The sequence below is a fragment of the Marmota flaviventris genome, chromosome 5, assembly GCF_047511675.1.
Source record: "Marmota flaviventris isolate mMarFla1 chromosome 5, mMarFla1.hap1, whole genome shotgun sequence".
NCBI classification, from domain to species: domain Eukaryota; kingdom Metazoa; phylum Chordata; class Mammalia; order Rodentia; family Sciuridae; genus Marmota; species Marmota flaviventris.
In genome coordinates, this window is record NC_092502.1 from 163543685 (window position 1) to 163603094 (window position 59410).

Consider the following 59410-nt stretch of genomic DNA (forward strand, 5'->3'; position numbering starts at 1 on the left):
AGTCAAGTCTCCTAGCCGAGATGGCAAGCTTCTCCAGCAGGAACCGGTAGACCGAGCTGCAGTTCACGCGGAGCGGGGAAACACCCAGCATCACTCTGGTGACCGACACGTCTGCTCTCAGAACACGCTGGGAGAACCCGCCACCACAGTGGCGCAGAACTCACAGCACGGGGCCGAGTGCCCGCAGATGGAACAGGAGCACGCAGGCGAGAGAAGGGGGCTCCATGGAGGAAGACGTGACCTCGTGACAGTGGAAGGGACCACCACGTGTCCACGGGCAAAAACCAAAGCTCCCGTCTGCACCCTCACCCTAAAAAATAGCCCAGGGTGCGCTGCAGATGCCCTGGAGGAAGCAGGAGAGAGCACCGTGACCCTGGAGGAGCCAGGAAGCCGCTGCTGTGTCACCGCAGCAGCTCCCTTTAGAAAGCTCAGCTGAACTTTGTGACTATGAACTGCCCTCCAGGGAGACCACTGCTAGCTGAGCATGTCGGCCTGAGCCCGAAGTCCCCACCGCTCCAGAGGCCGAGGCAGGAGGGTCACTGGAGCCCTAGAGTCCAAGGTCAGCCTGGGCAACAAAGAGAGACCCCATCTCAAAACAGAGAAAAAGGAAGGGAGTGGGGAAGGGTGAAGAGAAGAGAAAGGAAAATCTGGTTACAGCAGCGATAAGACAGACCTGGGATGATCATATGTGTCCAACAGAACTAGATTCAGAATAATAAATGAATAAACACTTTTTGTACCAGTGTGCTTAGCCACTGAGCCACATCCCCAGCCCTTTTACATTTTACTTTGAGACAAGGTCTTGCTAAATTGGTTACGGCCTTGCTAAATTGCTGAGGGGAGCCTCGAACTTGTGATCCTCCTGCCTCTGCCTCCCTAGTCACTGGGATTACAGGCGTGAACCACTCCCCAGAATGAATAAGCAGTTTACGGAGAAAGTAATTGGACAGATCCTTGAAGATTTATGGACGGCAAACAGGAACATGAGAAGAGGCTCTAGAGCATTACTCATTTGGGAACGCAGGTTCATGTCACAATGAAATACCTCTACACTTACTGGACTGTCTGAAATGAAAAAGTGCAAACATACCAAGTATCGGCAGGAATGTAAAGACCCACTGAAGCAAACAAACCACTGACAGAGTACAAACTTGTTCTAGGATTCTGTGTTCATCAGGAAAATGCTACAAACGTGAAGGCAGAATTAAAACAGGCCATGCATCCAAAAGATTATGGCAAGCAGCTCTGCACTCAAAAATGTCAGTGAAACTTCTCTAGGAGGAAGGAAAAGAACCCAAGAAGAAACCTCAGACCTGAACAAAGAACATGCTGGAAATGGCAGATATACAGTGAATACAAAAGGCTTCCCAGAGGGATCTGTCTAACCTCCTGAAAGATAAGTGAATGCCAAAGGGAAAATGATGAATCCCACTGTTCAACATACAAAACAGCAGCGCAGCCAGGCACAGAAATCCCAGTGACCTGGGAGGCTGAGGCAGGAGGATCCCGAGTGTGGCCAGCCTGGGCAACCCAGCAAGACCCTGTCTCAAAATGGAACTTAAAAAGGGCTGGAGGTGTGGCTCAGTGGCAGAGCGCTGGCCTGGCATGCCCAAGGCCCTGGGCTCCACCACAGCATGCAGGGAAAAGAAAAGAAAGCCCAAGCGCGGAGGGTGCGAGGCCGTGGACGCCCCCGGCGTGAGGCCTCAGCTCCACGTGAAGGGGCGCGACGATCCGAAGGTCCCAGGCAACCTGGCCGAGCCCTGCAGCACACTAACAAACCAAATGGGGGAGTGCTGATGGGCCCCGGGTGGAGACAGTGAAAACAGACAGGGGTCCACAGAAAGCCACACAGAGAAAGACACCTACGGCCACCAGAAAAGACAGACAGGCAGGATGCAAGGGTTAGACCTGCGCGCGAGACGGCCGAGCGTGCACCATCTGCTGGTGCTGTCAGAGCGCTTTCTAAAGTCGGGCTGGTGAAGCAGGATGTGTCTCCACGCTGCCTGTGAGAGACCCTCCTGAAAGGCACGGCCACAGAAGGACGCAACACAGAGGACAGGAAGTCACACCGCAAATGCTCTACACTCAGGGGCTGCAGTGACCACGCCAGCATCGGAAGAGTGGACCTCAGGATGGGACGTGCCACCAAAGTCTGAGAGGCATCAGGATAGAAGTGGGCTCACAGAGAGAAGGCAGAGCTCTAGATCCATGCTCACCCAGCACCACAGCCTCAGAATACACGAGACCCGGACAGGGCTCTAGCCACAGTGACCGCCTCACTACAGAACGAGGCACCACAAGTAACGAAGACACAGAGACTCAAAGAGAAGCCGGCTGGATCTGGGTGGCATCCCGGAACCCTCCACCCACACATTTTTAATTGATGCCTAACTACAGGCCATAAAGGGACTGGACTCCCAGGACAAAGTGCTGTGACTACAAGGAACTGCATTCACGCCAACAACAGATGTGTCTGGAACATCTCCAAATGTTTGGAAGTTAATGCACAACCACACACCTGGGGCAGAGAGAAAACCACCTGGGGAAAGGGCCAATAAAGACTCCAGGAGTGAAAGACATTTGTGGGACTCAGGCGGAGCCTTGCTGGGCAGGAAATGTCCAGCAAGAAATAAGAGGTGTCTGAAGTCCCTCCCACCGCAAGAGAGGATGAACTCACAGTGACCTGAACTCGGAGAAGGAAAGAACAGGTCTGCGGTCAAGAGGGCCCACGGGGGTGAGCTTGCTCTCCCCGCTCTCTGCCCCGTGAGGACATGGGGCTCCTGGGCCATCCTGGAAGAACATGCTGGTCACTCATCTGCCCCCAAGCTTGCCAGCCCTTTGGTCTTGGACTTCCCAGGCTCTGGTCCTGGCCATCACGCATCTCAGGTGTTCTGCTGCCGCCGCACAAGCAGACCAGGACCGAGGACTTGCCCCATGTCACCCGTGGCACACCTGTCTTGGGGATCTCTAGGACACACATCTTCCTCAGTCACTTCCTGCCTGTGTCTCCTCATACCTTTAGCCTCCTCCAACAGGGTCCTCCTGACCCAAGGATCCACTGTGGGCCATCCAGCCTTGATTCCCAGGGTGGCTCCAACCAAGGCTGAACTGGGCAGGCAGAGGGAAGAGGCCCTTTCCTGGGAGATGGACACCCCTGAATGCGGCTGGAGGACACTCCTAGAGGACACCCCTGGCCTACTGAGCCAGCTCAGCCTGCAGGGCAGGACGGGGCTGCTCACATAAACTCTTAGAGACTACAGGGGCTCCCTACAGATGGCCACAAACTGGGATAAAACAGCGATCTTTGCCGTCTCACCCAGCTAAGGCCAGAAGTCCGAGATCAAGGTGCCTCAGAGGGGCGTCCTCTGAAGTCTCCAGGGCAGCAGCTCTCCAGATCTCTTCAGTTTCCAATAACTGGTCAGTCTTACCACGGCATTCATCCTGGAAGTGTGCGTCCCTATCCACATTTTCCCGTCACACTGCACAGGGCCTACTGATTTCACCTGCTTTATCATCTGCAAAGACCCTACTTCCAAATAAGTTCACACCCACAGGTCCTGGGGCTTAGCGCTTCAGCCTCTCTGGGGGTCGCAGGCCAGCCTGGCACACACTGAGCTCTCAGGCCACGCAGGACCCTGCCCGTCTCCAACAGGACCCTGTGTGGTCCGGGAGAGCTGTCACCCACGGCTAGGCCAACTCAATGCCATCCTGGCCTCTACAGCTAGGAGGACCCTGATACCGGCACCTCATTCTCTGCTTGCCAAGACCCAATTCTCAGGCGGCAGCACCTCTGCACTGGGCTGCCCTCGGGGCTCTCTGCCCGGGACTTTGGGGGCACCTCAGGCCAGCCCATTTTGTCTGCGCAGAGAGGCAGCCCTGCAGGGGAGAAAGGCTTCTGTGCCCTGGAGCTTTTCTGACTCTCAGTTTGGATGAGGATCTGATCCTTGGGTGCTGGGGTCTTGTGTTGGAGAGTGGAACAAGTGGCCACTGAAAGCCCAGAGGTCAGTGGGATGCCGATGGCCAGGCCACAGCACTACTGACACAGTCCATCGGCAGCCAGGTTCATCTCAGTCTGCAAGGGCTCCCCAGCCTCTCTTGGTGTGCAGGAGGGCAATGCCTCTTGGGTTTCATTTCACAGATGGACGTCCCAAGGCGAGGTCACTTGCTGAGGTCCAGAGTGAGGTTTTAAAGTGTTTGGACCAGCCAGCACCTTTCCCTCTGGACACTGTGGGGTGGCAGAGACCTTCAGCGTCAGTCCTGTCTCTCTCCCCATCCAGGCCTGGAAACACAGTAGGGCCACAGAAGGGCCCACCACATGGCCACAGGTCTGTTTTGTTCAGCCAGGATATCCGCCTGTTGGCAGAGGGCTCAGGCCATTCCCTGACCAGCTGCCTAGGAAACACGTGGCTGGGATCCTCAGAGCACTGATGTCCAGGAGCCTCGGGACTTTGGGGTCCCTTTGGGGGCTGCATTGCAGGGAGAGCTCTGGTTCTTCCTCCTGCTCTCTGCTTTCTGGTGTCAGTGTAGGATGGGCGGTGGGCATGGAGGTGGAGGTGTCTGAGCCCCTCCTCACCCAGAGCCCGCTGTGAGCAGCGCACTGAGGTGCACAGGGAAATTCAGCTGATCACGTTGCAAAAGATGTGCAGTGGATTTTTCAAATTTATAAATTTTGACCAGAAAGCTATTTCTGAAAGCTTTGGCTCGAGTCAATAATGAGTCTCAAATTAGGGATCCCCAAATGTCCCCTGTATCTTCGGCGGTAACTGCCAGGAATTAGAGGAGTCGGGGAAAACTCTCGCCTCCCACAGCCCTCTCCCACCCCGGGAGCCCACTGGAGATCCGCCTTGGACAATGCCTCCGGGCCGGGGAGCAGGACGGGGAGAACCGCCTTCCAGGAGCCGGGTCAGAACGGACCCGGGAGGAAAGAAGGCTGCGCGGACCTCGCGGAGCTGGACACCAGCCGCGCCGCCACGAGGTCCTGCTCCCCGCTCCTGGGACTCACCCGCCCGCCACCCCAGGGCTCCGCACCCACCGCCCCGGGAGCGCGCGCCCCGCCCCTTCCTCGTCCCCGCGGTCAGCGCCGACCGCCGCCGGGGCCCGCGCACCGGCGGGCTGGCCTGGGCGCAGGGCGGGCGCGGAAGGAGGCGGAGGCGGGCCCGGGACGCCCCGCCCGGGGCCCGCCCGCCGCCCACGTCACACGGCCGCCCCTCGCGCGCCTGCGCCGCCCGCCCGCCGCGCATCCTCAGCCGCCGCGCATCCTCGGCCGCTCCCGCCGCTCTCCGCCCGCTCGGCGCCCAGCTCCGCGCCGGTTCCCTCGCGGCCGGCGGGCGGCCATGAGGCTGCGGGGACGCGGGACGCGGGCCACCCCCGCCTCCGGCGTGGCGTCGGGCGGTGCGCGGCGACTGGCGCCCCCGGGGCAGAACCCCTTCGTGCACGAGCTGCGGCTGAGCGCCCTGCAGAAGGCCCAGGTGGGTGTCCCCGAACGCTCCGCCACCGACCCGGCGGGATGCGGGCCCCGGAGGCGCGGCCTCCGATGGGGCTGGGGAGGGTCCTGGGACTCGGGCCCTCCCTCGCCGACCCCCGTCCCGTGATCCCTACACTTCGCGACGCGACGCTCGATCCCCGACGCTCGATCCCCGGCATCCGGCTTCCCGCCGCCCTTACCCAGATCAGATCCCCAGGTCCCTGGCGCCGGTCCCCCGCATCCCGCACCCCTTTTGCCTGGTTCTGCAGCCTGATCTCCGCTCCGCATCCCGGTCCCTGCCGCTCCTCCCAGGCCCGGGCGCTGTTCCCGCCGGATGCAGGCCCCGCGCCTGGATGCAGAGCGGGCATCCCCGCCACGCGTCCGAGCTCAGCGCGGGAGGCTGACTTTGTGTCTCCGTGGCCTCGTGTGCGGGGCTTTGCCTGGTCGTTTGAGTCAGTGCCTGAGAGAGTGGGCGCGTGGGGCAGGCGGGACAAGTGACAGGAGGATTTCCACCTCTGTGTTTGGGAGGATAGTTTCCTGGGGCTTCGCAGTAAGCGACGCTCCCCAGGGCATCTGACCCCAGTCAACTTGTGTGACCTGGTTCCCATGTGGGAGGGAAGGGTGTGTGGCAGCTTCTCTAAAGACTGTCTTTTGCCGGCCGGGAGGATAGTGAGTGGGGACCTGGTCCAGACAGGGAGGGACGCTTGCCGCTTTTGTTCTTGTGGCCTTCCCATGGGAGCATGTCCCTTGACAAGCTGGCACTCCTGGTGACTTACTCTGGGCCAGTCCTTCAGAGTTCTGAGACACTCCCAGGCCTGACTCGTACTCCACAGTAGCTGCAGGCACTAGCAGTTTAGGGCTTCATGCTGCCGGCTCTTAGGAAGTGCATTTCCGTGGTGAGGAAACTTCTTCTGTGGGCAGGGGGAGTTGTGTTTTAGTGTGTAAAGTAGCTCATCTGATGTCACATGAAGTGAGAGGTCTTGGAGTCTTCGTCCCAGGACCTCTGCTTTCTTCAAGCCCTGGGTGGAGGAAATGGTGTGCAGAAGATTGAGAGCAGAGAGGGCCAAGACAAGGTTGTCCCCAGCTGGCCCCGGGCCCTGTCCCTGCACAGGTCAGGGTCAGGGCTCTGCCTGGAACCTCCCTCTGCAGCCTTCATCTCAGACCCTCACCTGCCAGCGGCTGAGCCTGCAGGAAGAAGACACAGTCCCCTCTACCCTTCCCCTTCATTCCCCTGTCTCCCCAGCCCTCACCAGCCACTCCCTGGGGGGTCCTTTCTCTCTCCTCCTCCTGCCACTCTGCTCTGGACAGACACCCTGGAATGGAGCCCTGATCCCGTCTTGTGCTTTTCTAGGGCCTTCCCTGCTCACCCTCTGCACCCTCCCCTACCCATCCTGATCGTGCTGCCCGCACCCTGGTCATGGTGGCCTGCTTCCTCCGGCCCTGCCCCTCTCAGCCTCACTGCATCTCCCTCCCGCGCTGGGGAAGCAGCCCTCCTCCAGGCAGCTAGTGCCTCCCTCCCTCTGCGTCCTGCCAGAGTCACACTCCCTTTAGGAGGGAAAGACGGGCCAGGTGCACTGCCCCACAGGAAGCAGGGCCAAGGCCCCCTGAGGTGGGGAGAAGGCAGGATGGGGTTGGAGTGCCCCCCCAGCCTCCTTTCTGCCCCTGGACCTCATTACCTCCATCCCAGCTGCTCTCGGCAGGGTCATGGAGCCCCTCAGAGTCACCAGGTGTACTTGGGACGCAGTTGTACCTGCTCTGGTGCGGCTGAGGGTCACTCTGTAAATGCCCGTAGTGTGCTCTGTGGAAACGCTGGCTTGCACAGGCACTGCCCTGTGAAGTCACCTCTGGGCTAGCCGTGGCCAAATGCCCTCTACAGGTGAGTGGCCTGTCTCCCAAGCAGAGAAAGCCTGCTTCCCGGGATAAGGCCTCGTACCCCACACCGAGGTGCTCGGGACGCCCCAGTGGAGCCAAGGGCAGGCAGCCCGCAAGTCCCTGCCTGGGGTGCTGCTGTTTGGCCTGGTGCCAGTCGGCCACCTTGGCTGCCGTGGGGTCCGTCTGGCATTTACAGACTTAGTGAGGAGCTTAAGCCTCTCTCTGGACAGAAAGCCACACACAAGGGTCTGAAAGAGGGCCCAGGGCTGTTGGGGTCTGTGAAACCTGCGTGTACTGCAGCCGAAGCCCGGGCACAGGTCAAGCTCAGGTCAAGCTCAGGGACGGGGAGGGTGGCGTGGCGCTGCTCTCCAGCCCTCAGCCGCACTCTCACAGTTGCCTGCTCCTTGGCTACTTTTGGAGTCATGAGGCGATTTCTGTCACCCGGGGTTTTGGGGTACTTCCCATAGATTCTGTGGTGTGAGCATGTCCCCGCCCCCAGCTCTGATGGGTTTTCCCTTTTCTGAAGTCCCTGCCCGTAACCAGCCTCTGAGAGGTCACTTCCTGGAAAGCAGAGCCACTCCCTCTAACCTTGGAGCTGTGTGCCGGGTCAGTGCTGGGCCCAGAGCTGGAGGCTCTGGCCAGCTGCCCCCTGCCCAGTGTGACCTGCAGAGGACACTGAGGATGGCCTGGCATCTGGTGGGCCATCTCTGCTCGTGCCTGTGGCCCAGGAGAGGCCCAGGGCCACTTCCTGGCATCCTTGCCTGTGTGCACTGTCAGCTGTGGCCCTGGGAGGTGGTGGGAGGCAGGGGTGGTGTCACAGTGCTGCAGACGAGGCTGCGGGGGGCCAGTGCTGCCGTCCCTGCCTCTGAGCGTCTGGCTTGGTGTGGACGCTGGCCTGGCCTCACAGCCCTGCCCTCAGGGAGCTGGCTCCCTCCCACACACCTGAGGCCTCTGTAACCCCTCTGCCTTTCTGGAAAGACGCACGTGGAAGGCTCGCTTGCCGTTGAGGGGGAACAGCAGGATCAGGATTGAGGCTGCGAAAGACTGTTGGTTGGTTTGTGGCCTTCAGAGCTGACCTCGAGGGTGTGCGTACGTTGTGCACACAGAGGTATTCTATAGCTGCAAGCAAAGCCCGGTCTTGTGCACCCATCACGTCTTAGACTAACATCAAATCTTAGAACTTTTGGGGTCCGTTCCGAAGGCCCTGTGCTCACGCTGTCCAGCGGGGCAGGTTACTTGGTGTCTCCATGACAGTCACGTGCTGATTTCTGAACTGTTCCCTGCAGATGGCTGCAGGTCTCAGTCCCAGGCCCCAGGCTCATTTCCCTCTCTGGCCACTGGTGTTAGCAGCAGGAGCTGGCTCCTGTCCCACCCGTGACTGCTCTGCATGCACAGCCTGGGCCCCGAGCAGGCCCGAGCCAGGCAGCGCCTTCCTGGAGGGAGCCAGCCGGGAGCTCCCCATCCTGGGCTCTGGTCTGGGTTCTGGAATTCTGACCGAGGTCACATTTTTACCGATCAAGCCTGACTTTGGCCTCTGCCTGGCCCCCAGGCTGCTGGCTCTTTAGGAGACACGCTGTCCTCACGGGAGCTTGTCCACTCCATCCCAGCTCCGCTCAGTGTCCAGGGATCCATTCCCTGCTGCTGGCCTGATGAGTTCTGTCAGTCTCGATGGCACTGATGTGCTGGGAGAGGAGCCACCAGCTGGCGTCTCCCATTTCTACCTGTATTTTTCATGGTTCTTCCCAGCTTGGGCCTTTGGTTTACAGGGAATGTCACCTTGACTCTCAGCGGGGCACCCAGAGTCGTCTGGCCCAAGCCCTTGGCCTTTCACCTGAGGGGCAGTGGCCTGTGCTGTACTTACCCTCTGAGGCGTGTGGGCTCAGGGACTATGTTCTGGGGACAGCAGTTCCTTGCAAGCTGCGGCTTTGCCTTTGCCATGGAGCCGCCCGGCAGGCTCAGGTCCCGCCCCAGCCACCTTCACCTGGAAGCCCCCGACACCTCAGTGGGAAGCTCAGCTCCACTCTGCGTCCTCAGGGTGCTCACCCTGGCCAGCTCTCCCCAGCAGCGCGTGCCCCGACCAGCCAGTGGTCTGGAGACGCGGAGCTGTCGTCCCAGGAGAGCTGGCTTCCTTTTCATTGAGACGTCCTCTGCCCGCATGGTGGACGACGCGTTTCCACAGTTGAGTGATCCGTTTCTCACTTTCAAGGGATCAGGGGTTCGGGGCCCGGAACAGTGGTTATCCAGAGCCCTGCTGTTCAAACCGGCCATCAGGACCTGCCTGCTCGGCTTGCTGGGTACCCAGTGGCCCTGCACCTGTCCCCACATGCAGCAGAGTGGCCTCGAGCCCTGTGGCCCTTCCTGCCCGGGCATGTCCCAGTAAGGCACGTCCCTGCCCACCTGACCCAGAGATGAGCCCAGAGGGAAGGGCACAGTGCTGGGTGTGTGTGTGTCAGTGCATGATTTTTGCTGTGCCCACAGTGGCCTTCAGTGGCCTTCAGTGGCCATCAACCCCTCTCTACTGCTTCTGCAGGCTTAAAGCCCACCAGCACGTCCCGGCTCCCTGTGGCTGTGCTGGGCCTGGGTGTCATGGGTCTGCCTCCCTTGGGCATGGTGTAGCCACTGCCTCTGTGTTTGGTGACCCCCAGGATGCTGCCTGGACCATCTGGGGTACCAGCGCCGGTGACCCAGCCCCATGCCTCTGGAGTGGACTTAGAAGGTGGGGATGCCACCTTCTGAGTCTGTTAAGGGTCACATGTCCACCTTAGAGTGCAGTGGTGATTTATTTTTCCCCGAGAGTTATTTGCTGTGTATGTGTAGCTCTTTAAAAAGAAAGACCACAGTTCTAAGGATTTCAAGTTCTCAGGGTGGCCGTGGAGCAGGGCTGACCTGAGCCTCAGCAGCGTCCCTGAGGCCTGCAAGAGTGGGGACAGGCATTGGCCATGAAGCAAGGCTCTGCTGTCCGCGTTGTATCCAGCCTCATGGTAGAGCCCAGGACTTTTCCTGGCCTAAGCACAGTGCTGACCCCGCTGCCCTAAGCAGGGGAGTGCTGGTGGCTGGGGATGTTTGCATCAGGCATCGACTGTCCCTTTGGGGTATCTTATTTAGGACAGTTTGCTCCCCCAGGCCCCTGGGACAGAGCAGACCACATACTGGTCGATCTGTCTTCCTTACCCACAGGAGGGGTCACAGCCACTGTGGCTTGTGAATTGCTTTTGGGACATCCTTGCAGCCCACGGGTCAGGCTCAGCCCCTCCCCAACTGGGCCCTCCCCACCCTCCACACAGGGTCTCTTCATTTTGCTGGTCAGTGGCCCTGAGACTGCCCATGGCAAGGTGGGGGTAGAAGCCATCCCCAGCCCAGAATGATTGGTCACTGTCATCCTGCCCCTCCCTGATACGGCAGTCTCTTGCCACCCACTCTGGCCCTCCCTCCATCTTTAGCTGTCTGTCCTTCCCCACACTGAGAAATGACCACTCCACCAGGATCACAGCACTGTCCACTCCTGCTGTGCCTCTCACCAGCTGGGGAGTGGAGCCAGGATGCCTGGTTGCCCCTGTGTCTGCGGGTGGCCTGGGCCAGGCCATGGGGCTCCCTGCAGTCTCTCCGGAGCTGGGCCAGGCCAGGGCTGGGTGCCCCTGGCGGGCGGGCGTGGGCCGTCCTCCTCTCAGGGCCTGCGGCTCTCTGCAGATGTTTACTGAGCAAATAAAACAGCCAGAAAGGCCGCGGGGCTTGAGTTTCGGGATCCTTTCGCTCAGAGCAGGCAGCGGGTCCCTGAGGTGGCCCCACTGCTGGGAGACGGCCCGTCCCTGCTGACTCCTGCCTGTGTGTGCCACAGTGTCCCACTTCTCCCTGAGGCCCTCGCCTGCCATGCTGTCTGTCCCCTCCCAGTTTTGCTGGGGCAGAGTTGAGTGCCACTGCCTACCTCGTGCCTCCTCCGGGAGGTGTGACCCTTACTTTAGAGTCAAAGGAGACTGAAGTGCTCCTTGGGATCACAAGGTGGCCTGAGGCAGGCATCCTGCTGGGACCAGCCTGGAGCTCCCGGGAGCTGTGCGTGAACAGTGGTTAGTCAGCAGGGCACTTCTGCCAGCTGTTGCCCAGGTCAGCTCTTCTTCAGAGATGACCCCTGCAGCGTAGGTGGCCTGTGGCCACTCTGGCAGTGCAAGCCATGCAGGCCCCTCACCTGGTGGTGTCCTTGGGTCTCCTGTGCCCTGAGGCAGGGCCTCCTGGGGTGTGGCCCTCCTGTGGTGCTGCTGGGGAGGCTGCCCATTGGCCACCCTCCCATCCAGGCTCCGCCTGCTGCCTGGCCTCCGGGGTGTTCCCACATGTGGGCTCTCTGGCTTTCCAAAGAGGTAATCACAGGGTGTCCTGCCCCCAGGTGAGACGCCTGGAAGTAGGTCAGCTGTAACTCAGCCCTGCAGCTCTGCGTCGGGATCTGGCTAGTGTCTGCACGGGAGCCCAGCCTGGTTCCAGAGTGTGTCTGGCCCCCAACACACCTTCTAGGGATTCTGCTGCTTCCTCTGCAACCTGCTTCTGCGGAACCCCTGTGGGCCAGGTCCAGAGCCCCCAGGGGCCCTGCCGGGGCCTTCTCCAGGCCCGCGTCCCAGGGGATGCAGGGGGGCCCGGGTGGGGCCTCTGGCTACAGTTTGGCCAGTGAGGGATTTCACATCTGGGGCTGCGGGTCGGAATCGTGGGAGTCACAGGTACAGGGCTTTGGTCCCTGGACAGGGACCCCAAAAGCCCAGGAGAGATGTCTATAGAACGGAGTGGTTTAGGAGGACTGAGGAGAGCCCAGGCAAGAGTTTGGCAGTGTCCAGAGGTTCAGGGTCAGAACAGGAGGAGGCAGTCCCAGCCTGTGTCCACCTGAATTGTCCCAAGGAGGGGACTGGGCACCAGCTTTAGGTGCCCACATGACTGCCCAGCCTGGGGCCTTTGCACTTGGGTACAGGATGCTCTTGGGTTCCAGAACCCTCCCCCTGCCTGGTCCTTCCCCAACCCTCCCCCCACACTGTATTCCCTCAGTCTTTGCTGAAACTCAGCCCACCCCAGCCCCCTTGCCCTCTTCCTGCAGGCCCCACATCTGCACACCCAAGAGTGCCCTCTGCACATGGTCAGGGCCATGCTGGGGCTGCTGTCTGAGACATCTGTGCCTTGGCCATGTCCCTGCATCCAGAGCAGCAGGGCACCTCACAGGTGCCCTTACAGGTCAGCTGAGCAAGCAGCCTTCTTCCCCTCTCACATTCAGTTACTCGCCAGCCCCACCAGGTGCACATGGGGCTGCCAGGCACCGCACTCGTTGCCAGCGTTTCAGAGGGCCACGTCCAGACAGCACAGGCCTCTGTGGGGGACCCTAGGTGAGCACACAGATCCAGGCCCTGGAGTAGCCGCCCCACTTGGCACTGCAGGAGACAGCCTCAGGCCACATGGTGTGTCCCTGGGTTAGAGGTCAAGGCCTCCCTGAGTATGTCAGTCCTCTCCATGGGGGGATGTCTTGCCCCATATGTGGGGCTTGTGAAGCCCCAGGGGTCTCGGGTGGCAGGCAGTAAGCAAGGTCTCTCCCAGGGCCTTGACTTGCATGCTCAGGGCCATGTGCTGGGCAACCCTGGGAGCCCCTGCTGGACCCTGACAGCTGCAGGCAGGTGGCTGCTGTCCACTCTTCATCTTCCTGGTTAAGCCACAGGAGGGCGAGGTGTGGCTGCCACAGGTGCGTCCCCTGCAGCCCGGGTGCAGCACCTGTCCCACCAGGCTCCCCATGCCCTCATTTAGCTCCGGTCCTCTTGTCCTTCTGGCCTCAGGGAAGACTATGAGGCTGCGTCTGCACAGGTCATCGTCTGCACAGGTCATCGGGCCACCTCCTCTGCCTCAGGGCAAGGGCCTGTTCTGCCTTCCCGTCCCCGCAGGAGTTTCCCATGTCGTGGGGTAGGGTGGGAGTTCCCAGGTCCTGAAGAGTGATGGCCAGACTCTAGGGGCTCTCAAGATGCTGACAACATATTTGCAGCTAATGTGTGCTCTGAGTTGGTGTCTGAAGTCCCTGAGTTCAATTTCACTTGCTTTGTAAGCATGTTCCGGGTATCCCGGGCCTGCAACTGACCTTCCATGTGTCCAGCGTTGACTTCACTTCCCCACTGAAGGCCGAGACAGCATCATTGTGTAGCTCATCCTGCAAGGGATTGTGCAAGACGTAGGGTCAGGTGCATGTCCTCCCTGCAGCGGGTGGGCCTGTCCAGGGAGGTGGTGCCCGTCACACCCAGCTTCCCAGGGCTGGCTCAGCCATCATCTCCCAGGGGTGTGTGGCCATGTGGTCTCCCAGTGCTGCTGGACCTGGTAAGCAGCACTGTGAGCTGCTGCCCAGCAGGTGTCCAGCTGCATGGTGGTCACAGCACTGCCTGTGGGCACCCAGGGAAAGGTGTGTGCTGGCCCATGTGTGTAGCCATGGTGACTGTCACAGGTCCCTGCTCACATCTATTCTGGGGCTTCAGAGCCACCCTGGGCTGGGTAGTCTCAGGTCAGCCCTTCAGAAGCTGGTGGGGGACACCTGGGAGAGAGACATCTTCGCATGTCCAGAGGATGCCAGCAGCAGTGTGGGGAGCCGGTGTAGAGGAGAGCAGCCCTCCACCCACACATGCTGCATGCCCCTCTGTGGCTCACCTGGCCCAGGGCCCTCTCCTACCTCTGTGGTCACTTGCCAGCGTCCCCAGGATCCACTGCGGTGCCCAGGCTGTGCTGCATCCCCCGAGGGTGCTGCCCCAGTGAGGCTGTCGTGTCTCAGCACTGAGGCATTGGACACAGACCTGAGCTGCGGGTCCAGCTGTTGCAGACGGTCTCTGGCACCCCATGTAAGGAGGGCCTGAACCTCAGTAACTCCATTTTAAAATAAACCAGCCGTTCCGCCAGGCACAGCCTACGGAGCCCTCCAACACCATCAGGCAGAGCCTGGTAAATAAGTCACTTTCCACACAAGTCACCGTCATCTGCCTTCACCCTGATAAGAGTCAGAGGTGTGAGATGAGGGCAGAAACCACCCGACCAGATGTCCCGACCCTAGAATGAAAGGCGGCACTGAGAAACCCTGTGATGGCTGATAGGGGATGAAGGGGCACGCAGAAGCCCCAAAATTCAGCAAAAATGAGGGAGCAAATGAACATTCAGCCAGCCCACACTGATGCCCTGGAGAGCTGAGGAGGACCCGGACTGACACCCGCCTCTGCTCATCACCTGCCTCATCTCTGCATCGTCCTCACCACTCTCAAACTCTACAGCCACATCTTGACCCTGGAGAACAGAGACTTCTCCTTTTGACCCTCTCCTCAACCGGTGGTCAGCTCCACCCCAGGAGCAGCCTCCATCGGTGCCTGACCTGATCGCTGCCGTCCGAGTGAGAGGGCATCTGCTGGACTGAAGACTAAGAGTCAAGATTTCACCCTGGCACTTGAGCTTGGCACGCAGAGGGAATGCCTGTCGTGAGCCTGTCATGATCAAGTGTCTGCAGTGCTTAGGATGAACTTCGATTGTTTGCTTTGGATTGATTGTGTCTATTGCAGTGCCCGGAATTAAGGATTCTCATTTTTTTGATCAAGAACTTATAGAGTGAAATTGTATTGAGTGATTTGAGTGAATAAAGTACTGAAAAAGGGCAGAAGAGCGTGGACATTCTTGATTTCTCCCCCTGACAGCGGATGTCACACTTTTCCCCATTGCGCCCCAGAAACTGGTTGGAAGCGGGGTGGGGAGAAGCCTGTGTCTGGCGTGGAGCATTCCGGTCGGTTCGGTGGTTGCAGGGTTCCTGGTTTGGGCTTGCCTTAGACCAGAGTGGTTTTGGCCCCACAGAGCCCTGCGTAGCAGCCACATCACCTCTAGGGTGTTGAAGTGGCAAAGGCTGCCCTCCAGGAAAGTCGCTCTGATGCAGTTCCCTACGCAAACTGTAGGTAGGTTGCACATTCAGAGCATGTCACTAAGCCTCAGTCTGCAGGAGAGAAGCCTCCGGGTCGCTGCTCAGACTATTGTCAAGGGCTCTCTGGTAGATGGCACGGACTGGGGAGTGGGACTGGCTAAGGTTTGAGAGAAGAAATAGCTCGGTGTTAGGGAGCTGTATTTAATTTTAGATCTGAGTGGGAGCACTAAGAAGTGACTTCGAGAGCAGCCAGCTTGGACTCAGCAAAGTCCCTGAGGAGGCGCAGCCGCAATGCCGTTGAGATCTGAGGCCAAGGAGTGCTGGACGCTCACCTGTTAGTGGAACAGGTGAACCCGATGTGAAGTCCGCCAGGCGTTTATGTAAAGAGCAGCTCACGCAACAAGAAGCACCAACTCCCCAAAATACAAAACGTTCTGCCTGTGCCCCGCTGCCCGCCGCTGTCCTGGTGTGGCTGCACCCGCAGTCTGTGCTCTGGGGTTTGTCTTTGTGGAGCGGCTGGGGCCAGAGCCCGTTTAAGATGGCTGCTGAGAAGATGAAGCCACCAGACCTTAGAGTGCCAGTGTCGGGCGCTCCTTTCTCCTACCATGTGACGCCCTCTGCCACACAGCACCGCAGGATGGCCTTTGCCAGAGGTGGCCCTCCCTGCTGGACTCTGCCTGCTCCAGAGTGAGCCTGAGGAAACACAGGCTCGTCCACCCAGGCCTACCCAGGAGCCACGTGTGGCCAGTCACCTCTGTGTGGCCACGAGCTGTTACGTTCTTAAGTGATTTCAGAAAGAGGATATCCTGCGGTGTGAAAATCATGTGAAATTCATACTTCCACATTCAGAAATAAAGATGGCGTTGAACACAACAGCAGGAAAGGGCCAGCGCTCTTGGTTCCTCTTTTGCTTCCGGTGAGTCGACTCTTAGAATTAATTCTGAAAACAGCTCTCGACCCCCACTTGAGAGTAGTGTCTGAAGGGACCAGACGCACTTCGTCTCATCAGGGCGTCTGGTGCTGGGCACAGCACAGGCTCTGACGCCAGGTCCAGAGTCGGCCATCCTGGGCTCTGGGGTGGTCAGGGCAAGGCTGCCCGGAGGGCAGGTGTCTCCTAGGGACCAGCTTCCTTGCTCCAGCCGAGGGGCACCTGCGGGAATTGCTGTAACTCCCAGAGCCCTCTGCCTGAGCCACGCCTGCGGAGGACCTCTCTCTCCGTGTTGTGTCTGGTCTAAACCTGGCTTCTCAGAAGGCGTCACTCCATGTTTACTCATGGTAACCGCGAAAGGGGACAGGTGGATCCCAGCTGGTTATCCCTGCATCCTCTGTCGGCCCTGGGTCTCTTGTCTCTCTAATGCACTTGGGGAGCCCCGCCCTGTTCTTGGGGCCTCAGGGTTTGCAGGTGGCCTTCCAGGGCAGTGGAGGACGGGCTCCCGGTGCCACTCCCTCCACTTGCAGACCTATGTGGACGGGAGCACCCTGGCCCCTCCCCGCCGACGCTCCTAGTACGTCCCTGTTACTTCTTGCCCTCTGGGGGTCCTGGAGGTTTGGGGCCCCTCCCAGCCCGCCACGGCCATCCCTAGTGGTCCCAGGAAGGAAGAGCCAGAGGCCTGCCTTGGGCTTGGTGTGGATGTGTCTTGGAGGTGCCTCCAGCAGGAGCTGAGGAGAAAGGTGGCAGTGACCGTCCCTGGGGAGGGGACCTGAAGGACGGCCGTGCTGGAGGGTGGGCCTCACTGGTGATCAGCTGCCAGTTAGGCTGCTGAGGGCTGTCGGGAGGCCCACCGAGGACGCCAATGGGAGGCGTTGTCTTCAGGTCCTGCCCCTGTCCAGGACGCAAGGGTGCAGAGGGGTTCGCCAGGCCTGAGGCCTCCCTGCAGGCTACTGCAGCCCAGGTGGCCCTCCGCCTGCCACCCCTGGAGGCCTGGCCTGGGCTCTGGCCACCTACCCCCTTGGAGGCCACCCCTGCCCTCTCTGGCCACAGGGCCCCGTATGAGTCCACCCCTGCAGTGTTTCTCTCTCTGCCTGGGCATGCCGCGCCCTCCCAGTGGGACCTTCTGCCCCCGCTCTGTGGGCACGGGGGGTCGCAGCCCAGCCTCACCCCTCTGCTCCTTCCTCCGCGTCCCCTTCAGGATGGCCTGCGTGGTTCAGGCAGCTCTGGCCTGCTGTCCTGTTCCAGAGCCCCTTCTGTGGCCTCACCCGCCCTCTGTCCTTGTGGTGTCCTGTGCCGTCCTCCCACCTCCCGTGCTGCCCGGCCCTGGTTTCTGGACTGAGGAGCACGGACAGTGGTGCAGCCTCTGGCTCACAGTCTCAGCCTGGCACTGGCCCGCACCTCTGCACCTGAGAGGGGAGACACAGGTCACCTCCCTGGCTGTGAACCCTGTCTTGCTCTTCCCTGCTCCCTGGCCGTCCTTGCAGTTGCTCTGAAGGTCCCTTCATTGGCTGTGCCACAGCAGCACAGCATGCAAATGGAGGGGCCTCTGTTCCTCGGCACCTTGGGGCTCTCTGTCCAGGGAGGTGGCCGGCCACCACATCCCTGCAGGCCCCATGCAGCTCCACGTTCTGCAGAGGCCTTGTCCTCTGGTGTTGTGTGGGTTGCTTGGTACTGCTTACACGCTCGCCTTGCACGTGGGGGTTGATGGCCTCAGCAGAGGGAGGTGAGCCAGGTGCGTCTGCTAGGTCCAGGGACCCTCCGTGTTCTGGTGCATTGGACAGTCCACCTACACTCAGCAGGGGAGCCATCCCACCCGTGGCTCTTGTCCTGGGGATACTTCAGACCCCTGTGGACTGTGCTGATAAGCCTGGCCCCGCTGGTGAGACCACAGCCCGGGGCCAGACAACAGACACCCATTGTCTGCAGTCCTGGCAGGTCCAGGCATGGGCTGGCTCCCCCGGGGCCTCTCCCTGGACGCAGTCTCCTCCATATCCTCACATGGCTGTCCCTGTGTGTCCTGATCTCATAAGGACTCAGAGTGGATTAGGGCCCTCCTAGTGACCTCATTTTACCTAATCGGCTCTTCAAAGACCCATCTCCAAACAGTCTCCTCGTGAGGCCTGGGCTGGGGCTGAGGACAGGTGGAGAAGGTGTCCTTGTGAGGTCCTGGGTGAGGACAGGTGGAGAAGGCGTCCTCTTGAGGTCCTGGGCTGAGGACAGGAGGAGAAGGTGTCCTCGTGAGGTCCTGGGCTGAGGACAGGAGGAGAAGATGTCCTCGTGAGGTCCTGGGCTGAGGACAGGAGGAGAAGATGTCCTCGTGAGGTCGTGGGCTGACAACAGGTGGAGAAGGCGTCCTCTTGAGGTCCTGGGCTGAGGACAGGAGGAGAAGGTGTCCTCGTGAGGTCCTGGGCTGAGGACAGATGCAGAAGGCGTCCTCTTGAGGTCCTGGGCTGAGGACAGATGCAGAAGGCGTCCTCTTGAGGTCCTGGGCTGAGGACAGGAGGAGAAGGTGTCCTCGTGAGGTCCTGGGCTGAGGACAGATGGAGAAGGTGTCCTCGTGAGGTCCTGGGCTGAGGGCAGGAGGAGAAGGTGTCCTCGTGAGGTCCTGGGCTGAGGACAGATGGAGAAGGTGTCCTCGTGAGGTCCTGGGCTGAGGACAGGAGGAGAAGGCCTCTTCATGAGGTCCTGGGCTGAGGGCAGATGGAGAAGGTGTCCTCGTGAGGTCCTGGCCATGGCTGAGGACAGGTACAGAAGGCCTGAGCCTGTGGTCTCAGCCGCCACCAGCGCGTGGTGGTCTGGGCGTGTGCAGGCCCCACTCTGCCACCCTGTCTTGTTTGCCTGTGCTGAACCTCGGCCTGGTGGCCCGCAGCCCAGAGGGCAGCCTCCTGGCTCACAGTGCTCCTGTGGCAGTGCCCTCCCCGGGGCAGGAGTGGGGCTTGCTGGGCTCTACATGGCAGGGCACTCACTCCACCCAGGGCTCTGCTGGCCGCGTGTCCCACCTGGCCCCACCTGCCCCCCACGCCTGCTTATCTGTCCGGCCAGGCCCAGGTCCACGGGGGCTGCCCTGAGGGACGGGCTCAGGAGGGCTTGGGCTTCGTCGCCCGTGCCTGGACCAGCTTCACATGCAGGGCCCGTGTCCTAGCGTCTGTCAGAGGACGGCAGGGTCGTGTGTGCCAGTGTGTATCAGTGTGTCTCAGTGGTGTGTTTGAAGGTGTCTGTGTGTGTCAGTGGGTGTGTATTGTATAACTGTGTGTGTACGTGTGTCACACTGGGAGTGCAGGTCAGTGTGTCCATGACTGACGTCAGTGAGTGTGTACATGTCACTGTGTGGGTGTGTCACTGTGTAGGTGTGTCGATGAGTATGTCAGTAGGTGTGTGTCACTGTGGGTATGTCAATGGGTGTGTCACTGTGGCTGTGGGTGCCGTGGGCTCTGGTTCACCCTGGGTCCCTCCCGCCGCCTGGCTGTGGGTGCCGTGGTCTCTGGTTCACCCTGGTCGCAGGTCTGACCGAGCCCTGCAGGGGCTGTGACTCCGCTCTGCGTTCCTGGGGTGAGATCAGCGGATCAGCTAGTGTGAATGCAGACCCTCAGGACGCCTCCCACTGTCCTCGCCCCTGTGAGCTGCCACGTGGTGTGCTGGGGGAGGAGGGTCACTGTACAGGGTTCACTGTGTACCGAGGACTGAGCCCCAGCTCTGAGGTTCCACGGTAGTCCATCTCATCGTCTGATCACCAGCGGTGCTCAGACTTCAGGCCAGTGGCACTTTTGAGGCTGGCTCCCACCCTGAGGGGACAGCAGGACAGCACGAGGTCACCATTGTTACTTCTGGAATCTGTTTTTGGGCCACAGTTGGCTGCAGGTTAGAGCAGACCCTCAGAAGAGGGGAACTTCGGTGGGACCAGGAGACCTGCTGAGGCCTGGGGAAGGGTCTCCTCACAGCCATAACACCAGAGTCCACCCGAGGAAAGCAAAGTCCAGACCAACACCGTCCTGGAACCACGGAGGGGTGGAGACCCCAGGGGGACAGGGAAGGGGCCATTCATGGGGCGACCTTACCAGGAGAGGAGGTGGTGACAGGAGGTCACAGGCCTGCTCCGCCTGGGAACAGCGGACAGGCAGCCCCAGGCTGTCCGCTCAGGGCACTGTGACCCAGGGCTTGCAGTAGCAGAGTCAGTGCCCTCAAGCATATTCCCTGGACGCAGTGGGCAGGGCTGCCAGATCCAGCCCCACTCGGGATCCAGGGCTGGAAAGTTCCTTCTGGTTAGGGCCATCACCAGCCTGCCACCAGTGTCCACAGGGTGCAGAGGACGGTGAGCCACGTCCTGGGGTGGTGGATGATGCCTGCCTCTGGGGAGGTGGGCTGCCACCGTCCAGGGGAAGGAGGCTGGTGCTGCAGCACTGCCCAACAGGCAGCCCCGGCCACGTGCACGCAGGAGCCTAGATGCCAACTGGATAGAGGGGCGCTGGGCGTGCAGTGCGCCCCAGGTGCCCAAGCATCGTGAGAACACAGAGTCCACCACGGGGCCCAGCCCTCCACCTGGGCCCTCAGCTGCACCCTCGTGACCTCCACTGCCCGGGCCCCAGGCTGGCTCCCGCCTCGCGAGCCTTTGGCCAGCCCTTCCTCCTGCATGGCCTCGCTGATCCCCCACCAGCACCCTTGCTGTTCCCGTTGGCCCACAAGGCTGGCTTGCTGGGTCCCCAGGGATTCCAGGGAGCAAGAGGCTGTGCCCCCCAGGCCCTGGGGAGCAGCTCTGTCACTAGTGGGGCCTCCTGCTGGGGTGCCATGTGCAGGGAGGGCCCCGTCCCCACCTGGGCCCTCAGGGCTGTGCTCAGGAGGGGCAGTGGGGCTTCGGGCAGGCCCGGTGTCCCCACGTGGCGGTGTTTCCGGAGTGACATGTCTCTCCCCTCCCAGGTGGCCTTCATGACGCTGACACTGTTCCCCCTCCGGCTCCTGTTTGCTGCCTTCATGATGCTGCTGGCCTGGCCCTTCGCGCTGGTGGCCTCCCTGGGACCTGCTGACAAGGAGCCTGAGCAGCCCTTGGCCTTGTGGAGGAAGTAAGTGGCTCTGAGCGGAGCTCCGCGTGGGGAGGCTCCGCACACATCTGTGCCGATGGTCACAGCAGCTCACCCGCCTCGTGGGGAAGCGTCCCTCTCCCCCCCAGCCTCTGTCCCCAAGGCTGCCCTCCAGGTCACGCCAGCCTCCCTCTACTTCCTCTGAGACTAGCTGCTCCCTGCACCCCTGCCTGGTCCTGCTCTGAGGCTGCTGCTTCAGGGTTCTGCGGCCACACGGCCACTGTCCCACATCCCTGAGCACAGAGACCCTCTGCCACTGTGGTGGGGCCTCCTCTGCTGCACAACTGCCGTGGCTCTGCCAGTGGAGAGCTCTCCCTGGACCCTCGGCCCTGAACACACCACCCCTGTGACACAGTGACCAGGCTCCTGCTCAGGGGGGCCTCCTGCCTGGACTTGCTGTCGTGCAGTGGACTGGCCGTTGCCAGGTCTGAGTACACAGGCGTGGGGGCAGACAGGGCCAGCCACGGCCTGTGACCTGGGCTCACCAGAGTGGGCAGAAGTACGGGTCACCACATCCTATGAGTCTAGCGAAGACGCCCACGGCTCTGGCTGACTGCGGGCTAAGCCAGCACAGCCCCGCGGGGGCACAGGACCCCAGTCTCGCCCGGGTTCCGAATTGCGCATCAGGCACCAGCTCTGTGGTGGAGTCCTCGCCGTGCTGTGCTGACCCAAGCTGGCCCTATCCTTTACACACTGAAACAGTGTGTAAACAGCCTCGTGCACAGATTGTGGTCCCTCCCACAGAGGCCCGGCGTGGACTGTGGAGAACATGTCCCTGGTCTCACCTGAATCCCTGCCACTGCCCTTAACTGGACCTGACCTGAGGCCCCCGGCTGCTCTTCCTCATCCCAGCCCCACACCAACCCCTCTGCTGGGACCGGCATGGCAGAGTCAGGGTCCTGGAAGGCGGGACATGGTGGTGCATGCAGGTGTTGGCAGGAGGGCCACCATCTGCCCTGGGCATCAGGTCTGGAAGCAGCCACGCGACTCATATGCACTGTGGCCCTTGCCTCTCAGGTTGGGCACCCACCCTCATTGCTCTCCAGGGCCTGCACTTTGACCAGGAGCGTTGGCCCCAAGGGGAGGCACAGGGAACCAGCGTCCTCCTCAGAGCTCAGGTGCCCCTGGTCATGGTCAAATGCACAGCACGATATGGGAAAGATGGCCACTGTGGTGCCCAGGTCTGCCACGCTGCCACTGGCCGGCACAGTCATACTTGATGGCCAGGTGCCGGGGGTCCTCCCTGGGCCACTGTGGGCAGGTGGGTGTGGTGCCCTGCAGCTGGTGCTGATCGCACCGGCTTGGCATCCCTCCCTGCCTTCCTGGGTTTCTGAATCCCCTCCGGGGCCACCTCTATCTTGATGCCCTCTAAGCTCTGACCGTGAAGTGAGCTTGGCATCTGCTTGCTTGGGGGAGAAGCCCCGCTGCCCGCAGAGCCCCGCCTGGTGGTGAAAGGTCTGGGCTCCTGGCAGGAGGCCGGAGGCCATCTCCACCCACGCTGGCCGCGCCCTCCGGCCCTCTGCTCTGTGGGACCAGGCACCACTGCGTGACACCAGGCTGTCTTCTGGTCCTGTGTGCGCTGCTGGCGCTTCTTACCCTGCGCAGCTCTCTGCTCTCCGCCAGCCTTGATCCAGGGTGCTCTCATCCGCACAAGACACGTGTGTGCAGAGTGCTCCCCGGCAGGCGCATGAGACTCCTGTGGTGACGGTTTCCTGAGAGCTTTGGCACCTGGAGGCTGAGGCTCATTCTGTGTGAGTGTGGATTCCGGTCGTGTGCTAGTGTCAAGTGTGTGTGTATGTCGGGGGGGGGGGGGCATGCTTGTGTGTCCTGCACCTGCACGTGCCACACTGTGCCACCGGGACCTCCTGCCCTGCAGCCCTGGGCCTCTGTGCCCAGCACCTGTGGAAGCACTGGGTGTGCTGGGCTCAGCGGGGTGCTCCTGGGAACGAGGAGGGGACAGAGAGGCAGCACTGGCCAAAGCGCCTTCACGGGGCACTGGTGGGATCGGGGAGAGCCGGGACTGAGCCGCAGGGGCAGATGGGCATCGCTGCTGAAGTGCCACTAGGAGGGCGGGGAGTACTTGCAGTGTTCCCTGCCACGCAGTCCTGAGCAGGCCGATGCTGTGGCAGAGGACGTGGCTGAATGAGCTTTGTGTCACTCAGACCCTCCCAAAGTAAAGGGGTCAGTTTTTCAGCAAAAGAATGACAGCGTGGCAAAAGCTCCTGTTTCAAGTCGCTTTAAACCCCACAGTGGTGTAAAAGCTGGGCTCCTTTTGGTGAGACTCGCCATCGGGGACCGACTCCCGACAGCCCCAGGAGGGCCCTGAGCAGGCCGGTGGTGCCGACGGCTGTGTCCTCCCGCTGCTGACCCCTGGCGGTGTGACAGTTCAGAGCAGCCTGTGCCGAGTGCCCTGAGGGGACCCTTCCCTGGTTCTGATGTCCTTGTTGCTCTCCTGGTGATCTCAGCCATTCTGCTTTTGGTGACCGCGGATGACTGATGACTCCCAGCCTCGGCTTCTGTCCAGCCCTGGGCCCTAGGCCTGTTGATTACTGTAGATGACCTCGCTCTCCCTGTGTCCAGAAAGGAGCTTCCCGGCCCCCAAACTGTTCTGGCCTCCGCCTCCCATTTCCGTCAGTGGAGGCTCCAGCACTGGGTGGCCAGGGTCACAGTACCCTCCCCGTACTCCTGCACCCACCCCCGGGTACGCCCTGACTCCTCGCCTGTGAGACACCTGGGCCTGCAGTACCTCCAGCCGCTCCAGGGACCCAGAACCGGGCGAGCCTGAGCACAGTGCTCCTCTGTTCCCAGCCTGCAGCCGCGGCCCTGGGCCTGTTGCCCAGAGTGAGGGGCCTCCCCGCACCCACGGAGCCTCTCCCGTTCCCTCCCTTCACCCAAACGCGCATCTCCCCCAGGACCTTGCAGGGACTGCGCATCACCCTGAAGGTCCTGGCACCCCGCTCTTGCCCAGGCCTGGTGCCCCGGGAGTCTGAGTGTCCCTTCCAGGGGTGTCTGCTCTGGGGTGCACTGGCTGGTCCAGTGGCGGGGCAGCGGGCTGCATGTCCAGAGGCCTCGTGCTCTGCTCTGCTCCCATCCTGTATAGGGGTGGAGAAGTGGAGGACCCTTTCCCAGCTGGGCGTGCCCCCTCTCACCCCGAGGTCCCTCAGGTCACACTGTCCCCGGCCCTGCGGCTGGGCTGCGCTGCGGGCCCCTCTCCCAGCTGGGCGCCTGCCTTGTCTCCTTCCATCTGCCTGCTGCAGGGGGAGGACTGAGGCCTCGGGAGTCGGGGAGTCCAGCCCTGGTCACTCCACCTGGCAGGCCCTGGCCTTGGGACGGCCATCATCCTGCTCTCCCCCCAGGCCGCACCTGGTCTCTGCCCCTGTGTTTTGTGGAAGGTCCCCTGGGGACCTGCAGGAGGGACTTGGACCAAGCTCACCCGTGCCCTTGCTGACCCAGAACAGACTCCGGCTGTGGGCCGTAGTTCTCTGTCCTCGCCACACACACCTGTGGCCGGAAGGTGTGTTTCCTCTCTGGGAGGGCACGTCTGTCCTGGGTGACTGGGGACTGCGGCTCCGAGGTGCCATTCTCCTCACGCAGCTCCATCCAGCCTCTTCCTTCTCCCTGCACTTTCGGGGAGATTTTCTTCCCCGTTCCCAGCCCTGCTAGGGAACTGTCTCCTCCCTGAGCAGACTCCCCGGCCCAGAGCTCCCTGTCCCCGCCTCTGGGACACCTCTGACCCCAGTGGCAGGGTGTCCCTGCACTCTTCTGAGGCCTGGGGGTCTCTCTCCTGGGGTCTGCCTCCAGGGCTTCTGCACACGGTAGCTCCGGATTCTCGGATGTCCCTGTGAGGAGTGTGAGCCTTTGTGGACGGCCTGGGACACTCGATGGCTGCCCACCGTGGGGTGGGGTGCTGGCCAGCTCCCCAGCCGGAGCAGAGCTCTGCTGAGACCACCACCCACACCAGCAGTCGGCTTCCCAGGCGCGTCTTTGGCCAGGTCCCCGAGGAAGAGCTGCCAACCTTGACTCTCTTCCCCACCCCACCCCCGGCACTGGGCGCAGTGTTGCCTACCCCTGGACCTGAGGCCTGGCCAGTGTCCCTCACGGCAGGACCCACATTGGATACTGCTCGCCCAGCTCCCTGCCCCTCCTCCCCCAGGACTGGCTCCTGGTCCCCTGGTCCCTTGCAGCCTCCTGCGGCCGCATTCTCCTCCTGAGCACCAGTGGGTGCCCCAGGGATTGTGTGTGTGGTTATTGGGAAATTAGCACCTACAGAAAGGCCCTTGGAGACACTCCGCTGAAGTTGAGAAGGGACCTGTGTGAAGATACCCAGCCCTAGGAGTAGAGCATCCAAGTTGGGTCCCCCGAGTCTCCGTGTGTAGCCCCAGTGTTGTTTACCCGCAGGTTGGCAGAGGTCTTCCAGGTGGCTGCCCTAGGGGCTTGTGCCCTTCAGCCATTGGCCACCACTCAGGTGTGCTGGGGCTCACCTAGGAATGCTCCCGGAGGGTTCTGGCCCCTCGGGGAAGTCACCAGGAAGGTTTCAGGCTCTCATTTTCTGTGCAGCCATCTCACCCCCTCTGGCCGGCACTGAGGGCTGGGCCAGCGGAGCCCAGTTCCTTCTGAGGGAGCCCTGGACCCAGGGTGCACAGGCCGCGGCTCTCTGGGTGCCTCACTGTTGAGCTCAGCAGGGTGGCTGGTGGTGAACGGGTAACGGCTCCGCCGCGCACAGCGGCAGGACCAGAAAGGACGTTGCCACACCGCTCCCAGCCCTGGTGGCCATGTTCTCGTGTGCTAGGTGTCCCCGTGGATTCTCCCCCTGGGCATGACAGAGGCCATCAGATGGGTCGCTGAGCCTGGGGCATAAGGTCTTTCATCCCAACGCACGTGGTGGACGGGACGGAGCCTTTGGTTGTCGTGAATGAGTGAGGGGGTGGGAGGAAGTCCCTCGGGCTGGGGACCGGCACACACCCCCTCAGGAAGCTGCTGCTGGCCCGGTGGCCTCAGCCCAGGCGCGGTGCCTTTCCTGTGGTCCCCGAGCCTCGTGTGATCCGACGCCTCTCTTGCAGGGCCGTGGACCTGCTGCTCAAGGCCATCATGCGCACCATGTGGTTCGCTGGCGGCTTCCACCACGTGGTCGTGAAGGGGCAGCGGGCGCTGCCCACCGAGGCCACCATCCTGACGCTGGCACCGCATTCGTCCTACTTTGATGCCATCCCTGTCACCATGACCATGTCCTCCATCGTGATGAAGGCGGAGAGCAGAGACATCCCAATCTGGGGAAGTAAGTGCACTCCTGCTGGGGGCGGGCACGAGCCCTTGACCCTGCCCAGGAGAGAGCCCGACCCAGGAGTGAGGCCTCCTGTATGAGTCAGCCCCGACCTGGGGGTGGCCCTTCCTCCTATTGAGTGAGTGGAGTCCCTCCTCCTATCAAGTGAGTCCCCCTAGGAGTGAGTCCCTCCTCCTATCAAGTGAGTCCCCTCGTGTATGAGTGAGTCCCCCCAGCAGAGTGTGTGAGGCCCCAGGAGTGCAGGAGCCTCCTCCCTGGGCCCTGGGGAGTGCCCACTCCTGCCCTGCATCCCCCACCGCAGGTCCTCCCTTCACCTCTTTCCCTTGCTGTGGATTCCTCCAGGGCTGTGAGGTTTCATGTGATGAAGGCCCGAGTGCCCTCCATCGCAGTCCCTGCAGAGATGCACACCTACCTGCATCCTTCAGTAGGTAGAAGTTACTGTCTCAAGTAAGCAATAGGCGTCTGAGCCCTGTGGCACCCTGAGCTCCAGTGTCCTCGGGCTACTGAGCCAACCTCCAAAGCCAGGTGGCTTGACACAACAAATTCCTTTCTGTCACCTTCTGGGGGCTGGGAGTCCCATTGCGTGTGGCCTGCTGTGCTCCATGTGGCCTGCTGTGCTCCATGAGGCAGGCCGTGCTCCATGTGGCCTGCTGTGCCCCACGTGGCCTGCTGTGCTCCATGAGGCAGGCCGTGCTCCATGTGGCCTGCTGTGCTCCATGTGGCCTGCTGTGCTCCATGAGGCAGGCTGTGCTCCATGAGGCCTGCTGTGCCCCACGTGGCCTGCTGTGCTCCATGTGGCAGGCTGTGCTCCATGTGGCCTGCTGTGCTCCATGAGGCAGGCCGTGCCCCACGTGGCCTGCTGTGCTCCATGTGGCCTGCTGTGCTCCATGTGGCAGGCCGTGCTCCATGTGGCCTGCTGTGCTCCATGTGGCAGGCCGTGCTCCATGTGGCCTGCTGTGCTCCATGAGGCAGGCTGTGCTCCATGTGGCCTGCTGTGCCCCACGTGGCCTGCTGTGCTCCATGTGGCAGGCCGTGCTCCATGTGGCCTGCTGTGCTCCATGTGGCAGGCTGTGCCCCACGTGGCCTGCTGTGCTCCATGAGGCCTGCTGTGCTCCATGAGGCCTGCTGTGCTCCATGAGGCCTGCCGTGCTCCATGTGGCCTGCTGTGCTCCATGTGGCAGGCCGTGCTCCATGTGGCCTGCTGTGCTCCATGTGGCAGGCTGTGCCCCACGTGGCCTGCTGTGCCCCACGTGGCCTGCTGTGCTCCATGAGGCAGGCTGTGCTCCATGTGGCAGGCCGTGCTCCATGTGGCCTGCTGTGCTCCATGAGGCAGGCCGCGAGGCTCCAGGGGAGGCCCTCCTGTTCTTCCAGCCTCCTGGGCTTGTGGCCACGTTCCTCGAGCCTGGGTGCCTGAGGTCCCATGGCTTCTCTCCTGTCCCTGTTCTGCGTCTCCTGTAAGGACACGGTTGCTGGATGACCCAGGGTGATCTTGAGATCCTTAACTTGATATCTGCTAAGGCCTTCCTTCCATAGAACGCTGGGGTTCTGGGGTGGGACCTGGACACGTCTTCAGGGGTCCCGTGCAAGTTGGGAGACCTCTGTGGCGTCAAGCTATGCAGGCACCAGGACCCATCTGGTCCCCCAGCCCTGGTCTCCATGTCCCCCAGTCACCAGCCCAGCTTCTCTCCTGCCCCTGGGAGGCCACATCTGTGTCCCATCATTGGGAAGCTCCTTGATGCTTCACCGACGGGGGGACGTTGCTTCTGAAGTGGAGTGGGCCTGAATGGCCATCAGAGACCACAGAAGGCCACAGGCGGGGTGCTGACCCTGCAGGAGGGCAGGAGGCTGAGGACCCAGCAGGCAGGAGGGCACTGGGCTCCCAGGGCAGCTGCTCGTGTGCCTCAGAGCAGGTGCCAGAGGTTTCCAGGCTTGAGGGGAAGAGTTTGGGCAGGGTGCTGGCCAGGGTGGTAGCTCACCTCTGGGAGGACCCACGTCAGGGTGAATGGACCCTTGAGTGCACAGCGCCAGGCAGACGACAGTGCAGGGGAGCGTCTTCCTCTGCAGCCAGCCCAGCTGGTCTCCTGGGCTGGGAGTGCTGTGTCACCGTCACCAGTGGCTTCTCATGGGGCAGTTGGGTAGCCTGAGTTGCTGTGACTCCAGTGTGTGGGTTCCCAGGGCATCTGGTGGCAGGGAGGCAGAGATGGGAGTCCTGCACCCATGTTTCTGAGCTGTGCTTGGAGCCAGGCCCCCTCCCTGGACCTGGACCGCAGGGACTCTGCTCCGGCAGAGTGGGACAGGGCAGGAGGCAGGACCTGGATGTCACCTCCACCCAGCCCTCGCTGTTCTGTGGGTCGTCACTGACGGGGTGGGTGCTCTTCATCTGCCCCCTGGAGGTGCTGCTGAGCAGCTGGGCAGGCCCCAGGGGGACGCGCCACCACTGCTGGCCTCCCTGCTGGCCTCCGTCAGCCGCCTTTGCTGAGAGGCAGACGCTCTTCCCCTCCAGAGGAAGTCCAGGCCGGCGACAGCAAGGCCCCACGCGTCCAGGATGCAAAGCCCTGGTCGCTCTCCAGACCCTCAGCTCTCGGGGTGTCTTGGCCTGCACCCCCTGCTCCCCCCTGAAAGGGCCAGCCAGACCCCGGCTTCTCCAGGGAAAAGGCATTTTCTGTGTGGAGGCTGGGGGGACCGAGGACAAACCCCTCCACCATGAGCTGCGACTCAGTCTGTCTCCGGAGCCCGGGGGCCGGCTGCTGTGGGGTCCGTCTGCAGCGCGTCCTGAGCAGGACAGGAGGCTTCCACCTGTCCCTCGACTTGGCCTCACCTCGCTGTTCAGACAGCTGGGCTAGCAGAGGGGCCAGCAGGGAGGTGGACTGCGCGAGGCCGTGCCCCCGTGGAGTCACAGGTCGTACAGAAAAGATCGGCGAACCAAGGACTTGGATCACAAAGCAAAACCAGGAAGGCACCCAGCCAGCAGGGGCCGCTGCTCAGTGAGCCCGGGAGGGCCGTTCGAGAGGCCTGAGGCCGTGGGCCCTGCAGGTTAGACCAGCCCTGAGCCTGGCTCGGCAGTAAAGGACGACACCGAGTACCTGGAAGTCCGCTGAGGCCCTGGAGTTTCCAGAAGGCCAGGTGGAGAGTGTGGCACCTCGCTAACGTGCAGGTCACTCGACTCGAAGGGTCTCCGCGGGCCCTCAGGGTGTGGGCAGGTGGTGCCTGGCAGGGAACCTGCAGGCTCTGTCGGGTCTGCAGGGTGGGTTTGCTCTGTCTCTTCCTGTCAGGCTTCAGGCCGGGGAGGTGGCATTTCCAGGGGGAGGCTGGGTCCAGGGGACATCATCACGCCAGTGTTCACTCACACCTGGGCTTTGAGCACATGGCGGGGGGCCTGCCCTCCACACCCCAGGTGCGGGCTGTGGAGAGTGCGCGTCACCTGAGCTGCTGGTGCTGTGTGGTCAGTCCCGGCTCCACGCGCCCCTGCCGCGGTCAGGAGGAGCCATCTTCACTGTGTCCACTGTGTGCAGGTCCCTCCTATAGCCTGTGCCTTTATCCATCATTTCGTGGACAATGCAGAGACCAAAAAGTGGAAGATAGTGACAGATGACTATTAAAAGTGTTGAGGACCCAGGCCTGGTAGCCCCCTACTCAGGAGGCTCAGGCAGGAGCATCTCTCAGCCAAGAGTTCAAGGCCAGCCTAGGTAGCACCGCCAGACTGTGTCCAGAGCAAACAGAGATGTTAATTAGAATTGAAATGTGGCCCAGCCACACTCCGCCCCCTGCTGGCTCAGAGGGTACAGGTGGCAGGAGGGCACTGTCCCTAGACGCAGCTGAGGGCTCTTCCTACAGTGCAGGAACTCAGGGAGCCAGCGTGGCTCTAGTTCCTCCTGGACCCTGGGCAGCCCTCGACTGTTAAAGAGCTGACTACTATTCTGAGCTGGCACTTTGGACCCCCCAGTCCCAGCGAGAGCCACCAACCAGGGTCCTAGCTGTTTCCTCAGTGTCCCCTGCACAACCTAGGGGCCATCCAGTCGAGCGTGCCGTCATGACCCTGTCTGGGCGTGGGCAGGAGAGGGCCTTGCTCAGGCAGGCACAGCCCTTCTAGCTGTGCTTATTCCTCCTGCCCTGGGGAGCGTGGTGGGGGACGTCCGCCCAGTGACCGCTCTGAACTCAGCCCCAGGTGTGGCTCACCATCCGTTTCCTCCCTTCGAGAGCACCGCTCCTCCCTGCGCCTCCTGGCACTGGGCTGAGAGCTGGGGATTCCCCTGGGGGTGGCTTTCCTTGGCACTGGAGACAGAAAGGAAAATTCCAGAACCTCAGCTGCACCCTCAGGACTAGGGAGATGCTGTGTCCAGAGCCCTGGCATGCCTCGGGGCCATCACAGGGTTCCTTGGGAGACGGGGGACAAAGCCGACTCCCTCCTTCGCCTCACATGGCCCTGGGCAGGGTCACTCCCCTTCATTCCCGTGGGAGCTCAGAATGAGTGGTTCCAGGACGTCAGCTTAGCCAGTGACTCAAGATGCGGGAAAATACAACCACTGAGACCACCTGTGTCTCCGGCTTCGTAAGCGTCCAGGGGCCCAGCTGGTAACTGCCAGCGCCGTGGAATCTCTTCTTCAGTAAACTTTTTCCTTGCTCTTGGAAGACCTCCAAGAAAGAAGGTCACACAATACCGTGCCTGACAAGTCCCAAGAGTGCTGAGCCAGGGGCCTGAGGCCACACCTGGGCCCAGCTGGGCTGAGGCCACTCGTGCCCACGGGGCCAAGGGACGAGGTAGCCCACAGGCTGGGAGACCAGGTGGCCCACGGGAGCGGGAAATGAAGCAGCCCACAGGCTGGGGACGAGGTGGCCCATAGGCTGGGGACAGGGTGGCCCACGGGAGCAGGAGATGAAGCAGCCCACAGCTAAGGACAAGGTGGCCCACAGGCTGGGGACAGGGTGGCCCACGGGAGCAGGAAGTGAAGCAGCCCGCAGGCCTGGGGACGAGGTGGCCCATGAGCCCGCAGGGCAGGAAGCAGCCAGGAGACCCACCTGGGGACGGCCATTTCTGTGCCCCTCTAAGAGCTCTGGCAGGAGAGTGGTGCTCGTGTGGCCCCGCCACCGTCACCTGAGCACAGTTCTGCCCGCAGCAGGTCTCATGCCCTGACCTGCCACACGTGGTGCAGGCCCCGTGGTGCAGTGGTCAGACCAGGGCTGTGTGCATTTCTGGGGCTGCCATGGCAGGTGCCACAGTGGGAATTCGTCCCCTCGCCACTCTGGAAGCCAGATGCCCCCGGTGCTCGCAGCCGCAGACCTGCTGGGGCTGCCGCAGTCCCAGACGCTCCTTGGCCTGCGGCTACATCGCCCAAGTCTGCCCCCTCTCCAGTGGCTCCTCCCCGTCCCTATTTTCCTATGAGGACACCAGTCCTTGTATTAGGACCTCATAGCCCAGGGTGACCTCAGGGTGACCCGGTCACGCAGGGTCACTTTCACGGGTATTTTGAGTTAGGGTTCAGCTGGTCTTCTAGGGGACAGAGTTCAGCACACAACGGGGGCTGGGGTCCAAGCCATGTGTGCGGGAGCCCTGGAGCCTCCTCCTCTGCTAATAGGGTGGCCAGACTTCTGTTCCTCCCTGCCCCCCCGTCACTGGTCACTGTCCCGGGGACTCCCGCTCTCGTCCCTCCTCCCCGTCACTGGTCACTGTCCCGGGGACTCCCCATCTCGTCCCTGCCCCCCGTCACTGGTCGCTGTCCCGGGGACTCCCGCTCTCGTCCCTGCCCCCCGTCCTGGGTCTCAGGAACCCTGGTGTTTGCAGCCCCATAGGCTGCGGGCTTCCTGCCATTGGGTAAGTTTGGGGGAGGCTTGGTGTCTCCTGATGGCTCACTGCCAGGCCCTGGACAGCCTGTGGGTGTCAGGGTGCCACAGGCCTGCCCCAGTCCCTCTGTGTCCACACCACTCACTGAGGCCGTGGCCGGCTCTTCCAGCTCTGATCAGGTACATCCGGCCCGTGTTCGTGTCTCGGTCAGACCAGGACTCTCGCAGGAAGACGGTGGAAGAGATCCGGAGGCGGGCACAGTCGGCTGGCAAGTGGCCACAGGTAATGCCACCTGCCTGGGCCTTGATGGGTCTTCCAGGGCATGTGAGCAAGGGCACTCTTCCTGGGTGCTGGGCTCTGCTCTGTTTGTCTTGGTAAGTGTGTGAACCCAGGAGTGTGCTCAGCGTGGCTCGGGGTGCTGTTGGTTTTGGTGCCTGGGGTTTAAAATCAGAGGAAATGCAAAAACGGTTCAGCATCGGACCTCAGATGGGGCCGTGCAGCTCCTCTCTGCCTTCCCAGCCCGAGTGTGGCAACTGACTTCCACCCCTGGCCTGAGCTGTCCCTCCTGCGTGTCCCCTGTGGGCAGCAGCGTGGCCTGTTCACTGAGAGGCTTTGGGGCTGCCCGGGCTCTGATTTTTGCTTTTCATTGGGGCCAGTGTTAGGGGCTGGACTTCCCAGGCCCCCAGCTTCTGGTTGCTGGCCCAGGGCGGCCCGCTGGGGTCTCAAGACTTCCAGGGTGCCCCAGCCACCGCCCCCCTGTACGGCCTCTCCCCCTCCCCACGAGCTTGCCGGCTGCCCTCCTGCGCTTGCTGGGGCCAGGCCTGAGGGCAGCCGAGGCCGTGCTTTCCAACAGGTCGGGAGTCTCCGTGAGTCGGTAGGAGTGACTCACATGCAGCGTCCACGGCCGTCACTGTTGGTTCTGAGGGCCTCTCCCACTGGCCCTCCAGCCGCGGTACTCCCCCGCTGTCTGCCTCTGTTCCCGTCGGCACGTTTCCTTTGCGAGAACCACCGCAGCCTTCCGTGGGGGGTTGTATGAACTGCTCCTGGGGTGGCCCCTCAGTGACCCCAGCTCCAGGAGCGTGTGGGAAGACGCAGGCTCCTGCCTACTTACATCTTCAAAACCAGGAGGCTGGAGTCCTGTGCGCGTCCCGTGCCCCGAGCTTCCAGCCAAAAGTGGTGAAAGAGTCTAAACTGTCAGTAGCAGAGACAATATGCCGGAAAAATTGGCACCTGTGTTCTCTGAGTGATCCTGTGTGGTCTAATGCTGGCTTTTTTTTTTTCTATTTCAAGATAATGATTTTTCCAGAAGGAACGTGTACAAATAGGACCTGCTTGATTACCTTCAAACCTGGTATGTTGTTTCCTTATCTATTTATTTTTCTCCTCTGGGAGGGGAAAATATTAAAATGATATTTTTAAGTAATGTCATATGTTGATAATAAAAATCTCTGCTATTCTCATATATGCTGGGGTTCTCAGAAATATTCCTGAGTCACAAGATAATTTTAATGCACCATTTTTAAAAAGAGAAAATACAGGGGCGTTGTGGCTCAGCGGTAGAGCGCTCACCTCGCGTGTGCGGGACCCTGGGTTTGATCCTCAGCACCACATAAAAATAAATAAGTGAAATAAAGGTATTGTGTCCAGCTACAAGTAAAAAATAGATATTTTTTTTAAAAAAGAAAATATAATTAAATGAAGAAGAATTTTTAAAAATCACAGAATCCTAGAACTCGGGCCACTAACTCAGGTGTGTGAGGGAGGCTGTGGAAGTCTGGACTCTGACTGAGGTGTGGGGGTTGGCTTTGCTCAGGTCCAAGTTAGCAGGGACCCGGGTCAGTGGGGCCTCCTCGCCTCCCCGGCTGGCTCAGCCTCCACTTGTACCAGCGATGCCTTCCCACCTGCCGTTTGCTCTTCTTGGAAACCCAGGGGCAGAGACCTGCGCTGCCCTCGAAGCCCAGCTGGACTGCACCCTTCTCACCAGAGGGGGGCACCAGCTGCACAGGCGCCCGGCCTCCTGTGGCGCTGCCCTGGCTGTGGCCTTCTTGCAGCAGAGGGTGGGCAGAGTCCTCGGTGATGCTGGCGAACTTGTGTGGAGCTCTGCACAGCCCCGGGTGCTCCTTAGTGGGTGCATTTGGAGGCGGGTGGTTCTTGTGACCTGCGTTGACCCTGGTGTGTGGACAGGTCCCAGGCTGCTCTGGGCCTTGGGGGGCCGCCCTGCCTGAGGCTCAGCAGCTTGACTCCGTCTGCGCTCCCAGAGTCCTCCATCTGCCGGTGCTGCCCGTGGTCCCCGTGCCTGGCTGCAGCTCCTCATGGCCGACTCTGAGCGCAGAGAGCAGGGGACAGCTTCCATGGGCAGCGGCGGGGTAGGCAGTGGAAAGCCCGTGCTCTGAGCTGCCCTGATCTAGAGCAGGCACAGTGGGGTGGGGAGTGCTCATCTAGTGACCAGGAGCAGGAGGGCCCCAGCCCACGCAGGGGTCTGTGGGACCCCACACTCAGAAACCCTAGCCCTAGGTGTGGCCCGTGACCCCAGCTGGGCATCCCCAGGGCCATTTAATGGGAACCTTGGTAATTTGAGACTGGGGTGCATCCCCAAAGCCACCACAGACAGACGGACCTGGAAGTGAGTTTGGGGTCTGCATCCACACAGAGCGTGTGCACGGGGCAGCCCCACTGCCAGCCCCTTCCTCGGGCACCATGGCCAGGGGAACACTGTCTGAGAGGAGTGTCCCTCCTCAGAGCAGCCACCGGCTTCTCTTCAAGGGCAGCTGGGCTTCATGTGCCAAAAAAGGAGGACTGTAGACCCAGGGAGAGCCAAGGCCCTGAGCAGGTGGACAGCATCACAGAAGGTCAAGGGGGGGTTGGGTGCCGCAAGCCGTGCAGTGGGCACCAGCCGAGCACTTGTGAGGGTCTCGGTGAAGATAACATGGTGGGCAGAGTCTGGGGACAGGCAGGCTCTGCTGTGTCCCCAGGGCTCACAGCCCAGGACGGTGCCTGAGTAGCCAGGGCGGGTCATCATCTGGACTGCAGCTCCGTGAGGAGCCTGGGTCAGGACCTGCTGCCACCGTGCCCTGGGCCCTCAGTGCCACAGCATCCAGCTGCTGGCCCCCAGAGCCTCAGGATGAAGGTGGCTGGAGACTGGTCCTAGCTTCTCCAGGTGGTGGGCCACCACGGAAGGGTCGGTCCTCCTTGTGGGAGCAGCCGTGTGGTTTCTCTGACCTGCCAGGGCTCAGCCAGGCAGACACGGGGCCCCAGTCAGTGTGAGCGCTTGTGGGACCCCAGGGGCCTGCAGGCCCTGAAACCTGGGAGGAGCCGCCACCCCTGCTGGAGTCCGCCTCAGGGCTCAGGACGGGCAGCAGCAGCGTGGCTCTGCGAGCTGTGCCGGCCCCGGGGTCTGTTTCTCCCCACAACTCCCACCCTCACCTGACACGCATGTTCAAATGCACACGTTTTGCCTGAGTTCCAAAATGGACATGTGAAATTTGAAACAAAGCTTTTTCCCTTTGATTATCACTGAGTTACATTGGTGGTAACATTACACATGGTCACGACGGTCAGCTGGGCCAGGACAGCAAATGCCACGCCCCATGCTCAGTCCCAAGAGGTAGGACTGCTTTCACCAGCGAGCGCTTCCGAGGATCTGGCCTCCTCTGCCAGGTGCCGGTGCTGGGTTGGAGCCCAGGTCCATGTGGCCCTCTCCTGGTGCAGGGCCGCCCCTCCAGCAGGCACACAGAAATGGCAGAGGAGCTGTTTCTGTCTGCTGCTGAGCCCACAGGAGAAGAGGCGCCTGCCATGCCAGACGCCAGGTGAGCCCAGTGGTCAGGCCAGGGACGGAGGCGAAGGCCAGACGCCGACTGCAGGTGGATGTCCTGCACAAGGCAGGACCTTAGCAGCCTGGGCCATCAGCTCGGACACAGCCCTGACTCTGGTCGGCCACCAGGGACAGAGAACTGGCCTCAGAGACAGTGTTCCCGCAACCCCATGTGTAGGCAGCTGTGCAGAAGCCCGAGCCCAGAGCAGCCCCAAATCCCTTTACTGATGAACGGGAGGGCCCTTGGGGGCAGGAGGCACTTCCACAGTGTCCTCCTGCGACGTCCATCTGTGCCTTTTATCCGGGCTCTCCTGACGGCTGGGTGTTTGTTGTTGACATTGTTTTTTTGTTTTCTTATAAAGCTTTAAACAGAAATTAAGACAGAAATAGAGCCTCACAAGGCCATTTGTGGAGCTTTGCTGTCCACTGGAGGACACTGCACAGTGTGTGTGGGAACTGAGCAGGGCAGGTGACTGACGTCCACTGGCCTTCCTAGGCCCCGCTGCCCTCCTCCAGGCCCTCGGGCTGACCTGCCCACACAACCAGGCAGTGCCAAGGCCCTGCCCTGCAGGACGGAAGGCTGGCCTCCAGGACACTTCCAGTCTACACACTTCCAGGAAGGGACTGGCCAGGGGCTGGGGGTGATGACCAGACATGCATCGCGGGTCTGCCTCTTGTGCTCCTCCATGCCAAGACCCCTGGGTCTTTGGGGCAGCGCCCACCTGTGGAAGTGGTCCTGCTCTGGAGTCCACTGGAAGGCCTGGTGGAAGGCTGGTTTTGGGCCAGGCCCGCCGCCTGGCAGTGAGATGGTTGTCCTCTCTTTGGCAGGTGCATTCATCCCTGGTGTCCCTGTTCAGCCTGTGGTGCTGCGATACCCGAACAAACTGGTAAGTTGTGTTTCCTGGAGCTGGTGTTGCACACTGTGCAGGACAAGGCTGCAGTGTCCAGGTGTACCTGCCTTGCCCTCTCTCTGCACCTTCTGTCCACCCAGCCTGGTGGACGGAGTTCAGCAAACGCCACTGCATGGTCACAGCCCAGAGGGCACGACAGGTCACACAGGATTTCCAGATAGGAGCCTGTCTGCAGGTGCACTGCAGATAAACCTGAGTTCTGAAATGTCCCTGGTGTTGGAGCATCAAGTCCTGCTCTCGCAGGTCATGAAGCAGGCCTCTTCCCCCCACGGCCCACCCTGACACTTTGGTGAGAGGCTCTCTATGCTTGTCTCACACTCACACAGTTTTTAAATTAGGAACATCTCAATTCTGGAAGGCTAGGGGCTCGGGGAAAGGGACTGGGTGGCTTTACAGAGGCACAGCTTTGCCGTGCCTCTGTTCCCTGCGGAAGTATCCCTTGTTTAAGAAAACACAAGAGGCCAGGCGTGGTGGCGCACGCCTATAATCCCAGCATCTCAGAAGGCTGAGGCAGGGGGCTCATGAGTTCAAAGCCAGCCTCAGCAAAAGCAGGCGCTAGCAACTCAGTGAGACCCTGTCTCTAAATAAAATACAAAATAGAGCTGGGGATGTGGCTCAGTGGTCAAGTGCTCCTGAATTCAATTCCCAGTATCCACACACAAAAAAGAAAACACTCCAGACTTCTGGAGTGCCCTTGGGGACCGCACTGGGGCAGAGAGCCCGGGTGGACCAGTTCCAGCCCAGCTGCACCCTCCCCCAGCTCCTGATGTCCTGCAGATGCTACCCCAGGGCCAGCTGCACCTTCTGCCTCAGGACAAGTGTCCTCGGGCCTCCCTCGTGGTTGGAGCCCCAGGCCTGGGCTCAGTATGGGGGGCACCTGGTGTCTCTGGATGGAGAAACCTCCCTAGAGGTGGGCTCGCAGCCTGCAGGGCTCTTCCTGCAGATATTCTATGACAGCAGAGCAGTGCTCATAGAAAGAAAAGGCTGTGGCCCCCGGCTCGATGGGCCAGTGCAGCAGGAATGCAGGCCACCTGTGGGCACGGGGGTGCAGCCACGGACAGGGCCAGTGCAGACCCAGAAGCCACAAAGCTGACTCTGGTCCTTCCTCACGGGTGTCTCTACCCACAGCTCTGCTAGTGACACACCCTGGTGTGCAGGCCCAGGTCTCCCGGGTGAGCCTGCCTTGGTGTGGCTGCCACACAGCTCTCACTTGCATCTGTGCCCTGTCCCCGCAGCAGCTCAGCTGCAGGAGACCCCGTGACGACACGTCCATGCTCAGACCTGCGAGGAGGATCGGGGGAGGGGGAGGGGGAAGGGGTGAGTAGAAGCCAGTGTCATTCCTGGAGCTCCCCAGGCAGGTGACTGGCACATGCCCACGGGGCAGCCAGGTCTCAAGTTGGCCACAGTCAGAACAGAGGTTGGTGTTGTCCCTCCCCAGCAAGGGGCTGACCCAGGGAGCACATCTGTGCTGGAGAGTCATGGTGTGGACCCTGAGGGTGCAGGTGGGTGCCACATGGGAATAGGCTACTGACTGCTTCCCGCAGCCAGGTGTGGGCAGGACCTGTGCAGGCAGGACCAGGACCAGTGTGGACAGGACCAGATACAGGCAGGACCTGGTACAGTGGAGTCAGGTACAGTCAGGACCAATATAGACAGGACCTGGTACAGTCAGGGCCAATGTGGTACAGTCAGGGCCAATGTAGACAGGACCTGGTACAGACAGATCCAATGTAGACAGGACCTGGTACAGTCAGGACCAATGTAGACAGGACCTGGTACAGTCAGGACCAATGTAGACAGGACCTGGTACAGGCAGGGCCAATGTAGACAGGACCTGGTACAGTCAGGGCCAATGTAGACAGGACCTGGTACAGGCAGGGCCAATGTAGACAGGACCTGGTACAGTCAGGGCCAATGTAGACAGGACCTGGTACAGTCAGGGCCAATGTAGACAGGACCTGGTACAGGCAGGACCAATGTAGACAGGACCTGGTACAGGCAGGACCAATGTAGACAGGACCTGGTACAGTCAGGACCAATGTAGACAGGACCTGGTACAGTCAGGACCAATGTAGACAGGACCTGGTACAGGCAGGACCAATGTAGACAGGACCTGGTACAGGCAGGGCCAGTGTAGGCAGGACCTGGTACAGGAAGGGCCAATGTAGACAGGACCTGGTACAGTCAGGACCAATATAGACAGGACCTGGTACAGTCAGGGCCAATGTAGACAGGACCTGGTACAGTCAGGGCCAATGTAGACAGGACCTGGTACAGGCAGGGCCAATGTAGACAGGACCTGGTACAGGCAGAACCAATGTAGACAGGACCTGGTACAGGCAGGGCCAATATAGACAGGACCTGGTATAGGCAGGGCCAGTGTAGACAGGACCAGGTGTGGGCAGGACCTGTTTCAGGCGGGGCAGGTATGGGCAGCACCGGTGCCTGAGCAAGGGCAGCCTGGAGCCTGTGAATGTGCTGGAGGGCAGCAGCACAGCAGCTCTGTTCTGTGGACTAAGGTCCCTGGATGCACTGGAGGTGGAGAGGCAGGGAAGGGGTCGGCTGGGACTGAGGCAGACCTGGAACCGCAGCCTTGCTGCCAAGAAGAGAGATACGGGTGTTTGCAGGACCTGGGACATTGGGACCCAAGTCCACCCTGGAGGAAGAGACCCTGGGCCTCTGCAGGTCAGGGGGCGGGCAGCCCATGACACCTAGCTCCAGGCCTGATGGATTCTGCTCCTCTCCTGCCCTCAGGACACCATCACATGGACCTGGCGAGGACCCGGAGCGTAAGTCGTCCCCACGTCCTCTTGTTTGTCCTGTCGTTCTGTGGAAACGTGGGCCCTCTGGGGTTCCCTGTGCCTGTGTCACTTTTGCAAATGTGAAAGCTGCCGTTTGGTAGTGGTCAGGTCCAGCCCACTGTGAAAGCCAATGCCCCTGTGAGGCCCCATCCTAGCACTCTGGATTCGGGGACTTAGAGTTCTTCGGCTTCAGCACCCTCAGGAGGTCACCAAGCTCTTCTGTTCCATCCCTAGTCATCAGCTCGGTAGCTACCACCGTCCACCTGGTGGCCAGGTGTTCAGGGTGGGGACTTCTGCTCAGACATGGGGCTGGGTAGTGCTGGATGGCGGAGGCTTTCGGGTTGGCATCCCTGACCCCTGGGACAGTCACACAATGGTTAATAGCCCCACACAGTAAGAAGAGCCACAGTGGGAGCCCAGGATGCCCAGCTCCTCTGGGCCTCCAGGACACTGGTGTGTGAGCTGGTGTTTGGAGGGAGGAGAGGTGGGTGACGAGGCCCTTGAGAGAACAGGGCAGCCCAGGGACTTCAGGGGGAAGCAGGACTGGGCCTAGGCAGGTGACAGGTCAGGTGTCAGCCCTTCTCGGGATGAAGGGTCAGGAAGGGCTCTGTGGGGGCCTGTGTCTCGGGCTTGGGGATGGCATAGTGGAGCAGAAACAGGCCCATGCAGAGAGCTAGGAAGCAGGCTGCAGGGTGGGCCTGGCACTCTGGGGCTCCCCCTTCCAGAGCCACGATGCCAGCTGTACACAGAGGCCTCGGAGCCAGGCTGCAGGGGCAGTGGCAGCACTGGGCTCTGGAGGACATGGCCTGAGGCTGGGTCAGGTGTCCATAGATGAGGTTTCCTGAGCAGGAGGGCAGCTGGAGAGGACAGCATGTGAACAAACCCAAGGCAGGACAAGCATTGGGACACTGAAGACCACTGCATGCTGGAGCTTTGGACTGGGCTCCGAGGCTCTGCGCCCTCCTGAAGGCTGCTCCCTGCCCAGCAGCGCCCTCTGGAGGGGTGAACCGGGAGGCACAACTGCAGACTCCAGCCCTGCAGTCGTTCACGGGAGGAGCCGAGAGCCTTGTTAACCGGTGTCACCGATCTGTTCAATGTTTTAAAGGTTGAAAATCCTGTGGCTCACCCTGTGCCAGTTTCACAACCAAGTGGAAATTGAGGTATGTGTGGTTACAGTGTTACCCAAGGTCATGTTCAGGTCTGTCCAGTGCTTCCCCGGGTCTGTCCAGAGGCACAGAGTGTCAGAACAGGGTTCAGCTTAGAGCTGTGTAGACACAATGTTAAAACTGTTAAACTGAGGGACCTTGATATAATGTTACAAAATGGCTAGGAGTCTACCAGCATTGACCCGCTGTGGAGAGCCAGCACCACAGTGTTACATTCTGGGCTGAAACAGTGTCACTGGATCTCATCCCTTTCTCGGGTTTCCTTAGAGGGGCTTCCTGGTTACTTTGCACCAATAACTTCATGTCTTAAATGATTTGGGACCATTCAGACAGGACTTTTTTAATCAATGAGGAAGCTAATCCTATCAATCTTTTATTATGGTTGTTAGAGCTTAAGTGTGTAGAAAGCTAGCACCTATGCAATAACTTTGCTTTCAATTTTACTGGCACTAATACTGCTGAGTTCATCCTGCTAAATACGTCTGGCCGTCGTCCTGATGGCATTTGGTTAGGGCATGTCTGCCAGGTCCTGACGCCCGTGTATTGGCTAACCCACTTGGCCGTGTTCGTGCACTGTAGGATTTTTCATGAGTGAAGAATAGCTTGAAAGGGACCTAAGGCAACGCGGTGCACAGACTCAAGGATGCGTCCCCCGCACCTTCCACAGACATCACAGGGCAGTGCTAGCTGGACAGCTGACCCAGCCAGGCTGCCCACTTCTCAGGGAGGTCAGCCCCTGTGACTGCAAAGCCCTGAGCCAGCCTGGCAGCCCTGCAGCTGGGGTGCGTATGTGGGCCGCCACTGCTCCAGGAGGCAGCCGGGCCAGGTCCAAAGGCCTGATGCTCCTGGTTCTGAGCAGCTCTGTCAGAGCTGGTGGCTCATTTCGGGAGAAGAGACCTAGTGGCCCCGCAGATGCCTGTCTGTTCATGCGTGGCTTGTGTAAGGGGCTAAGACCATGGCAGTTGACGGGACTTTTAAATAAAGCAGGAGTGGCAGCGTGGAGTTCCACAGGGAGCGCCGACGGGCTCCGGGTGCTCCCGCGTGGAACAGGTTCAAGGCGCCAGGGAGGGTCTTTGCCTCTGTGTGCAGGATGGGAGTTGTCGACATGATCTCAGTCATTTAAATCCCGTGTCTCAGGCACCGTGTGTCCACAGCACGATTTATCTTAATTTCAAAATAGTAAGTGACAGAAAGCTACCAAGAGTTTCTTCCAAATGTGTAGACAAGTGTAGTTTGTCAGACAAAACTGTGACCTTGGGAGGTGGAAATGCAGTGCCTCAAGACCCACCTCTCGTGAGGTCAGAGGTGAGCATGCAGAGGAGCTGGGTGTCCTGCCGGGGTGTGTGTGTATCAAGTGTGTACGTAGTAGGTGTGTGCAGTGTGCACATGTGGGTGTGTGCAGTGTGTGCATGTGCAACGTGCACGGGTGTGGGTATGCGGTGTGCACGGGTGGGTGTGGGTGGGGCACTGCTAACCTGCCTGGGCAGACCTCGCCTGCCGGCCGGCAGTCCTAACAGTGGTGGCTCTGTGCTGTTGGCCTCTTGCGCTGCCCCTGCAGCTGACCTGCCTTCTCTGTGCCCAGTTCCTCCCCGTGTACAACCCTTCTGAGGAGGAGAAAAGGAACCCTGCACTGTACGCCAGCAACGTGCGGAGCGTCATGGCCGAGTGAGTGAGCGCCCCGTCCCTGGCAGGCAACTGTCACCCTGTCACACCGGGAGAGCAGGTGCTGGGCCCTGGCGGGGAGCGCCGGGCCTCCTGCCTCGTGCCGCACTTGTGTCTGGTGGTGTTTCTGCCCGTTCACCATGTAGAAGGTGGTTAACTCTTGCTTCGTTTGCAAGTTCAAAGCTCCCATTGGCACCTGACCCCGTGTTTCTGCTGCAGCCCGACCCAGCCCACAGGAGCACCAGCCCTGGCAGCTCGGGGTCGGAGCCTTGCGCCCAGGCCTCTGAGTTCACCCCCACATAGGCTGCCAGTGTTGTGTCCCCCACAGGCCAAGCATGGTACTTCCCGCTGGCCTCGTAAGACCACAGTCCCCCAGGGGCTCGAGGTGGGCAGGGCGGGCCTGTCCCCACCTGCTCTCACACGGTTCTGTTCCTCTTTGAAGCAGGGCCTGGCCTGCCCTGCCCCTCGTCCGCTCATCGCAGGCCAGTGATGGTGCCCGTGCACCCCCTCTCCCTTCCTCAGGCACCGGCCCTGCTCGCTTCCTGACCCACAGGTCTGGGTGGAGCTCCAGGCACATCTCCTGGTCGGGGCCAGTGCCTCCTGTGGGCTTGGTGAGGGTCCCGCTGGCTCTGGGAAGAGGCCAGGGACCAGGTGCCGCATCTCCTGCCCAGAGCCTCCTGTGCTCTCGCCCTCCTTGCTGCAGGTGCCCACCCCCAGACCTGGCAGGGCTGGCTGGAAGGCCGTCCTCTGCTCCCCACAGGGGAGGTGCCTTTCCCTTTAGTCCCCTGCTGGCCACACAGCTCGGGAAAACAAGCCTGCACTGGCCCTGTGCCCAGCTGAGCCGGACAGGGGCAAGAGCTGTGCACACCTGGGACCCAGGGAGTAGCTGAGACCACATCTGCATCCAGGCCAGGCCCTCCCAGCCCTTCCCAGTTCCTGGGCCCCCGCAAGGGACACAGGTGACAGGAGCCCGCCATGCCATGGCTTTTTGGCCCTGGACGCTGCCTCTGGAGTCAACAGGGTTTGCAGCTGGATACCGAACCCTGAAAGCTGGCGCTGAAGGATTCGTGCCAGCACGGCTGCCTGGGCACCTTGTGCTTCGGGCCCTCCTTTGGTTCTTCGTGTCAGTGTTCTCTGACCCCTGGGCTCCCCAAGGGTCAAGGCCCCAAGGACAGGCGGGTCTTTCCAGACCTAGGGCATGTGCTCTGTGGCCTCTGGTCAGTACCCGTGCGGGAAGCCTGCCTATTGCGGTGCTCACCCTCATTTCAGCCCCCACCGTGATCAACGTTACGTTCTCACTCAGCCTCTAACTTAAAAATGTTTGTCTGAGTACAAATCAGAAGTGGTGGACCTCTGTGGGGCCCGTCACGAGGTGAACCTGCCTGAGGGGCCCCACCAGGGAGTGCGTGCTCTACAGAGCAGCTTCCGTCCTGGGGCCACCAGGGGGGTGGGCATGTGGTCAGTGGGCACCACTGCATGGGCGTCTGATTGGAGCTGCCCCCAGCAACCCGGCCAACCTCTGCACTCTCCCACAAGCTGGGGCTGTGCTTCTGCGCTGTGGACACACATGGCCAGGCGCAGCATATAGGTGCTCCCTTGAGACCGTCCACCCTGGTGCCCTCAGACGCCCCGGCCCCCTTGCCCAGCTGCTGAGGGGGACTGGCCAAAGTGGGGAGGCTGACGGCCCCTTCCTTGCAGGGCCTTGGGCGTCTCCGTGACCGACTACACGTTCGAGGACTGCCAGCTGGCCCTGGCCAAGGGACAGCTCCGCCTGCCCGCTGACACCTGCCTGTTGGAGTTTGCCAGGCTGGTGCGGGGCCTCGGGTGAGTGTCCTGGGACCCCCCAAGCGAGGGTCAGGACCCGGTGTAGCTGAGGCACAGGGCAGATGGCCCAGGAAGTGACGTTTGTACCTGCTCCAAGGTGACTTAAATATCAGCCTCAGTCCACATAGAAGGGCCTTAGAAGCCCTCTGTGGTGGGCATCAGCTGTCCCCCGATGCCATGGGTGTCCAGGGAACGGGCAGAGCGGCCAGCACGTCCCCTGTTGGCCAGAAGCCAGGCAGCCCCGCACCTGCTGGCCCAGGCTCTGCCTCAGCCTGGCAGCCGACGCTGGTCCTGCCGTGTGGGTAGCCTGAGGGTCCTGAGGAGCCTCCGGAGGGGTGGCAAGGCCCCTGGTGGGCTTCTTGAAAGAAACCCCTCTTATTTTTTTAGGCTGAAGCCTGAAAAGCTTGAGAAGGATCTGGATAAATACTTGGAAAGTGCCCAGGTGCAGAGCCAGGAGAGGCTGGGCCTGCCGGCGTTCGCCGCGTTCCTGGGGGTCCCCGTCTCGGACACACTGGAGGAACTCTTCTCGCTCTTTGACGAGGTGCGGCCGCTAGAGAGGGGTCTTGGTGCGACACCGGGCTTTTCAGAATACAAGAGGCCTTTGCTGTGGCTGGAACACACCTGACCCAAGTTTGAGAGCAGAGGAGGAGCCCCGCTGCCCAGGGCCAGTGTCCAGCATGCCCCTTGCCCGGGGCCAGCACCAGCCGGTCCCTCTGTGCTCCTCCGTGTGTGCAGAAGCAGATCATCCGAGCCTTCCCTCCCCAAGACGTGCTGGTGCTGTGGGGTGTCAGTGGGTGTCTGAGAGGCCCACACCACACAGCCAGCCCAGCCCCTCCCACGTCCCGTGCCCTCCTAGGTCACACACTGGCCAAATGAGGGTCCACGGTCACGTCACCGTGGCTCTGAAAGGTGCCTTGCGAGGTCAGGGTGGCAGGCGGGCAGAAGCCGGCTACGCCTGCCCATCATCACAGGGTCGCCAATTGTGCTGTGTCCCGTGTGACCCCACTGCCTGTCCTGCGTGGCACGGCACCTCCTGTGAGCTTGTCTGGCGAGTTCGTGTACATGACGGGCAGCCTCAGTGTGGCTGTGGCAGGATAGGGGAGCCTGTGAGTGCCTGGGACACTTGGGTCCCTGGGTCATGGATGTCACCGTGACCCTGGGTTCACATCCTCCCCAGCCAGAGGCAGTGCTGACACAGCACCGGCCGGTCCTACTGCCTGCACTGCTGGGCCTTGGCTGTCCCTGCTCGGGCCTCTCGGGGTGGGTTCCCAGCTTGTGACAGGGATTCTTGGTCAGCTCTCGTGTCCCCAAGTGACCCATAGCGATGTGTGGGGTGTTGATTTTTATTTTCTGCTCTTTCAAATGCATGGTGGTCATTTGAGGTAAGAGCATGCCCCATTTCACCTGCAGGGCCTTAGACCCAGAGGCCCAGCTGTCCCAGAGCTGGACACATGTAGCCATTGGGTCTAGTGTGGGCCACACCTGCCTGGTGCCCGAGCTGCTTCCAGAGACCAGCACCCTGTACCCCAGGCCTTGAGAGCTGGACCAAGGCCACTGCAAGATGGCCACCACATCCCCTCAGAGGGTGCTCAGGACCTTCGCCTGCCTGACCCTGGGCCTAACGTCTGCAGTGGACCAGGGGCAGCAAGAGTGACAGTCCTGTGCACCCAGCACTCCGCTTCCTGAGCTGACGGGCGTCCTGCTGCATGTGTCCTTCGCCGTGTCCCACTCACCTGTGGTCCCCGCCCGTCCCTGCCTTCCAAGCAGGGATGTGTCCCACCGAGACTTGGAGCAGGTGGCTGAGGGTCTGGGTGGTCAACTCCGCTTGGTTGGACCTGGACCCTGTGTTCCGAATGCTGAGGTCTCTCCACAGCAGGCGGGTGCGCAGAGCACAGCAGGTGTGGCTGCTTGGTCTTCTGACCCGTCTTGGCAGGCAGCAGGCCTTTCTTGCCTGCTCTCCTTCCTGGAGAAGCTGCGCCCGTGGCCTGCAGCCCTGAGAGTCGACCATGTGTACAGGCACGCACAGCAGCTCCCACGCAGAGCCAGCTGCCCGGCAGGTCCTTCCGGAAACCCTCTGCCAGCACACCAGCCTGCAGGACACCTGGTCCACCTGCCTGCTGACTGGCTGCCCACTGGGGCGAGCAAGCCCCTGAGGGCGTGTCTCTTTTGCAGAGCGGAGACGGCCTGGTGGACCTGCGGGAGTACGTGGTCGCCCTGTCAGTGGTGTGCCGGCCATCCCAGACTCTAGACACCCTCCAGCTGGCATTTAAGGCAAGTGGGGTCCCACGTCAACAATTCATGGGGACAGTCAGGCGCCACATCAGACCTGAGACACGGTCTTACCGCCCCTCGCCAGTGGCAGCTCTGAAGTCTGCTTCACTACTGCCCTTGCAGACATCTTTAGAGCGGGAGGGCATGCCCAGTGCCCTGGGCAGGGCCCACACAGCCCCCATCAGCTCAGCCCACTCACTGAGTCCCCCAGCCAAGCCAGTTCCTGCTGGGCCTGGACCTCCTCCCACCCACCTGCAGGCCTGGGCCCCTCGGGGCTTACCTCGCCAGCCCTGTTACCTGGGGTAGAGCTGGGCCAGCTTTGCCCGTCTAGAGACAGGGTCCTGTTAGAGACGCCCATAGGAGCAGCTCGCATTAGTCAGACGTCAGAACCTGAAGCCTGAGTCAGGAGCCACTTGTCTTGCTGCTTGGAGAACCCCCCTTGTCCCTCTGACTGCACACCCTCCACAGCCAGGCTGGGAAATGCCTTCACGTGCCAGGGTGGCTTATGTGGGTCACACTGGGGAACTGACAGGGTGATGTCAACATCTGGCCCCAGCGGGCCTGGGCAGGCCACTTCTGAGGCCTCTGGCCTGCATCCAGGCCACATCCTGTTCTGACAGCCTGGCCCATCTCGGGCTCGTAATGGGTGACAGCAGGTGGGAGGGGGCACTCTGCAGGGCCTGAGCTCATCCTCGGGCTGGCACTGTGGAGGCCCACCGTGGGTGGGCAGGTAACTGCCCTGGAGAGGACGGTGTCTCCACAAGTCTCTCAGGGCCCTCGCCTCTGGGTGGCAGCACACGCCACCCTGCCTTGGCCGCCTGGCGCTGGGAAGTCACCTCTCACGTGCTGCCTGGCAGAGTGCAGAGGCCACTGCCACACCTGCCCGGCCCACCTGCTGCCACGCCTGCTCACCCTGACTGCTGCTGGCGCCACGTCGGGCTCTCGTGCCCCTGCTCTCTGCACCAGCACAGGCCACCACCTCCTAATGCCACGCCCTGTCCCTCCTGCTGGCCCCGACGTCTCCCAGCCCTGGTCACATGCAGGCAGCCTGGTGACACGGGCCTACATGGGATGCTCTGTGACAGGACCGGGTGACACAGCCGTGGCACCTTGACAGGTTCCCCATGTCATGGCTCAGGGCTGCCAACAGCTCTGAGGACGCAGGGCACACACACGAGAGCGTCCCAGAAGTGGGGCTTTCGGGCGATGCCTACACCCTGGGCCCCCTGTCTGCTCCGTGCCCGAGGGAGCCCTGACGCCTGCGGAAGCCCCCGGAACCTCCGGAGGAGGAGAGGGAAGCCCAGCAGTCCGCCGGCCTGGCTGCCGCCCTGCCCTGCTGCCCAGCCTGTAGATAACCATCTGAATGTAGAAACACCAGCACTCAGTCCAAGTTTCAGCCTGGGCACTCCAGACAGCCCGTCCAGGCCCATGGGCCTCCACTGGGCCGCAGTTCACGCTGTGGCCAGTAGGTGGGGCCAGAGGCACGCTGCTCTGCCAGAGCCCGGCCTGCGCTCCTCTGCTCTGGCCTTCTGTGGACTCGGCATGGCGCTCGACCCCAAGCCTGGATTCTCAGGGCCAGTGGTGCTGTGGGGAGTTCTGGGCCCGGCTCTGCTCTCTCCCCTGTGCCCCTTGCTTGTCAGTCTGCTGGTCAGTTGTAGCCAGGCATCGGCAGCCTCCTTGTCTCAGGCCGAGGGGCACCAGGTCCTAGAAGGTAGAAGTCAGGGGCCTGGGCACAGCCCTGCCTGGGGCCCAGCATTTCTGAGAAGGTGGGGTCATGGCTGCTGAGGGCTGGGACATCTGTGGACGGGTGCACCAGGCCTAGCCAGGAGAGGGAGCCTCAGTGACGCCCCGCTGTTCCCTGTAGATGTACGGGTCACCTGAGGACGGCGGTGTAACTGAGGGTGACCTGTCCTGCATCCTGAAGACTGCCCTGGGTGTGGCAGAGCTTACTGTCACCGACCTGTTCCAGGCCATCGACGAGAAGGGGAAGGGGACAGTCACATTTGGTGAGTGGAGGAGGGGTCACCTGCCCCAGCAGCAGTCACGTGGCAAAGGCTCTGGCCCAAGAGTGCTGGGAGGGTGAGCCCGGGAGACCTGGGGACAGGACCAGAGCCCCTGTCCCTTCCACGCACCAGCCTGTCCTGTCCTCTCATGTGGCCCCGCGGCGCCTCAGAGGCACAAGACACAGAGCCAAGCTCTGCCTGCTTCGAAAGTTCAGAGTCCACAGAGGTTGCAGGGTCTCCCCTCCTGGGGACACTGTAGCTACGTCCCCAGCAGCCACAGCCCTGGATCTCAGTCCACCTGGGCCAGGAGTAGTCTGTCAGGAAAGATGGAGCCTGGGGTTGGGCGCAGAACTGTTGCAGGTGTGCTGGGCACAGCGGTTCTCCCCTAGAGGACACCTTTGGGGCATCTGAGCAGGTGTCCTGGGTCCAGCACGGCTCCACTGGCAGGCCGGACACTGAGAAATGGCCAGGCTGATATTCACATCGCAGTGTGGAATCAGCAAACCAACCCCGAGGTGCCTCCTCCCTTGTGGAGGGAGTGACACACATCGCATCCTTTTGGGACACTCGTGCGTGGGTTTGGCGCTCCTGCCTGTGACCCTGCGGTGCCAAGGTCCTCACCATGGTCTTCTGAATCTTCACTCTCTCAACCTCTAAAATGGGTGCAGCAGTCTGTCCTCAAAGAATTGCCTTAAAGCAAATGAGAAATCCCATGCTCCAGCACACCACACCCACCTCTGAGGGTCCAGGACGGAGCGCAGTGGGGACAGGAGGAGCCACGGCCTCAGGCGGCCCAGAACTAAGTGACGGCAGGGATCCCCAGGGACAGGTCCACAGGGCAGGGTCACACAGAGCACCCTGGTCACCTCCAAGTCAGCGTGTGTTTTACTGAAGAAGCAGGACAGACATTCGCTGCGGGAGGCCGTGGAGATCTCGAAACGGCCAGTGTTCATGTCTTCTTTGGGGATGCTTTAAAAATTATGTCCAAAGTCAGACCCCAAGCGTGTGAGCGTGAAAGTAGGTGCCAGTGTGTGTCTGTGTGCCTGCCTGTGTCGGTGGGAACGATGCCAGGGTCTACGAGGAGGGCCCTCGCTCTCGCCAGGTCCCAGTGCCAAAGCGTGTGCAGTTGGCGGCACCACCTCCAGGTGCTGCCCAGACACAGCCTCAGCCCAGAGTCCACTTCGCAGGTGCTGAGGACGGGGCATTTCTGTTGGGCTCAAAGTCACCAGTTTTCCCTAGAGGGTCCCCTCCCCCAGCATCTGCTTCCCTGCTGCCCTCCCCAGGGGACAGGGGATGCCACGTGAGCACAGGGGAGAGCCAGGGGCCAGGGGTCTGCTGCCCGAAGTCCGGTAACTGAGGTGCCTCTGCTTCTTGCAGCCGACTTCACCAGGTTTGTGGACTCGCACCCCGACTTCGCAGAGGAGTATCTGTACCCCGACCAGACGCGACACACGCACTGCACACAGACCCCGCCCGGGCCAACCCCCAACGGCTTCTGTGCCGACTTCAGCCCTGACAGCTCGGGCTTCGGGAGGGAGCCTTGTTGCAAGAAACTGGACTAGGACAGAGGACCCGGAGGCCGTGGCTCCCTGCCACCCTCGCCTCCCGTGGCCCGGGACACCTGGGTGCACTCTCCTCTCGTACCCTGAGCGTTCGCGCTGCACGCCCAGGCCCCGGGGACTTGGGGTTGTTGCTCTGTCCCCTTGTGAGCAGCCTTGGAGGGAGCTGCGTGGGGCGAGCTGGGGGCGGCAGGTGGCCTCACCTAGAGCACCAGGCCCTCTGCGTGTCCCCTTCTCTGCGCATGGCACATTCGGGGCGGCCACGCTGCTCACACTGGTGGAGTGGCCCACGCGTGGTCCCAGACCTCTGCCCGCCTTGCGGGTTGCAGCTGGCAGTGCTGTCACCGACACACGGTCCACTGTGTGGGAGCTCCTGGTCTTTTATAAACTTCATTTAGGTACTTTGGAACACATCCAGCATTTTTTTAAAAAAGAGAAAATTGTTTTTCTACTTCATTTTTCTTGTTGGGTCAGAGCATATTTGTTTACCAGCCCTTTTTTGATAGACGGAGGCCAACTCGCACCTCGATGACATTTCTAGCAACCTCTCCCAGGAAAGCCCCTCGGGCCTGTGGGGAGGCTTGGCCACCGGCGTCCGGCCCCAGGACACCTCTTCTGCTTTCCTTAATCCTTTTAAAATCCCCTTTTTTTATAAACGTTACCAGTTTGGTGTTTCTGTTTGAATATAGTGAGATCCATTTCATCAGAGCATGACCTCTGGTCACGGCCGCGCTCACTGCAAATGAACCAGGCAGAAGGGGAGCCGGAGCGGTCAGTTCATCTCGAGTCCCCCCTCTCCTCCTCGAGCAGCTGACACTCCAGGCCTGGCAGGGAGGTCCCCTGACCCTGGCCTCTCCCCCTTTGCTTGGTTTCTGTGGTGACTTGGGGCACCGCAGAGCCCCCGAGTGTGGCTGACCCGCCGTGGCAGGGCTGTAGGCTCCACAAAGTCTCCTCCATCCTGGTCAGGCCCAGGCAGATGCCCTTCCTCGGAGCACATGGCGGCCACGGCGTCTCTCTGAGCCGGCTCTGGGTCTGTTTGGAATTTGTGCTTTTTTTCCTGAGACGAATTGGGTTTCCCATCTGGGGCACTGCACAGGGAGTGACCACCAGGCCAGAGTCCCGGGTGGCTCGGGCAGCACTGAGTGGGCAGTGCCATCAGCAAGGCCCACCCAGGCTCCTGGCTCCTTGGAGGGGATTCAGAGGCGGCCTTGGTGCCCAGCCGGCCACTCACAGTGACAGGTAAAGGTTCATTTTTAGAAGAGAAAAGCCTAGAAATGGCTCATGAAGGAGGTAATAAACTAAGATATTCCAAGGGAGGGCCGCGCCCTGCCCTGCCGTCTGAAGATGAAGGGTTTTCAGGAGAAAATCTCTGAGACAGACTCGGAATGGATGTTTGTTCCTCCCGATTCTCTTCCCTCGCGTGGCGACCTGCAGTCTGCGGCCTCGCCCCGCGGAGCCACCACGTGAAGCACGTGGTTTTCTGTGGAATAAAGCCGTACGTAGATACTTGAAGGCGTGTGGTGTGGTGTGTCCTGTTTTTTGGAAGGGTGACAGCAGACATTTCCTAGAACCAGCCAAGATGCAGTTCCTCTCCATCGCTAGCAGGTCTGGAAAGCGCCGTGACTGAATGCTGTAGAAAAGGCTTTCTTGGAGCAAAGGGGTGCTCCGTCCGGCTGGATTGTGCCGGGGACAGAACCAGGAGGGCGCGACACTGAGCCCCACCCAGCGCTTGTCATTTGCTGTCCTGGCTGGAAGCCAGACCACCCCCAGGTTCGTGCAGCTGAGCTTGGCTTGTGGGGAGGGGCAGAGCGAGCCCACCACAGCCCCCGCTGGCCGCCCAAGCTGGCTCCAGTGCCCTCTCCCCCGGCTTGAGTCACACCTGCAAGTGACTTCTCCCAGAAGGCCGGTCCACTTCTGGGTGACGTGGATTCTGTGCAGGCACAAACCCATCTGTGGACCTTCCATGGGGAAACTGAGTCACAAGGTCACCGTCCCACGCCTGTTGCTGTGTGAAATGACAGCGTGCTGCCCACTGACGTGCGTGCCTACCACAGCTCGGGCACTCACCCGGCCACGCGAGCGCGAGCCGCGGCCACCACCATCCTGGTAGTCACAAGATCTGACCGGTGTGCACAGCCCCCTCCTCACGCCTAGTCTCTTCCTCTTAGCCCTGAGCAGGTGGGTCTTTGCCCTCCTACCCATTGTCACAGCCTCGGTCATGAGAGACCAAGGAGGACCCCAGGGCCTCGGGGCCCAAACTGCAGCAGCCCCATCTCCCCCTCACCAGCTGCCGTCTGATCGCGCAGCACCTGTCTTGCCCCTGGTTCCGGAGGGGGCAGCCCCCGTTGCTGATGGCCACCTACACTGCAGTAGATCAGCTGTGGTCCGAGTGGAGGCGTCCCACCCTGGGAACCGACCTTCAAGCAGAGAAGCCTGTGTGGAGGGCCCATTACCCACGGGGCACAGGGGGTGTGCTGCGTAACAAGTGTGGCCACTGGGATTGGGGTCAGCAGTAGCTTCACTGCTGGCTCGTGCCGTCCAGGGCAGGCCGGCTGCAGCAACACCGCCCTTCACGTGTGGGTCCTGGACCAGCAGAGTGGCCTTCCCAGGTCCTGCAGCCAGATGGCAGAAGGAAGAGGGGTCGGAGCACACCCTAGATGTCGGCTCTTCCCTGTGGAGGAGCAGGTTGGTCCCACTCCTGCTTCACATGGTCACACCTGAGGCCACAGACGGGGGTATGATCCTGCGGAGAAGGGAAAAGGGACACTTAGATGGTGGCAGCCAGCCACAGTGATCACAGGACTGCCAGGGGGAGGAGCCATGCCTAGCTGCTCCCAGCACGACTCACTGGACGCGAGAGAACACCTCCTGCTGGGACGGCGACGGGTGTAGGTGGCCCCTCAGCCAGCAGCACCCTGAGCCTGGCCCTGCCTCCTCACCTCACAGGGACTCACAGGCTGCCCGGCTTCAAGTCAAAGCCTCCACGGGGAGGGGCACAGGGCACAGGCAGGGAGACTGAGGGGCGAAGATGAAGCAGTGCATGCAGGACGAAGGCCGTGGGATCCGCCCGCCTCCAGGGGTGACAGGCCCCCTCTCAGAGCCAGGCCAGCCCATCCCGCGCCTGCCCCTGACCAGCTGAACTCAGTGGTGACCTACCAGGCCAGCTGTGGGCTGTCTGACCCTGTGTTACTGAGCCACCCTGGACCCCCCTCCCTCTCACGCCACTGGGGCAGGATTCTGCCAAGTGGACTCAGGGTTGGGCAAGAGGCACCCCCCCTCACACCAGGTGAGACTAGTGGGTGAGACACTGGTGTAGAGACAAACGAGGTGGGGCACCGAAGACAGCAGGAAACAGTTTTATTTGGCTGCAGCCAGGCTCAGAGGGCACAGCTTTTGCTGTAATCAATCAATCCCCTGAACCCCGAGTTCAGGGAGTTTCAGAGTTTTATACCCAGCGTGTAAGGGGCGGGGCTCAGAAGTTCACAGTCTGTAGAAGTTCCCATAAAGGCAGCGTTTTCTTTCACTGTTCTGGGCAAGTTAACCCTTCAAGGACCACACCTGAGAAGGGGGGAGCTTCTCCTCCCCTTCTTTCCTCCCCTGCCAGCTGTTTCCATGGAGCCCGATTGTAACTTGTCTTAGAAATGTAGACATCTCTGTGAAGCCCAGCTCAAGGCCAGAGGCCTTGTTTGCACATTTCTTCAAAGTACTATACAGGATACATGTTTGTGAAAAACTAGTAAGGGGTGTCCAGCACCTGGAGTGCTGCTATCTTCCCGGCCAGTGGCCAAGTAAACAGGGCGACACGAAAATAGGAAGTTTATCTACATTGGACTCTTTTGCAGAGACTCTTTTGCTGACAGTCCTAAAATCAGCCCTGGTGGAGAGGGCTTTTCTGTAGAGAAAGGGGGTGCCACTTCCACACCAGGGGAGGTAGTGAGCCTGGCACTGCGCGAAGTGCCATCCCAGTGAAGATGGAAGAAAAGCAAGCCAAGGCCCAGGGGACAATTCAAGGGTCTAGCACACGCAACTGGAGCCCAGAAAGTGGCTGGGGGCGGGGGCGGGGATTCCTTAACACAACAATGGCCAGAATCTTCCCAAATGACAAGCACTAAGCAGAATAAATGACACAGGCAGCCAGGCACATTGTCCCAGACAAGGCCGCAAAGGCAGCCAGAGAACAAGAGCAGTGTGGAGGAACAGGTGAGCTGGCGCCGACCCCCCAGCAGGACACAGGCTGGACACATAGGCTGGCGCATCCTCCAGGCCCGGACCAGACCGCTGACCGCTGACCGCCAAGCTGAAACTCTGCTAAGGAAAATCTCCCAAAGTCAAGGCAAGGGCTGGGGCTGGGGCTCAGCGGTGGAGCGCTTGCCTAGCACTTGCGAGGCCCCGGGTTCAACCCTCAGCACCACATAAAAGTAAACAAAATAAAGGTATCGTGTCCAATGACAGCAAAAATACATGTATTTTTTAAAATTCAAGGCAAAACGAAGACATTTGTTAATAGTTCCTCATCAGCAGCAGCAGCACTGAAAGTAACGCAGGCTGGGAGAAAGCCACATCATGTGGAACTCAGCTCTTCCTACAGGATGGATCTCATTTGAAGAAGAGTGCCAAGGAGGCATGATTAATTCAAATGATTTCATCCAAACTAGAGATGAAAAGTAGGAAGAAAGGACAAAGGATAGATGACACAAATACAAATAGCAAAATGGTAAATTTGAATCCCACCATGTTACAGATTACATTAAAAACTCCTAAGTGACAGTTGTTAGACTAACAAAAAATAAAATACATAACTGTGCTACGTGGACAAAGATGGAAAGTAAAAAAGGGCGTGTCTATCACGTGTGAAACGTGACCTCAAGTAGCTGATCTGGTGAGATGGACGTCCTGCTCAAGGTCACGACAGACACTTCCTGAGGCCCCCAAGACGGGAAACCTCACCAGCACAGGCTCCTAGGGCACGCTGCAGGAGCAACGTCAACAGGGCTCAAAGGAGGAAAAATAGCAAACAGAGTCGGAGATTTTTAACACAATTCTTCAGTAAATGATGGACCATTTGGAGGAGAAATGTAATTACGTACAAAATTCAAACTCTATTTACCAACCACGCAACTCACCTCTGCCATTCTGAGTGCATGGGAGGCTTTTGACACGAGACCCAGTGCTGGCCCCTGAGGTGATCTCTGAGGACTCCGAAGCACTCCGATCCTGTAGTGTGTCCCTCGTCTAGATGACACCAAGTGGTGTGAAGTCCACCCTGGCCATGGACAGCACTAAGCTGCATAGCCAGGTAGTGGCAAGACACAAGATGTCCTTCCACAGGGAAGGCCAGCAGGGCCAGCCCCACCACGGTGCTGTGGAGAGCTGGTGGCACCAATGCAGCTCTGGAGTGACAAAGTTCTGCTCCCCGTCACCACGGAGGAGCAGAGACTGAAGTAGCTCAGATGGTTTGCCTCAGCAGTGAGAAAGTGTTAGCCCTGGAAGAAACTCGACTCAGCTCCCATCCAACAAAGCTTCAAAGCAAGACCTGAAGGAACGTCCAAACTGTTGATAAGCAGCTCATCTGCAGCCATCAACAAAGTTCCAGATATTCACAGGAGCACAGTATTACCCACCACCAGGGTGAAACTCAACAATGCTTCTTAGCACCCACTCAGAAGTCACCAGGATGCAAAAAGGTAGGAAACATGACCTGTAATCAAAGGGAACACACCCAAAATGACAATCACTATGACTCTTATACCTTCAGAGAGCAAGCAAGGTGAATGTGTTTGGAAGAGACATGAAAGATTGTTCAAGTACACGAATCTGAATCTGGAGGTAAACACTCCAGTGTCGGGGCTGGGGCTGGGGCTCGGTGGTCGAGTGCTTGCCTCACATGAGGCACTGGGTTCGATTCTCAGCACCAATATAAATAAATGAATAAAATAAAGGTCCATCAACACTAAGAAATAAAAAAAAAAAAAAAAACTCCAGTGTCCAAGAGTCAAAGTATATGTTTGGGACTGAGGTGGATCTAGCATCTCCAAAGAGAAGGTGAATGGGCGGGAGAACAGGCAGGGCACACTGTTCAGAGGAAATGGAGAACAGAGGCAAAAGTGAGGTGAGTGTCAGAGCTGTGGGACCTGAAGCCCCGAACACAGGCCACCTGAGTCCTCCGTGGAGGAGGAGGACAAGAAGTGTTCCAAGTTTCATGGTGGGAGCTACCCAACCAATGATAAAGAGAAAAATCCTCAAAAATTAGCCAGAAATAAAAAAGACATATTTCATACAAAAGGTAAGAGAAACGCCTAAGAACAGATTTCAGTAGAAGCAATAATAAGTAGGAAAGAGGAGACGGTGGTCACCTTGGAATTCTATACCCAGCAAAAGTGTCTCCAGAGAAATAAAGCCTCTTCCAACATAGAAGAGCTGAAGGAATTCAGCAGCAACACGCTCTCCGTGCCAGCCATGTTGACATGAGGCCTTCAAGGAGAAGGAAAGCGATGCGTGTCAAAATCTGGCCTGCCTGGTGAAAACAGGAACCCCAGAAACCAGAAGTTTTGTGGGTAATAGAAGCACATTTTTCTCATTATTGAAATCCCTTTAAAAAGATGGTTGTCAGGTGAAGGAAGGGAAGGGAGAGACTGGTGGTTGGCTACCTAAAGCAAAATCGACTTACACCCGGGATTCGTGGCATGCGTAGAGGTGAACTACGCAGCAGGGGCTCACAGAGCAGGCTGTGCAGGAAGGACACTGTGCACGGCTCTCCCCCGTGGGAAGAGCATGGTGTCCCTGGAAGTGGACACAGCAAGTTAGCACACACTGTGAGCCCAAAGCAAGCAGAAGAGCACAGCACAGGAACAATAGAACCCAACCAAGGGGGAATAAAACAGAACACCCAGTCAAAGAAGGCAGGAAGAGACAAAGGAGAGTGCGGAGGGAGAGGAGAAGACTCAAAGCAGGAGGATCCACGCAGGCCCAGCCGTGACGACGCCACAGTAAATGTCATGGCCTGTGCACCCCAACTACAAGGTAGCACCTGTCAGATTGGATGTGCAGGCAGCCCCGGGTGGCGGTGTGAGAAGCATACTTTGGGACCAAAAGGAAGGCAGGCAGGGTGCGCTGGGCAGGCTTCCTTGTGGATCCGGGAGGGACACTGTTGTGGGAACCGGCCTCAGAAGAGGTGAAATCTACTCCAGAAATACACCCCTCTTTGTACGCTTCGTTGACTTTTTAACAGAAATGCAAAAGCAACCCAGTGGAGAAAGGACTCTTCAGCGGGGTGCCAGACAATGAGACAAGGAGCTCAGGCCTTCTGGGACAGCACATTGATGGAGAGTAGATCACAGCATAAATGTAAGATCTATAATTTTAAAATTTCAGAGGAAAACTTAGGAGAAAAGCTTTGTGATCTTCAGTTTGGTGAATATTTCTTAAATAAGACACTAAAAACAGGATCCATACAAGAAAAAAGTTGATAAATTGAACTTCATCAAAATTAATGACTTCTGCTTTTTGAAAGATTCCAGTAAGAGACTAAAAGGACGATCTAAGAGTGGGGAAGACATTTGCAAAGCGCCCCTCTGAAAAAGAGCTGGTACCCAGAGTGTGCAAGGACTCTCCGAACCCTTGGCAGCAATGACACGGGCAGGTACCTGACGAGTCTCACTGACGGCAGCCGAACACAGAGCTTCCCGACATGGCAGTCCTCAGGGAAGAGCACTGTGAAGACAGTGAGTCCGAATGCCCGGTGTCAGCGAGGCTGCGGAGCAGCTGCGCTTCTCATGCACAATCCCCTGTGCCCCCGCGCACTGCTGGGGAGGCAATCAGCACACTTTTAACAACAGTGACACACACACCTGCCAAGTGATCAGCCACGCCTCAAGTCTGCACCCTCACAAACCAAGTGCTCACAGGAGGTCTATGGCAATAGCCAGTGTCCGTCCACAGGTGGACTGTGTCCGTACAGTGGACACTACTCAGCAGGGAGACTGAAGCATGCAGCAAGGACTCAATGTGAGGAAACAGGCAAAAGCAGACCTGACCCCCACGTTTGTGAAAGTCAGGGAACAAGTCACTCATCGGTTGCAAGTCCATGGGGACCCGGGGTGGACCTGGTCAAGAGACCACGAAGGCTCTGGGTCATCAGAGCAGCCATTTGGTCATCTCCACTGCGTCGTGTTTCCACAGCCGGACATGAGCAACTTAACAAAGTGTACTCAGAGTACTGTCTGTCGTTTACACCCACGGACGCTGTTTCCCATAAAGAGGACACAGAAGCCCAGGAGACAGTGGCTTGGTTGGTCAGGATGGTGGGATAAGAGTGGCACCTTCCACACCCACTGATGTCATTCTTTTCTAAGATCCTTTTGGCCACTCTAGGTCCCTCACCTTCCCAGATACATTTTACCAACCAACTAGTCAGTTTCTTCACAAAAGCAAATTAGAATTTTGGTTGGGATTGAGTTGCATCTATATTATTTGAGGGAGAATTGACACCTTAATAGTATCAAGTTTTTAATCATAAACATGATATGCATCTCTTTATTCGGGACTTTTTAAAGTTCAGGAATAGATTCTAGTTTTCTAGTGCACAGCCTCACACATACTTCATGCCTAAGCATTTTATTTTGAATGCCGCTGTAAATGAAATCATTTCCCATTTTATTTACAATTGATAGCTGCTAGTATCTAGAAATACAACTGGTTCTTTTCTTACCACTTGACCTACCTAAGCTTGCTCATTAGTTCTATAGTTATTTTGAAGATTCCTTAAGATTTTCTACAGAAGCGATCGTGAAATCCTGCCAGGAGGATCTTGTTACCATTTTGGCTTTCTTTGGTGTCTCTCTGTAGCGGGACCACCAGCCAATGCAGTGGGACCTGCGCCTCCGTCCTCCTCTCCTGGGTGGTGAAGAGTGGCTTCCTGGCTGAGCATCTATGCTGGGGGACTTCCTGCGTGTGTCCACGAGCATGGTCATCGCAGTGGGGCCCACTTCACAATGGGTCAGCATATTTTGCACAAACACACAAGATATGGGCTCCACCGTGCCCCGTTTTCCAGTCAAGACAAGGGTGCTCAGGGGAGTTCCCTTGCTGTAGGGGACTTGCCACTTCCCGGGTCTTC

General features: G+C 60.0%; 1 protein-coding gene across 2 annotated transcripts; it reads left to right on the plus strand.

Annotated features, from left to right (window-relative positions):
- Positions 1–5309: 5309 nt before the first annotated feature.
- Lpcat1 (lysophosphatidylcholine acyltransferase 1) lies at positions 5310–51807 on the plus strand. Of its 2 annotated transcripts, none has more exons than XM_034636568.2 (14): positions 5310–5468; positions 21067–21209; positions 26288–26502; positions 32457–32569; positions 33578–33638; positions 36927–36985; positions 39764–39798; positions 40916–40970; positions 42535–42641; positions 44337–44462; positions 44850–45003; positions 46635–46733; positions 48598–48739; positions 50114–51807. In XM_034636568.2, exons 1-14 carry the CDS (start codon positions 5334–5336, stop codon positions 50296–50298), a joined length of 1629 nt encoding a protein of 542 aa, XP_034492459.2. In that variant the 5' UTR covers positions 5310–5333; the 3' UTR covers positions 50299–51807. The 2 variants fall into 2 exon arrangements, with proteins under 2 accessions (XP_034492459.2, XP_027799737.2); XM_027943936.2 differs by having other exon boundaries at positions 5314–5468; positions 42559–42641.
- The last annotated feature ends 7603 nt before the right edge of the window (positions 51808–59410 follow it).

Excerpts from the sequence above, each read along its gene's own strand:
- Lpcat1 (XM_034636568.2), top strand. The coding sequence starts at position 5,334 with ATGAGGCTGCGGGGACGCGGGACGCGGGCCACCCCCGCCTCCGGCGTG. Across the intron at positions 33,639-36,926 it reads CTTGATTACCTTCAAACCTG|GTGCATTCATCCCTGGTGTC; the intron begins GTATGTTGTTTC and ends TCTCTTTGGCAG. Across the intron at positions 48,740-50,113 it reads GAAGGGGACAGTCACATTTG|CCGACTTCACCAGGTTTGTG; the intron begins GTGAGTGGAGGA and ends TGCTTCTTGCAG.